Source organism: Ictalurus punctatus, chromosome 6, assembly GCF_001660625.3.
Source record: "Ictalurus punctatus breed USDA103 chromosome 6, Coco_2.0, whole genome shotgun sequence".
Taxonomy (NCBI): Eukaryota; Metazoa; Chordata; class Actinopteri; order Siluriformes; family Ictaluridae; genus Ictalurus; species Ictalurus punctatus.
In genome coordinates this window covers 9598074-9670162 of record NC_030421.2, presented here as the reverse complement: position 1 = coordinate 9670162, position 72089 = coordinate 9598074, and the positions used below count along the sequence as shown (strand labels likewise).

At 39.2% G+C, this 72089-nt stretch overlaps 3 protein-coding genes across 14 annotated transcripts in view; 2 read left to right on the top strand and 1 right to left on the bottom strand.

Moving 5' to 3' along the window:
* med4 (mediator complex subunit 4) overlaps nucleotides 1–8398 on the bottom strand; it is a 12589-nt gene extending 4191 nt beyond the window's left edge. The window contains exons 1-5 of the mRNA XM_017480163.2: nucleotides 8267–8398; nucleotides 7753–7819; nucleotides 5533–5703; nucleotides 1567–1624; nucleotides 1–83 (exon numbers count right to left, since the gene is read on the bottom strand). The exon at nucleotides 1–83 is cut by the window's left edge and continues 4 nt beyond it. Coding sequence (XP_017335652.1) covers nucleotides 1–83; nucleotides 1567–1624; nucleotides 5533–5703; nucleotides 7753–7819; nucleotides 8267–8334 — 447 coding nt within the window. The 5' untranslated portion in view covers nucleotides 8335–8398. The remainder of the gene's footprint in view (nucleotides 84–1566; nucleotides 1625–5532; nucleotides 5704–7752; nucleotides 7820–8266) is intronic.
* An 18694-nt stretch (nucleotides 8399–27092) lies between these two features.
* Nucleotides 27093–53243, top strand: LOC108272052 (claudin-10). Of its 11 annotated transcripts, none has more exons than XM_053680845.1 (8): nucleotides 27179–27629; nucleotides 38427–38588; nucleotides 38881–38985; nucleotides 49007–49198; nucleotides 50056–50217; nucleotides 50298–50385; nucleotides 50528–50635; nucleotides 52763–53243. In XM_053680845.1, the coding sequence occupies exons 1-8, from the start codon at nucleotides 27416–27418 to the stop codon at nucleotides 52932–52934; spliced, it is 1203 nt and encodes a 400-aa protein (XP_053536820.1). In that variant the 5' UTR covers nucleotides 27179–27415; the 3' UTR covers nucleotides 52935–53243. The 11 variants fall into 11 exon arrangements, with proteins under 11 accessions (XP_053536827.1, XP_053536820.1, XP_053536825.1 ...); XM_053680849.1 differs by lacking the exon at nucleotides 27179–27629 and adding an exon at nucleotides 32908–32990; XM_053680844.1 differs by lacking the exon at nucleotides 27179–27629 and adding an exon at nucleotides 32908–33206.
* A 1471-nt stretch (nucleotides 53244–54714) lies between these two features.
* LOC108272264 (claudin-10) overlaps nucleotides 54715–72089 on the top strand; it is an 18245-nt gene continuing 870 nt past the window's right edge. The window contains exons 1-7 of one of the 2 annotated variants that reach the window (XM_017480575.3): nucleotides 54715–55113; nucleotides 57025–57186; nucleotides 57279–57360; nucleotides 58592–58628; nucleotides 64767–64875; nucleotides 67048–67155; nucleotides 69529–69617. In XM_017480575.3, coding sequence (XP_017336064.1) covers nucleotides 54882–55113; nucleotides 57025–57186; nucleotides 57279–57360; nucleotides 58592–58628; nucleotides 64767–64875; nucleotides 67048–67115 — 690 coding nt within the window. In that variant the 5' untranslated portion in view covers nucleotides 54715–54881 and the 3' untranslated portion in view covers nucleotides 67116–67155; nucleotides 69529–69617. Of the gene's footprint in view, nucleotides 55114–57024; nucleotides 57187–57278; nucleotides 57361–58591; nucleotides 58629–64766; nucleotides 64876–67047; nucleotides 67156–69528 lie in introns of both variants that reach the window. The other variant, XM_017480574.3, reaches the window with a different exon arrangement.

The window sequence follows — 72089 nt, the reverse complement described above, 5'->3', positions numbered from 1 at the left end:
TACCCAGTTCAGAGGAGCACACACTGCATTACTGGCACTTATCCTGTGTGCGTACTTTATAATTTCCTCTGAAGAGATGCTGCCTGGTAAAGAGAAACATTACATGTACAATGAATTCCACTGGCACTGAGTACTAGGTAGCAAAACAAAATGCTTCTCAAATCTCAAAGAAGTAACTAGATAATGCTGCACAAATTTTTAAATATGTTAATAGTCATTGGGGCATTAATTTTAGAAAAATATTTCATCATGATACTAAAAATGTACATTAGATGACTGGCTAGTGGTCAAATATCCTACAAGCTTTGTTTTGCTGTAGACATTTAATTTGACGTGATGACATCACTGGTTGCAAACAGACTCTATAATGATTAACTATTAATAAATATTGAAGCAAATATATTATACACAGTCAAACTGAACCAAAAAGCAACACTCCAAATAACTCCTTTCCGTGGCCATGTTTTAAATCCACATCTGAAGTATCCCACTCGGTGCAGGCTGTAGACTCGGGCCCTGTTTACACTAGTGCGTTTTCATTTTAAAACAGCGTTTTAAAATGAAAACCATCCTCGTCCACACTAGTGTTTCCGCTATGTTTCAGAAACGATCTCAGTCCACACTACACGACCGAACACGCATGTCACATGACCATTCATGCACAATGGGCATGCGCATACAAGTGTAAACAGGAAGTTGGTTGCTTGTACAAACTGGCGTTCCATGTAGGGCTTGCGCCACTTGAAATGAGATTTGTTGCAGATTGCTCTAATCATAGCTCACCTCTTGCACATGTAGGCAGCTGCAGTATTATAAAATGCAGAACTGAACTGCACAATGGCTGCTAAGAATGACAACAAAGCCAGCTAAGCTTGTGTTTCAGTCTCCATGTTGTTGAGTATACGATCAAGATAGCGCAAGTCATATGGTAGGGGCTTGACAAATCAGGGAAAGAAACACAATCATTCAGAAGACTCAACGAGGGGGCAAATGAGGGCAGCCACGCCTTCGTTTTGGTCCATTTACACTGAAAGGGTCGAAACGCCGGAGTAGTGTAGATGTAACTGCAGCAAAAGTTGTGCGTTTTAAAATGAAAACGCACTAGTATAAACAGGACCTCAGGTGTCAAAAACAAACACCACAAGGCGTCAGTTTTTATTTTGCCTCGAGGCCCCTCTCGCACTGTAAATTGACAGCAGACCCTTCTCAGCCACTCCCACAACGTACTATCACTGCGGATTTTTGGCGATAACCGAACAGAAATCAGTTATCGGTGCCGATTAATTGGCACGACCAATCAATAGATCGTTCGACCTCTACTATAAAGTTTGCCTAAATCTGGGGTGTCCAAGCTGCACCCACACCAGCCATTTCCAGATAAGATTGGACACCCCTGGTCTAAATCTTTGGTATGAGAGATGCAGTTGTTGAGTGTTGTAGAAGTCAACACTGGAACCAGAGAAGGCTACTGTGATATAATTTAAAGTTACAACAATAACAGTCAGTGTACTACGATTGGAGTGATAAAGCTTGGAGTGCCCTGGCCAGAAAACAAGAGTCAAATACCTTTTCTGGCCTTCTCGATGGATTTGAGTTTCTCTTTGGCCTGGTACACAGCAGTGGCCTGTAGATAGGAAAAAAAAAAAGAGAGTGAGACAGAAAAAGAGAGAGGATTCAGGGTGAATCTACCATTTAATGGAACAGGCAGCTCTGCTGGCCAAACTCATATGCCATCCTGCTTGGAGGAAGAAAAGAAAAATAGATTTTTCATCAATTGATGTTTGTGTGAAGACAGCTAGGGAGATATTACAAAAGAGAGGCACATATTAGCCTAGAAACGGACAGGAAAAATTAAATGGTTACCCAAGCGGCTTTAAAGGCTACACAACTGGAAGCCTTTTTTTGAAGATTTTTTAAACACTTGTAGGGCTGCGACTAATGATTATTTTCATAATCGATTAGTTGGCCAATTATTTTTTCGATTAATCGGATGGGGGGCTTTCCGTACCATTTTTTCGTTTATTTAAAATAAAATTAAACTACAGTCCTAAATTAATAATAAAAACTTTCACTGCACCTTGTGGTTTCTGTTATTCACCGCCTTTAGACATATTATTGTGGATATAAACATAAGTTTGTGCTCGTGCATCACTGTCATGTGTCCGTGCTACACAATCTCTGCTTTATACAGTTTGTTCTACATGGTGTTTAATATAAAATGCCCCCTGCCTCAGAGGTCGCACACTTTCTTCCTCAGTCACTTGACGATTACGCCGCCATCTGATGGTGAGTGAGGTCATGTTGGGAATAAAAGATAACGTTGACAAAGTCATTGAAGAAAGTCATTGTCGGTGACTCTGGGTATCTGCTAAAGCTAGCAGTGTGACATTATGTGCGTATGACATCGTGCACCATCGACTAGGAAGCGGCTTATACTTCCGGTTATTAAAAAAACCTGCTAGTGTTCCATTTGAGATGATATTACCTTTCTAAAATTCATACATTAGACGGTAGAGTACACAATGCATAGTGCAAAGGTACAGTGCATCCGGAAAGTATTCACAGCGCTTCACTTTTTCCACATTTTGCTATGTTACAACCTTATTCCAAAATGGATTAAATTCATTATTTTCCTCAAAATTCTGCAAACAATACCCCATAATGACGACGTGAAAGAGGTTTGTTTGAAATCTTTGCAAATTTATTAAAAATAAAAAACAAAAAAGCACAAGTATTCACAGCCTTTGACATGACACTCAAAATTGAGCTCAGGTGCATCCTGTTTCCACTGATCATCCTTGAGATGTTTCTACAACTTGACTGGAGTCCACCTGTGGTAAATTCAGTTGATTGTACATGATTTGGAAAAGCACATTTACATAAGTATTCACAGCCTTTGCTCAATACTTTGTTGAAGCACCTTTGGCACCAATTATAGCCTCAAGTCTTTTTGAGTATGATGCTACAAGCTTGGCACATCTATTTTTGGGAAGTTTCTCCCATTCTTCTTTGCAGGACCTCTCAAGCTCTATCAGGTTGGATGGGGAGAGTCAGTGCACAGCCATTTTCAGATCTCTCCAGAGATATTCGATCGGATTCAAGTCTGGGCTCTGGCTGGGCAACTCATGGACATTCACAGAGTTGTCCTGTAGCCACTCCTTTGTTATCTTGGCTGTGTGCTTAGGGTCATTGCCCTGTTGGAAGATGAACCTTCACCCCAGTCTGAAGTCCAGAGCGCTCTGGAACAGGTTTTCATGAAGGATGTCTCTGTACATTGCTGCATTCATCTTTCCCTCGATCCTGACTAGTCTCCCAGTTCCTGCTGTTGAAAAACATCCCCACAGCATGATGCTGCCACCACCATGCTTCACTGTAGGGATGGTATTGGCCAGTTGATGATTGGTGCCTGGCTTCCTCCAGACATGATGCTTGCTATTCAGGCCAAAGAGTTCAATCTTTGTTTCATCATGGGCTGAGAGTCCTTCAGGTGCCTTTTGCAAACTCCAGGTGGGCTGTCATGTGCCTTTTACTGAGGAGTGGTTTCCGCCTGGCCACTCTACCATATAGGCCTGATTGGTGGAGTGCTGCAGAGATGGTTGTTCTTCTGAAAGGTCCTCCTCTCTCCACAGAGACATGCTGGAGCTCTGTCAGAGTGACCATCGGGTTTTTGGTCATCTCCCTGACTAAGGCCCTTCTCCCTGATCGTTCAGTTTGGCCGGGCGGCCAGCTCTAGGAAGAGTCCTGCTGGTTCCAAAGTTCTTCCATTTACAGACGATGGAGGCCACTGTGCTCGTTGGGACCTTCAATGCTGCAGAAATGCTTCTGTATCCTTCCCCAGATCTGTGCCTCGGTACAATCCTGTCTCGGAGGTCTCCAGACAGTTCCTTGGACTTCCTGGTTTGGTTTGTGCTCCGACATGCCTTGTTAACAGTGGGACCTTATATAGACAGGTGTGTGCCTTTCTAATTCATGTCCAATCAACTGAATTTACCACAGGTGGACTCCATTTGAGTTGTAGAAACATCTCAAGGATGATCAGTGGAAACAGGATGCACGTGAGCTCTATTTTGAGTGTCATGGCAAAAGCTGTGAATACTTATATACACGTGCTTTTTTGTTTTTTTATTTTTAATAAATTTGCAAAGATTTCAAACAAACTTCTTTCACGTTGACATTATGGGGTATTGTTTGTAGAATTTTGAGGAAAATAATGAATTTAATCCATTTTGGAATAAGGCTATAACATAACAAAATGTGGAAAAAGTGAAGCGCTGTGAATACTTTCAGGATGCACTGTATAGTAGGTCATTTGGGACACAACTATATTATTTACTCTCCGATGGGTGTTTTCTAAACAGAAGGAACAGTGAGTAAATAAACCCCATGCCGCACACAGACCAACTAATCAGTAATGAGATTCGTTCACAACGATTTTCATAATTGATGATTATCAATTAGTTGTTGCAGCTCTAAACACTTGTTTACAAGCCTTTGCTATGCAGTGAATGTTTCTAGCCATGTGGTATACCTAGTATGCCCAGTTTATCACTGCTACAACAAGCATCTATGGTACACACTCCATCCACTTTAATAGGAACACCTGTATACCTGTTCATCTTGGCTGACAGGAGTGTAATCTGAGGCCATCATGGGTACAGACTCACCCAAACTGGACAGTTTAAGACTGGAATAAGACCAGGTGACACGTACCACTGACCTAAACAGTGTTGCCGACCCTTCATGGCAACAGTATTCCCTACTGACACTGGCCTCTTTCAGGAGGATAATGCCCCCTGCCGCAATGCAAAAATTGTTCAGGAATGGTTGGAGAAACATGACAGAGTTCAAGGTGTTGACTTGGTCTCCAAATTCCCCAAATCTCAATCTGATCAAACATCTGTGGTAGGGATACTTACTGAAACCCAGTATTAAACTGGCCCTGGTACTAAATTATGAAAGACTGTAGTATCGATAAGCTCTGATGCTATCGGTTCTGCTTTCGGTACTGGAGAAATTAAGAAAATATATTTCCTATTTACTATCGCTAAATAAACGTTATCTTGCACATTTTATCTCACCAACCATTTATAATTTGTGATAATATTAAGACATACGTCTGTATTTTCGTTATACACAATCCATTTTATTAGTTTACATTTATAGTTGAAAAAAATATCTGATTCTTTTGCTCTACTTTCAGAGCTGGAGTGGTTAAACATTGTAATCCAACTATGGGATAATGCCGAAGACATATAATCCATCATGACATATGTGCCCTAAACTCCTGCCAGATCAGAACGTGACACATCTGTGTCACATAAGTGCACAGTTTCCATGTAATCCTATGGGAATTGGTCAGAAGAAAATCTTTGAAAAAACATTTGACTGCCCATATTACGATGTTATAATGTATCTAAAAAAATAAAATAAAAAAGACCTCTATAAGATTAGTATGACAGAAATCTGTTGTAGTGACATCAATAATCTGACATATTGTATTGTTTCACTTCTAGTTTACATAAACAAGCTCACCAGGATGTGCTCCGCCTCCTTAAGCTGCTTCTGCAGCAGCTGGATATCACCGTCCCTCTTCTCTACTTCTTTCTCCAGCTTCTGCATCTCCTCGTGGGTCCTGCCCTGCCTCAAGGCTGTCCGCATCAGCTCCTGGAACTCTTTGTCCCTCTGCACCAGCAGCTCCAGCACCTGCTCACATAAAGGAGTTCAACAACATGATATTGTGTTGGGCTTGATTTATATTTCTGCGTGTCCCTAAGCACGTGTGTGTTAGATGTTCACACAGGTGTCTGCCAAATGTGTGTACTAGGGGTCAGTGTGGAATGAGAGGTTAAAAAGTCTGGTGTTTCACTTCAGCAGAAAAGAAAACGATGATTTATTTTGTAATGAAATTCTGACTTGACTTTTCCTACATTAGCCATGATGATGTTTGACTACTGCTGATACTAGTGCCAGTGGGATATACGTTTTTCCTTCACCTCTAACTAAAAAAAGCGATGCAGTGGCACTTTAGTAATTAAAATACATTTCTGTCCTGCTTTGTCTCCTCCTCATTTGTACACTCTTCTCAAACAGATCACCTTCCAAAAATTCCACTTTCATGCTAATACCACCATCAATGCCATCACACTCGTCATCTCATAAAGCACCAACTACCCAAGCCGAGTCTCTGCTCAAAACTCACTCTGCATTTGACTACCCTTGGAAATGGGAAATTAGAGCTAACTGTTAACTGCATATTTTCCTCCACTTAACATAGTCTGTTATATATTTAAAAGAGAATATGTCTGCATGTTGATAGATCTAAAGCAAATATTTGTATACACAGTACAACTAATTTAAAGGTTAGAAGTGGTACTTAGTTTACTGTTGATGATGTGAGCGGCCAGGTTAATTTGATGTCACTTGCTGAACTTGAAGGAATTTTCTTATTTTTTTTTCTAGTCAGAGGTACAGAATAGACCCTTTTCACATGACGTCACGCAACTTCCATTCTGACTCAAAGCAGCATATGGTTACTTCCGCCAGCATAGGGGAACACTATGGAGTTTACACAGTCCCTTCCACATCTGCCAGAAATACATCGAGATGATGTACAGCGACTTGTAGACAAATTTTCACTTATGACATGTTCTAAAATTGATAAAGGATACAAATTCTTCATTGAGCAGTACCTGTTTGATTATGAAGGTAAGCATTTTTGTATTGTCCAGCCCAGCTTACGTTTGCAGAGGAGTTAGGAAAACGGTAGCTAAGCAAACACTTTCTCTTCTGCAAATATAAAGTCTTTAAATCCTTATTCTTGATTAATTTATTGCAATACGGACCACAAACTCCTGCTGCAATCGTGATTCCATATTTCTGATCTTAGCTATAGATTGTGTATTGTTAGATAAAAGTCAGTAACGTATTCATGGTTAATGTTGTGCGATTATACATTAATATAAAAAGTAAACACTTCACACTTGTTAGTAAACTTGTGGCAAGACAGGTTGAGAGCGATGCATATTTTTCTTGTTGCTGCTAGCTTACTTTCCAACCCAAGGCAGTTACACATTAAAGAAACGCAAACTGGAAATGACCATTAATATTATGAAAAGAATCAAAATATAAGAAACCATAAATACATAAACATTATTATTCTAAACTTTACCTTTTGTGTTTCATTTTGTTAGTTAGCACATTCCTGCATTTTCCTGAAGTATCCAGCACGTGTAAGGTAAAACGGAAGTATGTATACAATGCTTTGTGGAAAGGTGAGGTTTCCTGACATCATTGTGAAAAGGGACTATTACGAGTTGGAAATTTAGTCCAACACAGCATCTGGCACATTGTGTAGCTGCAATGCATTCTGGGACTTTGAATTCAACATCTGTTGCTTCCACTTGTATTTCTCATTAATGGGTCATTAAACAGCAGTGGAAAATGGTGAATTGAGAAAAGAAGCTTTTGATTTGTTTTGGAGCTAACTGTGGAGAAACCTGACCATTATGTTTGAAATCGATTAATTTTGTTTGTTATTAAACGCCACTGTCTCCGCATCAGCAATGTCACCCTGTGACGTCAGCGCGGCACATAACAGGTATAAACTTTACTGATCCCGAGGGAAACTGCACTTACATAACCGCTAAATTCTCACAGGAATTACGAAAATGCAGCACTAACTGAGAAACTGGCATCACAGACATTTCATTATGGACATGCTTAATGTGTCTGAGGACGGAGGGGGCAGGGTACCTGAGTATCCTCTCCAGGCTGGGGAAGTTTCTGGCTTCGCGACAATGCGAGCATCTCTACCAGTTCTCTGAGGACACAAAACAACAGCGCACATCATCTTACAGCCGGAGAAACAAAAACAATCTCAACGTGAAAAAAGAATTAAACTAGCCAGCTAATATTCTGACTTAATTGATACATATTGTAATTACGATGCAGTATTTTTAATGTGAATAAAGGTTGTAGGAGTAGTGCTAGTATTATATCAGGCTCCTCCCAGCCCGCCGACAAACTGCGCTCTGATTGGCTTGTCATTTCAGACTGGCCAATCAGCGGCGAGGAGTATGAACTACTAGCCAATCCTGGCCTTTGTCGGAAAACAGGTAAAGCTATTAGCACAGCTAGCCAAATTATATAAACTTTCATTCGTTAGCTGTGGTAAATTGAACTCGCGAACTTAGCGGAAAAGTTAAACACTATAATACTAACAATTATAAAATAAATAAATAAATAAATAATCAACCATGAGGCCAACCTGGATAACACTTCTATATCATTCAGAGCAGACAACAGCTTTTCTTTAGTAGATTTGTCGGCCGCCATGTTCCGTTTCCTTCCTTCTTCTGTAGTGTTTTATGGTGGTTGGCAAAACCCTCTTACGGTGTAGTACCGCCACCTATTGAGATAGACATGTTACACTGTATTATACACTCACCGTCCACTTTAATGGGAACAATTGTACGTCTGCTCATTTATGCAGTTATCCAATCAGCTAAATATGTCGCATCAGCACAATGCATAAAATCATGAGCATACAGAGCAAGACCTTCAGTTAACATCAAAATGGCGGAAAGGGGCCTTCAACCGTGACTTTGAACAGATTAGCTGGTTTGAGTGTTTCAGAAACTGCTGATCTGGGATTTTCACACACAACAGTCTCTAGAGTTTACACAGAATGGTGCGGGGGTGCATATCTATTAAATGTTATGTCACGGTCTAATAGGATCAATGTTTAATTTAGTATCATAATGAAAGGTAAAAAAAAATGTCAAAACCGACTCTGTCTGACGCAGCAGTTACTTTTTTGTATAAATGGTGTCGTGTCAAAAACGACTAGCGGTGCTAATTGCCTTTTTCCATAAGTGATCATACTCGAAAGCTCAATTGAAAGTATAAATCTAGAACATGTTGGATGAGGAAAGCAGAAATCCAGTTTATTGTTCAAAAACAACATGAGATCCGATCAGTATTGAGATGTCCCAACGTGATAATGACTACGTTTACATGGACAGCAGTAATCTAATTATTGACCTTAATCTGAGTAAGATAATAATGTGATTAATGTGTTTACATGAGTCGCTTTTAGAATACTCCTGTCATGTTCCCGTTTTACATGTTTTAGAACATAATTAGATTAACAGCCAGCGCCACGCCGTCAGATGTCCCTCCAGAATTTCACATACAGTTCGTCTTCGTTATGGTACCGTATACAGTTTTGGGTGTTTTTATTTATTTATTTATTTTTACGAATGCTTTAAGTGCAGTTAATTATTTGTCATGCTATAAGTGCTAATAGACAACTGCTTGAAGTGGTGGGTGTGTCCCAACTCGCGTAGTTACCGTCTATATAGTAGCCGAGATACATGTATTTTTCCCCACTACAGGCCTATAGTAGGAAAGTATGCGATTTGGGACACAGCCGAACTCTCTTGTTCGCTGTAAAACGTGAAACTGCCGTGTGTGATTGTGTCCTGTCGCAAAATGCGGTGAAAACTCTCACACGACGTTCATAATTAAAAATAATTAACATTAAGGTGTTTATATGTCACTACTACACGTCCATAATGCGACTAAAACAGGAGTACTCCACCTGTCTTAATTAGATTATTGCTTACTTCGATTGTGACCTTAATTAGATTAAGGTAAGTAAAAATTGCTGTTTACATGGTAGTTTAGAGTATGGTCTTAATCAGATTAAGAGTGGATTATTGTTGTCCATGTAAACGCAGCTACTGTTACACATATTTGTTCTCTAATTCTAAGCTTGTTATCCTTTTTGGTGCTTCTTAAACATCTTGTGAGTGTGTGTGTTTCTTAAACATTTTGTGAGTGTGTGTGTGTATTTTTCAACTTTATGCTCTTCCCATGCAATGTATTTATACCTGTTTCCTACATTCCCTTAGTTACCTCAGAGCACTGTTGAAATATTTTAGAGGTGGGGCACAACAAACAACCAATGCCACCTGCCGCAAGTGCCCAATCAAACAAAATTTATATGGATAAACCATGCTTTTTGTGAGACCTTTTTTTTTTTTTTGACAGACAGTTGCATTACATTCTAATATATAATTTATTATAAGTATTTAATTGAATGTTGTCCATTTACATAAGAATCCATTTTCTGTACTGCTGATTCTTACTGTGTTGTAGGAAGCCTATCCCAAGGGGCACGGGGCACAAGGTGGGAGACACCCTGGACAGGGCACAATCACACATTATGGACATGCCAATCTGCCTACAATGCATGTCGTTGGACCTGGGGAGGAAATCACCAAAGCACAGGGAGATGCATGTAAACTCTGCACACACAGGGCCATAGTGGGAATCTATAACTTATTTACATTAAATGCATTGTCTGCTGGTTTATTTTGCTACTTCTCAGTAATTACGTATGCCACTTAGTACTGTAATATTAAATATTTGAATATTAAAGAATATTAAAGTGCAAATTAACACCTGACCACTCTTGTGTGTTTGCCACTGTTACAATGAAAAATTGTAGAAGGGTTAAAACGTGCCAGGCAGACGTTGGTATGATGTAAGCAAAACAGCTACAACTGATAAAATTGATAATGAGTGTGTTATAGTGCACATAATCAAGCATTGACAATAGTCAGTCGTACTGGCAGCACAGAGGGGCCCACAAGACAAATCTGCTTACAGCTCCATAAAGGCTTGGGCCAGCCCTGGTCATGTGCCTTCATCAGATGAAAGCTGATTGATTGACAAAAAGGTGTGTCTGGTTGCGTACCTTTCTTCCATGTGGTTTATCAAGGATTTCAGAGTAATATTGTACATATACATTTATGGAATTTAGCAGATGCCCTTATTAAGAATGACTTGCAGAAGTGCTTTGTAGTCTCTATTTTAAAAACACAAGTTTAGTTTCTTATATGATAGAGGCTGTGGCTCAGGTGGTAGAGTGGGTTGTCTACAAATCATAGGGTTGGTAGTTTGATTCAGGGCCCACATGACTCCACATGCCGAAGTGTCCTTGGGCAAGACACTGAACCCCAAATTGCTAACAATGGCAAGTTAGCACCTTGCAAGGCAGCTCTGCTACCAGTGGTGTGTGAGTGTATGTGTGTGAATGGGTCAATGAGACACAGTTTAAAGTATAACATTTACCATTTGTTACGACCTACGGCTAGGTCAGGCTGCAACATACAATAACATAAAAAAAGAAAAGGGTTGGCAAGGCTAGGATTGCATTTGCTTTGTTTTTTTATTCTCCAAACGGAACACCTTTTATATATCTATTGTGGTTTTCACTTCAGAAGCCTACCAGGCCAAAATAATAAACAAAAATACCCTCTAACTGTGCAGAAAGAAAACTAACTAGTCTACAAGAAAAGAAAACAAAAATACACCATCTTCCCTCACTCCCTAGCTAACTCAAAACCAGGAGAAAAGAAGAATCAACATAAATGGTGCTGACTTCCTACTAACCACTCTTAACAGTGCACTATTTACAGAGGTGACTATTAGTGTGTTAATTAACTAAATAATGTATACATATATATACACAAGTGTATCACTCGAATCGTAACGGGGAAGAGCAGAAACAAAGTCAAATCAGGCATAAGGTCATACACAGGCGAAATCAATACACGAAAAGCACTTCTCACTAAGCAACGGCAATGATCTGCCGTGGGATGAAGACTGACGAGGCTTAAGTACACTTCTGGAAACGTGCAGCCAACCAATCCTATTGCAATCCTAGGCTGGAGCAGGCGTGTACAAGACCTGAGGGAGACAAAACCAGCACAAACAGAGCACAAACAAACGAGCCTATTTGGACGCAGGTGTGGACAAGATGTGATCATCCAGTAGCAATCCGGAACGTGACGTGTGCAGTAGGCGGGGCCTAGAGAAGGGGGAGGGGACAAAAGAAACTCATCCCACCACCGGCATAGACACACAAATGGCACATAGAGCAAACAGAAATACATTGGAGAATGTAACACCATTTACCATAATACTAGATTTCAAGGTTTTCAGAGTCCTTTGATTATGACATCTAGTCATAAAATGCTGCATTCAACTATTTTCACAACTTTATAAATGTCCCTGCGAGGGGAGAGTATAAAAGGGCGATACTCCACTCGCAAGAAAGAGAGAGGTCTCCCCGTGTATATGCACAAGTCTCTGGTATGTTTCAGGCGATTTTCGAGGAGTGCACATCTGCTAATCCCTGTTGTGTGTTTGTTTTTTTTTTAGACGACGCAAATGCGAGTGAAGGCTCCGCCGCCTGGATGTAACCGCAGATGGCTGAGACCCTCCCCGCATGATCGCACTTCAACACCCATGCGCGCCCACACCCCCTTCACAGACTGTCCAGAATAAAGATTTCACTACGGAAAACTCTAAAACGACCTCCTGTGTGTCTGTGCTCCGCCCACCGCTGACTAAATTCCCAACACTGGTGGAGGATGCAGGCAATTGAGCACAGACACACCCACTTAAACACACAAAAGAAACACAGACACACCCACTTAAACACACAAAAGAAAAACCACACGTAAAATACTACTACTACTAATAATAATAATAATTTGGGTGTATAGATATAGGGACATACAGTGAGGGAAAGAAGTATTTGATCCCCTGCTGATTTTGTACGTTTGCCCACTGACAAAGAAATGATCAGTCTGTAATTTTAATGGTAGGTTTATTTGAACAGTGAGAGACAAAATAACAACAAGAAAATCCAGAAAAACGCATGTCAAAAATGTTATAAATTGATTTGCATTTTAATGAGGGAAATAAGTATTTGACCCCCTCTCAATCAGAAAGATTTCTGGCTCCCAGGTGTCTTTTATACAGGTAACGAGCTGAGATTAGGAGCACACTCTTAAAGGGAGTGCTCCTAATCTCAGCTTGTTACCTGTATAAAAGACACCTGTCCACAGAAGCAATCAATCAATCAGATTCCAAACTCTCCACCATGGCCAAGACCAAAGAGCTCTCCAAGGATGTCAGGGACAAGACTGTAGACCTACACAAGTCTGGAATGGGCTACAAGACCATTGTCAAGCAGCTTGGTGAGAAGGTGACAACAGTTGGTGCGATTATTCGCAAATGGAAGAAGCACAAAAGAACTGTCAATCTCCCTTGGCCTGGGGCTCCATGCAAGATCTCACCTCATGGTGTTGCAATGATCATGAGAACAGTGAGGAATCAGAACTACATGGGAGGATCTTGTCAATGATCTCAAGACAGCTGGGACCATAGTCACCAAGAAAACAATTGGTAACACACTATGCCGTGAAGGACTGAAATCCTGCAGCGCCCGCAAGGTCCCCCTGCTCAAGAAAGCACATATACATGCCCGTCTGAAGTTTGCCAATGAACACCTGAATGATTCAGAGGACAACTGGGTGAAAGTGTTATGGTCAGATGAGACCAAAATGGAGCTCTTTGGCATCAACTCAACTCGCCGTGTTTGGAGGATGAGGAATGCTGCCTATGACCCCAAGAACACCATCCCACCAAACATGGAGGTGGAAACATTATGCTTCGGGGGTGTTTTTCTGCTAAGGGGACAGGACAACTTCACCGCATCAAAGGGACGATGGACGGGGCCATGTACCGTCAAATCTTGGGTGAGAACCTCCTTCCCTCAGCCAGGGCAATGAAAATGGGTCGTGGATGGGTATTCCAGAATGACAATGACCCAAAACACACGGCCAAGGCAACAAAGGAGTGGCTCAAGAAGAAGCACATTAAGGTCCTGGAGTGGCCTAGCCAGTCTCCAGACCTTAATCCCATAGAAAATCTGTGGAGGGAGCTGAAGGTTCGAGTTGCCAAACGTCAGCCTCGAACCTTAATGACTTGGAGAAGATCTGCAAAGAAGAGTGGGACAAAATCCCTCCTGAGATGTGTGCAAACCTGGTGGCCAACTACAAGAAACGTCTGACCTCTGTGATTGCCAACAAGGGTTTTGCCACCAAGTACTAAGTCATGTTTTGCAGAGGGGTCAAATACATATTTCCCTCATTAAAATGCAAATCAATTTATAACATTTTTGACATGCATTTTTCTGGATTTTTTTGTTGTTATTCTGTCTCTCACTGTTCAAATAAATCTACCATTAAAATTATAGACTGATCATTTCTTTGTCAGTGGGCAAACGTACAAAATCAGCAGGGGATCAAATTCTTTTTTCCCTCACTGTAGTTAACATGGACCCCACGCTACAACATCTCATGGAGACTAGCCTCCAGCAGCAGGCCACAACACAGCAGCTCACCCAAAGCCTGCAAGTTGCTACCCGGAAGCTGCTGGCCCTGAAAGCGGCCTCGCCCTCTGGGACCTTGGCCGAGAATCCCGGCACCTTCTTCCCCGCCTGACCCCAGAGAACGACATCGAGACCTACCTCGAGACCTTTGAACGGGTCGCCCACCGAGAAGGCTGGGGCATGGAAGCCTGGCCGCACATCCTTGGTCCTTTGCTCTCCTGAGAAGCAAGCACCGCATACTATGCCCTCTCTCCGGAGGATGCGGCGTACTATGGAGAGATAAAAAAGGAGATCCTGGCATGGCATGGAACTTCCCACCAGGTGGCAGCGAAGTTCCACCGGTGGAGCTACCGGCCGAGGGCCCAGCCCCGTGGACAAATGAACACCCTCCTACGCCTCACCAAATGGTGGCTCCACCCTGACCAGTGCACTGCCACCAAGGTGGCAGAAAAGGTGGCCATGGACTGGTTCCTGAAAGCTCTGCCGCCCCCAGAGCGCTGAGTCGTGGGAATATGCACGCCCGGGAACCCAAAGGAGCTGCTAACTGCTCTCGAACTTGCCCTGCCCCTCTTGGAGTTTGGCAGGGATGGTTAGCAACCCCATAGCCCTCCCGGAAGGGGCTGCCACATTGGCCCGACCACCAGCACTGCCGAAGGAAAAGAGGTCATCCGAAACTGCCTGCTCTGCCTCAGGAGGAGACCAGACCGATGAAAGTGGATCGGGTCAAGACTCCGGGCCAGCCGGAGGGGGCCGCCGCACTCCGGACCCGCCAAAACCAGCCCAGCGAAGGAAGGAGGCCCCGGCCTGGCCGGCCTTCATGGTCCGGGGCAAGAAGAACGCCCCAGCCAAAGGTAAGTTGCACACACCCCTAACCCATTCTCGTCTGTATTTCAACAGGTGAGCCAGCAGAGGAACTTCGGCCGGGAGCAGAAAGAGGACGACCGCCTGAAGCATTGCTGGGCCCAGGTGCGTCAGATTGAGGGAGTCTACCAAAACCAAGAACACAGGCTACCCGCCTCCTACTTTTTAGTCAGGGGAGGCCTGCTATACCACTGGACCCAGTGCAGAGGGGAAACCATGGATTTCCTGGTAGTCCACAAGACCCGAACCCAAACGCTGATACACCTGGCCCATGCCCATCTGCTCGGGGGTCACCTGGGGGCCCGAAACACCGGGGAAAAACTGAAGGAACACTTCATCTGGCTGGGGATGGATGCAGAGACCTGGGCCTTCTGTCAACGGTGCCCTCAGTGTCAGCGTACCACCCACAGGAAGCCCCCGCCGGCGACCCAATCCCGTCATGGACCTCGTAGGGACGCTCCCCAAGTCCTCCCGGGGCCACTAGTACATACTCGTCATCCTGGACTATGCCACCCGATACCCCGAGGCGGTGCCACAAAGCCAAATCCCACAACATCACCAGAGATCTGGTACTCCTATTCAGTCGTTTGGGGATCCCAAAGGACATTCTGACCGACCAAGGTACGCCTTTTGTGTCCAAACTAATGTCTGATCTGTGCCGGCTGTTGCAGGTGAAACACCTCAAGACGTTGGTCTATCACCGCAAACTGATGGACTGGTCAAAAGATTCAACCAGACGCTAAAACAGATGTTATGCCGGGTGGTAGACGAGGAAGGAAGAAACTGGGACCTCCTCCTTCCCTACGTGCTCTTCGCCGTTCGGGAGTGTCCCCAAGCGTCCATGGGCCTCACCCCCTTCGAGCTCCTCTTCAGGCGGCGACCTCGAGGACTGCTGGACGTGGCCCACGAAGCGTGGGAGGAACAACTGTCCCCATTCCGCTCGGTCATCGACTACGTGCAGGAGATGCAGGAGAAAATTGACCGGGTAACCCCAATAGTTCAGGTGCACAAGCGAGCCACCAAGGAAGAACAGAAAAGGGTGTACAACCATTCCAAGCAGCCTCAGGAGTTCCAACCTGGCGATCGGGTGCTCCTGCAAGTTCCTGGCCCGGTGGCAAGGACTGTGTACTACGCTGTACACAGTCCTCGAGCGAAAGGGCACCATGAACTACCACCTGCAGCAGCCCTGTAAGTGAGCAGAGGAAAAACTCTGCTCCATAAATCTGCTGAAGAAGTGGATAGAACCGGCACCGGTAGTATCGGCGTATGCAGCTCTGGGCACAGATCACGGCAAGGCAACCTTGATAGAATTAGGGGAAGATCTTACCCCCATACAAAGACAGGAGCTAACCGAATTGGTGGACCATTTCTCTGATGTATTCTCTACCTCCCCAGGAATGACGCAGCCGGTCCACCACGAGATCAAGACCTGTCTGGGAGTAGTGGTAAGACAGCGGCCCTACCGTGTCCCAGAGGCCCGTCGCAAGGCTATCAAGGAGGATTTCGGCCGAATGCTGTGGGACCACATCATAGAGGAATCCAACAACCCATGGTCCAGCCCCATCGTCGTCGTGCTGAAGCCGGACGGAAGTATGCGGCTTTGCAATGACTTCCGGAAGCTGAACCAGGTCTCCGAATTCGATAGCTATTCGATAGCTCACCTCCCCTGAGTGGATGACCTCATGGAGTGACTGGGAAAGGGCCGGTTCATATCTACCCTGGACCTAACGAAAGGCTACTGGCAAGAGGCGCTGGCACCAGACACGAGACCAAAGACTGCCTTCAGCACGACCACCGGGCGCTGGCAGTACTGGGTTCTCCCCTTTGGGCTACACAGAGTGCCCGCAACGTTCCAGCGGCTGATGGACATCGACCAGCAACTCCGTCGTATGTTCGCGGCCGCCTACCTGGACGATGTGGTCATCCACTCCTCCACGTGGTCGGACCACTTATTCCACCTGGGGGAGGTTCTGAAGGAACTCCGGAAGGCCGGGATGACAGCCAGCCCCAAGAAATGCCACCTAGGGCTGACCGAGGCACAGTAGCTGGGCTACCATATTGGCCGGGGTATGGTGAAGCCACAGGCGAAGAAAGTCGAGGCAGTGAAGGACTGCCCACATCATCGAAACAGGTGTGTGCCTTCTTGGGGTTGGCGGGGTATTACCGCAGGTTCGTGCCTAACTTCTCCTCCGTAGCTTCTCCCTTCTCAGACCTTACGAAGAAGGGACAGCCGGACCGGGTAAAGTGGTCTCCGGAGGCAGAGCAGGTGTTCCAAGCTCTAAAGGAGGCCCTCACCAGTGCCCCAGTGCTACGCAACACAGACTTTACTCTTCCATTCACCATGCACACAGATGCATCCGAGACCAGGCTGGGCGCTGTTCTCTTGCAGACCTTCAATGGAGAGGAACACCCGGTCCTCTACATCAGTCGAAAGTTTTCCCCAGCTGAGAGGAAGTATGCAGCCATGGAAAGACAGGCCCTGGCGATAAAGTGGGCCATCGAGGAGCTGTGATACTACCTGGCTGGTCGGCACTTCATCCTGGTGACAGATCACGCCCCACTGCAGTGGATGGCCAAAGCCAAGGACACTAACGTCAGGGTAACCTGATGGTTCCTCTCATTGCAGGATTTCTCGTTCCAGGTCCAGCACCGGGTGGGGACCCACCATGAGAATGCAGATGGCCTCTCCCAACAGGATGTACTGTGGGCCCGACGAACGACGGCAGTAGGCTCGGAGCTGAGCGGGGGGTACTGTGGCAACAGGCCGGCGTCTGGCGCACAGGAAACAAAGATCGCTCCTCCCGCGACTGCCACGGTCGGTTCCAGAACACCAGTTAGGAGTAAGTTCAGTCAACCTCCAACTGGCGAGTACATAAAGACATTGTCAATGTATCGCAGATTTCAGGAGCCAATATGGAAACCCAGGGCAAAAAAAATGCGAGCTGCATACTTCAGCGACGCAGGGTTAGATGTTTTAATGCGTACTTATGAGGAATATACACCATTTATACAAAAAAAATTAACTGCTGCTTTGGACAGAGATTTGGCTTTGAAAAAGTGACATATCGATTAAATGCGTGAATTTATAAGTACATAAATATCTGAAAATTTTCCTTTCATTATGATGCTAAATATTAATCCTATAAGACCCGTACCGTAACATTTAATAGATATGCCTTTACTTTTAGCCCGCCTGAAATTTCTTAACATTGTACATATGCGAGCTGCATACTTCAGCGAAGCAGAATTGGAAATATTAATGCATGCTTATGAGGAATTTATGCCAGTTATATTAAAATAAGCAATACACTGTAGCATCGGCAAAGGACCGAGAGTTGGCTTGGCACAAAATAACAGATCATGTAAATGTGTGAGTTTTTCAGTTTTAAATTTATGGAAAGTTTCCTTTCATTATGATGCAAAATTGAACATTGATCCTTTTAGATTAAATTTTTGCCCTCCATCAATTTCTTAACATTGTACATAATACATTGACTAATAATAGGCTTCTTACTTTATCAGGTGTAATCCTTCTGGATCCAAAAGAACTTGGAACCAAGTGAAAATGAAACACAAAATCATTCTCCAAAAAGGTAATATTTCATAAACTTCTTAAACTGTAACCTGTAACTGCCCTAGTGTTCTATATTAAATTTTGTCACTGTTCTTTATAGCCAACAGAAAGAAGGCGGAGGCCCGGAAAACAGGTGGGGGTCCACCACCACCTTCACTCACTCCTGCTGAGGTGCTGGCACTGTCCTTTAATCAAGGCTATGGTTGATGGCATTCCTGGGGGAACTTGATCAGAGTCAGCTACCTTCCATTACACACATGGCTTGGTAAAATGTAGGTGTAGCATATTAGTACTTGCAGCTTATTTCAGTTCTTATTTCCAGTGCTTTAAGTCATTTATCCTGTAACAGTTAGGATAACCAACACTGTCACCATTTGAAAAATGTATTTTGCAATAATTATTTTATGTCGCTGTTTTACTTGTGTATTATGCAAGCTTATTTTATTTTACTGCATATGGTGTGTACTGTAACCTTAATTGTACTGCCCCTATTAGATGTTCCTTATGTCTTTGTATATTAGTTGTATTAATTTGATAATGTACATTTAGCATCTGATTTAATTTTTTTACCGTTTCTGATGGACACATTGTATTTATTGAGCTGCCACATTTGTGAGTGATTATTGTGTTCAGGTATTGTTTCTGCTTGCAAGACTAAAACTCATTAGTAATTTGCACTGTAGGATGAAGATGAAGGGACTACTTCTGCTGTGAAAGAGGTAGAAAATGCTAGGAGGTCCACAGAGGTAAAACAAATAATGCGTTCCCATTTTTCAACATAAGACGCTGTGTGATATTACAACTTTGTCATTGTATCCATAAAGATTATGGGGATTCCTGTATAGAGGAGGGTCCACACAGAATATTGGCAGTGTAAGAAATTATGTGCAGTTTTCCTTATTAAAAAGAAATGATCTGTGTATGTATTGCAGACATTTATGATATCAATCATTTGGCATTGTCATTCTATGTTCCTAGCTGCCTGCAAAGGAGCTGTATAAGGTCCATCTTCAAAGGAAAATTAGAAAAAGTGCATAGAGATGGACCTTATACAACTTCAAATAGAGGAGAAAAAGCTGACTGTAAAAAAGGCCAGGCTTGAGATTGAATTGCTGGAGCACCGACTAAAGGTGGGAACTGTATTTGCCTAATGGCTATTATGTACTTTATTATTGAATCATAAAGCAATAAATACAAATTTATTTTTTTAAATTACTGGAAATAAAGAAACAATAAACAAAACGTATAATCCGTGCTTCCTCGTCCACTGGATCTTCTTCAAAAGGGCACACCATGCTCCGTCAGCTCTCTGAAACAAACTAACTCTGGAACATAACCTGCTCCAGAACAGGTTATGTTCAACGAGTAAGTTTCTATGGCAACTTACATACCCTAAAAGTTACCTTCGTTTTTGGAACTGAAAGTTGAGGTTATCCGTTAACTCTGAGTAAACTTATCCAGGTAAGTCACACAACCTGCTTTCTGGAATACCCCAAGGTGGTTTTGGTACACACAGAGATAGCCATATGGAAAAATACCTTATGTGGTTAGTTAATTAGTTTAAGTTACATTTATATAGCGCTTTTCTAGACACTCAAAGTGCTTCTACATTGTATGGGGAAAGTCTCCTCAACCACCATCAGTGTCTAGCCACCACCTGGATGATGCGACAGCAGCCATAGTGCACCAGAACGCCCAATACACACCAGCTATTGGTGGAGAGGAGAGGAGAGGAGAGGAGAGGAGAGGAGAGGGATTTAGCCAATTCAGGGATGGAGATTATTGGGGACCATGATAGAGAAAGGCCAATGTGGATTTTTAATGACCACAGAGAGTCAGGACCTCGGTTTAATGTGTCATCCAAAAGACAGTGCTGTTTTTACAGTATAGTGTCCCCATCATTATACTGGGACATTAGGCCCCACACAGACCACAGGGTGAGCAGCAACCTTAGTTTTCCCCGGAGCTCCTATCCAGGTCAGGGCTCTACAGTAACAATTTCTTTTAGGAGCACTTGTGCTCCTAATTACAAAAATTTAGGAGCACAGTTGAAGCTTAGTTTTTAGAGATGGTAACGTTAATGTGCCACAATATAACGCACAAGTAGGCATGAGAAAACTTGAGCTTGTCAATTATGACAGAATTAGGAACATAGTGTGAGCCATGACAGATTCACCTTCTGATAAACTAAATTTAATATTTTCAGTTAATTTTACAGACTTTATGTAAAAAAACAACCGTTAACCTGTTCCACCTTGTAAGCAAATACAATAAACCTCAATGTTCAGTCTTTGAAGTCGGCTCCTCTTAAATATATTTAAAGCTACACTATTAGACATTTTCCACTGTCATGGTTCTGGGCTCGAACCGCTCTGCATATATTGTGTATATATCTGAATAATCTCATGTAGGATGTGATTGGGTGAGTTCATGTTCTTTCAGATGCAAAGCACTTTACTTTAATGGTGTTCATTAGGGATGCTCCGATCAGGTTTTTTACGACCGAAACCGATCCAGATACCAATCTTTTTGTTTAAGCTTTAATCAGGAGATCTGTCATAAACAGTTAAATGTAAGCTCTCTGCTCATGGTCACTGTTAATTGAATTAAAATTATAGCAATGAGAAATACGATTTGGTTAATTGATAAATAAACAAGCCTAAAATATTTATTTTTAAATATCTTAAACAATAGAGTCCTAATTAAAAGTAGACTAACACAAGCATGATCCATATTAGGAAAAACGCTAATAGCCTTCTAAGGAAATAGCTTACTAAGCTTAATGTCAAATTGATATGAAATGAAACCCATAGTAATTAAACACCATTTAATTTCTCATTTTATTTATATTTTATGAAGTTATTATAATATCTATTTTTTATATTAATGATTTATTTATATCTAAGCACATTTACTTTCTTTACGTTTTATTAGTTTTGTTTGTTTGTTTCTAAGTTTTAGATGGGTTCCCCAGTACAGCGTTGCCATGTCTGCTGATAATATTGCGTTCGCTTTTAAAGGGAACTTCAACGTTGTGTTTAGCACAACACTATGGGGAGCGCCTCTCGCGCGCGACTGGCATCTAAAGCTTGTGTAAAATCATGCCTATTTATAGGCCTGCCCTGATCAGGTGACGTGGAAATTAAGCACATCGCGTGATGTAAATATGGCACCTGTGAACCGCGCCATCAGCCTTTATTAGCTTCAGCGAAAGACCGCATGTCAGTTGTTTGTGTAAAGAAACAAAAAGATGCTTCATTTCCTCGCTATCTTTTCTCAAAATCTCAGAAATTTTCTATCCCTTTAAAAAAAAGAGAAGGAAAAAAAGGAATGAGCAAGAGAGAAAAATATGAGTGCGAGAATGCAGGAAGTGTGTTACGGCTTGCTCCCGTTTCATCAGGGGGAATAGTGCACACTTTCTGGGTGAAGTGTCTATGGATGTAGCATGCGATGACAGCCTCGAGAGGCTGCGCATGGTAATGCCTACATTAAGTAGCTCGGCTCGCGACTCGCGCTCTCCTCGGAAGTGAGTTGGGTTTCAGAGCCTCGCGGATCTGGGCCGGCTGCTGCCGAGGCAGCTAGCCATTTCAGGTTCGGGGGATCTCTTATGGATCCGGAAGAGGAGCCGGAAGAGGAGCCGGAGACGAGCACTACTCTGTCTCTTGCTCTGTCTTCCAGGTTTGGCTCTCCGCTGGATTTTGGAGCTCGCTTCGCGACTCCTCCTTCCGCTATGGAAAGCCAAAAGGGGGAAAAAAGACAAACACAAAAATAATAGTAATAATTCCTCTCTGACTCCGAGGAGCCAGAAGGGTGTACTAAAAACTGACAGCAGCATATAAAGAGCTGCTTGAAGTGATTACTAAGGCTGGATGAGCCTTTTTCTCTCACTGCAGAAACTCCCCTTTCTTTCAGAAGTGCATGACAAAATATCAGGCTTCTGGGGGAGAACCATGCATAAGCCGTGTTTATAACCCCACAATGTTGGATTATTCGGCCATTGTGGGGAATGAACAGTATGGCTATTTAGCTATGCTGAAGGTGGAGGAGGCGTTTGTGAGCTACCTCTCTCTCTCCATCGATGGCAGGTAATTAGGGGGGCCGGCTTTGCCATCCAAGCCACCGTGTAAGGCAACTGTGGCATTGGTGGGCAAGGCCTATGTGGTAATAGTCTTGCTTGTGGGTCACTACAGACAATGACAGTGTTGCAGACCTACCAAGAAGACCTGCTGAGTGAGCTCGACATATGGAGGCATTCAGCCAGTTTCTTCCCTGTGGATCCCGGGACAGCACTAGTGCGAGGGAGACCCAGAAGGTGAGTATGGCAGCCCGCCAACCCAAGCGGACAGCCAGGGGAGTGGGGTGGCCACAGTCACGGCCTGCTACTAGGCCTCAATTGAGAATGGTCATAAAGGCCAAGCAGGCAAAGAAGAGCGGTCCTGAGGGGCTGTGGAGGGACGTATCAGGGGACATGAGGTTGTTAGGGCAGTTAGCCCCCAGTGCTACTGTAGGGCTTCCCCTAGCCAAGGTGGTCCCAAGTTTTCAGTGTTCTCTGGTCAGCGAGCTGTTACAGGGCAACGAAAATCTGATGCTTTCCCTCCAATAGAATGTTGAATAGTCAACGTCACTAAAAGACCATCTGGCAGCATGGAAACTACTGCCAAATGTGTCTCCATGGGTTCTGTCTACCGTAGAAAAGGGTTACCGGGTCCAGTTTATAGCTCGACCCCGCCAGGTTCAGAGGTGTGCTCACCACAATAGTCAGCACAGACCAGAGCCCGATGTTAGCTCAGGAAGTAAGATCCCTCTTAGACAAAGGGGCCATAGAACATGTACCCCGTTCCCTGAGGGAGGGAGGTTTTTACAGCCGTTATTCCCTGGTGTGCAAAAAATAGGAGTATGCAGCCAATTTTAGATCTGCGTCATCTGAACTGTTCTCGTCGGGCATACAGGTTCAGATGCTGATGCCCAAACTTATCATTCCACAGATTCAGTTTGAGGACTGGTTTGTGACGATAGATCTAAAAGGTGCATATTTCCACATAGAAATCTCGCTAGCTTTATCCCCTCGCACCTTCACAAAGTACCTGGGTGTCATTCTGGCTCCATTGTGACTCCAGGGCATCCGTGTACTAAACTAGCTGGATTACTGGTTAATTCTAGCACGATCCAGTAACCTTTGAACAGGCCGTACCCTCGGTATGACGGAGTGGGTATTCTCGTTCCCACAGTGTTATGCTAAACGCAACGTTCAAGTTCCCTTTGAAAGGGAACGTCTGGGTTACACATGTAACCCTGTTCCCTGAGAAGGGAACGAGACATTGCGTAGCAACTTGCGTCTTCGCTTCAGATAATAGAGGCTGATTGCGCGGTTCACAGGTGCCACATTTATATCACGCGATGGGCTTAATCCCCACGTCACCTGATCATGGCAAGACTATAAATAGGCATGATTTTACACAAGCTTCAGATGCCGGTCGCAGGCGAGAGGCTCTCCCCATAGTGTTATGCTAAACGCAATGTCCCATTCCCTTCTCAGGGAGCAAGGTTACATGCGTAACCCAGACGTTTTTGGGGTATTAAATCAAAACATGGAATTTGGAGTTGACTTTTCTAGTGATATCTGGCAACCGTGAGTTTAAATAAAGTGAATGCGCTATTAGAGTTAGCAAAGGGAGACGGGCAGTGTACTGTATGCTTACAGACGGAACTGTTGCTACTCTTGATTATGATTGCTGAGCAATTATTTAATAAAGAAGTTTGATTAAACCCACTATGTTGCATTAGCATTATTATTAATTTACCGCTGTGTCTAAACGAGCAGGTCGCAGGTTCAGGTCATTTTGTGTGAACAATAAAAGATGGCGGTTTGTGAGATCGGGAAGTTGAGAGAAGCAGATGATGTACATTGTTACTCTTGTCATCATAATGACTTCTTTGCAGTATTTACACACTTGTTCGTTTGAATGTGTGATGAAAAGCAGTGTGGAAGTAACTGTTGCGCGGTGTAGATGCATTTTAGAGTTGTAGTTTTTATCCCGATTTTATTATACAACTCTGAAGAGGTCACTCGCACCGGTGTGCATAAATATTTTTTTCACAGTGAGTGAAATGTTTGCACTGTAGAGCCCTGCAGGTATTGGCCAGCTCAACCCTGCTTTGCTTCAGTAGGACACCAGGCAAGAACTGCAGGTTGATATGGCTCTGGTGATATTGTGGTGGCTCTTTAATGTTTTGGGGCTGTTTTTCTGCCAGAGGACCTGGACATTTTGTTAGGATACATGACATCATTGACTCTATCAAGTATCAATAGATATTAAATGAAAACCTGACTCCCTCTTCCAGCAAGCTTAAAATGGGCCGTGGTTGGATCTTTCAGCAGGACAATGATCCAAAATATACATCAAAATCAACACAAAAATGGTTTACTGACCACAAAATCAAGGTCCTGCCATTACCAACCCAGTCCCCTGACTTGAAACCCATAGAAAACCTGTGGGGTGAAATGAAGAGAAGAGACTACCAGCATTTGAAGGATCTGGACGGATTCTGTATAGAGGAATGGTCTTAGATCCCTTGCCATGTATTCTCATCCAGCCGAGCTGTTATCAACGGGCAAAGGGAGGTAGCTCAAAGTTTTGACTAAAAGGGTGGCAATAATTGTTGCACGCGTATATTTAACAAAGTTATTTTTTTAAACCTGTATTTTGTTAGCAATTGTTTGATATTGATGAGAGCACAGTATTTTGACAATTGTTTGAAAAAGATCAAAAGTTTAAACAATAAAGGCAATTTTCACAGCCTTCTTTGCTCATATTTACCAAGGGTGTTAGAGAAAATTAATCAACACTTTCTGATTTGATAATTTTACCATGCAGTGATATCTATAATTTTAATCAATCCACATTCACTGTTAAAAAAAACAAAAAAAACAGGAACAACAGCCACTAAAACCACCAAAGTCTGACCAGAGGGGAAAGTTTCATCATTGTAGGACTGTTTCAATCACACTCCATTGGAGCATGTTCATGGATGCTATATCATCTTAAACCATTACAAAACAAAAGCACCCCCCTCTCTCACTTGCTACAAATGCTACTCCCAAGTTAGCCTCCCAAGACCACAACTGTTAAGAAAAGTTACATTCAAGTCTCTATCATTGAACAGTTAATAACTTAGGTTTGATATGATAGACCTAAAGGTTTTCATAATACTCAGGTTAACACAATTAGCAGCATTTGACTCTGTCATATACAGTTATAGAAGTGGAGTAACTTACTATATAATCACACTATCCAGTGTCAGACAGAAGATGATATGTTTCCGATGTTTCAGATAACACACCGATGGATTTGATCTAAAATGGATTATCAGGTTTTACACAAACTTTTGGAGTCCATGTCAGCTCGAGTGCACACTTTCATTAAAGCAAAAAGGGGGCATAGCAAATACTCTGTAATTCATGTAAATATTTCTCCTTTTCACTTAAGTTATTGCTGACGCTATCATTTGAAATGATAGAATTGAATAGAAGGACCCGAGTAGCTCATACTCCTCCACATAGTGGAAACAGTAGAAACAGTGAACAACTTCAAGATCCTGGAAGTAAAAATCACACTAATAATTTCACATGGTCCCTCAGCATCTTGCCATTAGTGAAGAAGGCAAATCTTAAGAAGATTGAAGCCAGCTGGCATGTACACACCCATCCTCAATTGTATCTACAGGCATATCATAGACACCATCACGGCCTGTACCATCACTGCCTGCTACGTTTATGGCTCAGTCTCAGATAGAAAAGCCCTGCAGCTCAGTTCATTCTGGGTCACATTTTCCTGCCATTGAGGACATCCACACTGGATGGTGTATAAGGAAGGCCTGCAGTATCAGAAAGGATCTCTCTCAACCCTGCTATGGACTGTTCACAGTACTCCCTTTGGGAAGAAGACCATCTGTGCCAAGTCTACCAGATTAATATGATAGCACTTGATTTATACAGGCCATTAGACTTCCCAGCAGATTGGTCTGATGGCCATTCAAACAAATCAGTTCACTCTGTCACCCCATCTAGTTTATTGAATAGCTATTGTGTGTATTTTCTGTATTTATTGACTTTGTACTGTCTGTCACTGTGTTACTTACTTTCTATTGCTTCATGTTAATTGTAGTACCATGACTCATGGGGAGTATTTAATTCCTAACGTTGCATTTGTCTGTGATGAAAGGAATAACACTAAAGCCTACTTGAAACAGGAATAGACAAACAACACAAATTAACGGTCATTTGCTTAGGATTTATTTGTCATTATATTGCATGTAATTTGAATGATGGATAATTAATTTATGTAATTCATTGTATAACCAGAAACAGTACATCTAGTAATGAACTTTGTCACATGTTTACATTTGAAGGCTAACCAATTTGTTGAAAAATGTTAATGTTGAACAAATCTTGTAGTCAACCATACAGCAATGAAGTGACAAAGCAGTATCTCAAACTGAAGGACAGTGCTTTTAATGACTAACTGCCAGTTCAGCTTCCATATACTTCTACTCAGGTCTATCTATTTCTTTTGCTTACTACAGTAAATTTTAGCCAGACCAGATGTCTACCTGGTGACTTATCACTTTGTAACACATGTCTCTATTGTAATTCCTTTGCCTCATTGACATTTTTGAACCTGTGATTTCGGAAGACTTCAGAAACTTTCCCCAGACATTTCTTCAACACAATGTCAGGCAAGCAAATTATGGCATTATTGGCTGGATTAGTGGGCTTGGGTGCGACCATTGGTGCCACTGTGTCTAACGAGTGGAAGACCACAAGTAGGGCTTCATCTGTCATTACAGCCACCTGGGTGTTTCAGGGACTTTGGATGAACTGTGCAGGAAATGCCATTGGATCTGTGCATTGCAGGCAGCACCACACCATCTTCAAACTAGAGAGTAAGTTTAAACCTGTTGTACATGTACATTAATTATAATCTTTAAGAAAACTGATTTAACAGAATGCAGGGGATGACTTAGTTGTCATATATTACTTAAATATAATTATAAAACAAATTAAAATGTGTAAATAATAATAATAATAATAATAATAATAATAATAATAATAATAATAATAATACAACCCCAATTGCAAAAAAGTTGGGACGCTGTGTAAAATGTAAATAAAAAACAGAATGGAATGATTTGCAAATCTCATAAAACCATAAAAACATAAAATCTCATAAAAACATCAAATGTTTAAACTGAGTAAATGTACCATTTTAATGAAAAAATAAGGTAATTTTGAATTTGATGGCCGAAACACATCTCAAAAAAGTTAGGATGGGGCAACAAAAGTCTGGAAAAGTAAGTGTTACTAAAAAGAAATAGTTGGAGGAACATTTTCCAACTAATTAGGTTACTTGGCAACAGGTCAGTAACATGATTGCGTATAAAAAGAGTATCTTAGAGAGGCAGAGTCTCTCAGAAGTAAAGATGGGATGGAATCTGGATGGAAGCATATGTTTCTCCAAAACCTGTATATACCTTTCAGCATTGATGGTGCCTTTCCAGATGTGAATTCTGCCCATTCCATAGGCACTAATGCACCCCATACCATCAGAGATGCAGACTTTTGAACTGAGTGCTGATAAAAAGTTGGATGATCCCTCTCCTCTTCAGTCCTCTTTAGTTTAGAAGATGCGGTGTCCAGGGTTTCCAAAAATAATTAAAAATATTGATTCATCTGACCAGTTTTCCACTTTGCCTCAGTCCATTTTAAAGGAGCTTCAGCCCAAAGAATACGGCGGCTTTCTGGATCATGCTCACATATGGCTTCTTCTTTGCATGGTAGAGCTTTAACCAGCATTTGTGGATGGCACGGTGAACTGTGTTCACAGACAATGAGTTCTTGAGGTGTTTCTGAGCCCATGCAGTGATTTCCATTACATGCCTGGTTTTAATGCAGTGCCTCCTGAGGGCCCGAAAATCATGGGCATGCAATATTAATTTTCGCTCTTGTTCCTTGCACACAGAGATTTCTTTAGATTCTCTGAATCTTTTGATGATATCATGTACTGTAGATGATGAGAGAGTCTTTGCATTTTTACATTGATTAACATTATTTCTGAAATTGTTCCACAAATTGTAGACACAATTATTCACAGATTGGTGAACCTCTGCCCATCTTTACTTCTGAAAGACTCTCTAAGATACTCTTTTTATACCCAATCATGTTACTGACCTGTTGCCAATTAACCTCCAGCTGTTTCACTTACTTTTCCAGCCTTTTGTTGCCCCGTCCCAATTTTTTTGAGACGTGATGCGGCCATCAAGTTAAAAATTACCTTATTTGTTTCTTAAAATGGTACATTTACTTTGTTTAAACATTTGATATGTTTTCTATGTTCTATTGTGAATAACATATGGGTTTATGAGATTTGCAAATCATTGCATTCTGTTTTTATTTACATTTAACACTGCATCCCAATTTTTTTTTAATTGAGGTTGTAATAATAATAATAATAATAATAATAATAATAATAATAAGAGGAAGAAGAAGAAGAAAAAGAAGAGTGGTAATGATGATAATAATCTAACGGTTTGACAATGCCAGCTTAAAATGTTGCTCAGACTGTTGCTTTGATGTTTCTTTGACTATATACAAAACAGATTGCCTCATACCTGATGCAATTTATTGTAGATATGTAGGTTCTTTGTATTTAAATCTTACAGCTATTACCTAGCTACTGTTACGTCACCACCGGCATATGGCGCTGCGGCACGGTGTTTAAGTGGACACGTGACGTTGTTTTGGTTCATTCGCTTCCTGCTTGAGACATTACTGACTTATGTTTTTGAGGATGTCTTTAATTTGCCCCAGGCGTCCATGCTTTAGTTTGATTATGTTGGCTATTTAAACCCCTCGGTGGCTGCGCACTGCGCGCAGTATTAATCTGAGGTTTCCTGAATTTCCGTTTATGTTTGAACGTGGTAGCATGTATGTTTAGCATGCTAGCGGTTGTAGCTAGGGAACCAGTGTTTAAGTATAGTCAGTATAGAAAGCGCTCCTTGCGTTTGAGTGTTTTTGAGTTTGTTAATAAAGACTTTGACCTGTACCTGTGTCCGCTCAGTCCCATGTCGTAACAAAAATACTGCGCCAAAATGCATAAGCAGCAGGTCACAATGAGCGCCGCCGAAGTGGACGAGTTTGAGGCGTGGCACCGTTTGTTCGAGGAACGGAAGAAACAGCTCAACGAAAAAATTGCTCAGCTCCACCGCCTTCTAAAGCCGCTGCAGCAAACCGGGCTACGCGCCACGTCGCCCCCCGTGCAATTTACCCCGTCCCCGCTGCCGGAGAACTACGCCGCGCAACGCGGCCAGCAGAGCTACCCGAACTCCTGGAGCTTCCCACTGCAGGGGAATTATACAACGCCATGCATCCAGCAGAGCCACCCGAATTCCTGGAGCTTCCCTCTGCAGGTGAATTACACCACGCTGCCCAGTCCGGAACTGAAGGCTGGCCCAAAACGTTTTTTTTGGGGGGGGGTTCCGAGTTCCAGTGCTGCTGGGGACGCTGCCCAGCCTTCCAGTGCCACCAAAGGCGGCGCCCAGTATTCCAGCGCCGCTGGGGGTGGTGCTCCGCCAGTCTGCTGCCCGGCAGAGGCGGCCTCGTTTTCCATGGCAGCGAGAGACAGCTTTCACGGCGGCTCAGGACCCCCGTTGGAGAGGGTTCGGAACGCCTTCGGAGGGGGGTTCTGTTACGTCACCGCCGACATATGGCGCTGCGGCACGGTGTCTAAGTGGACACGTGACTTGGTTTTGGTTCGTTCGCTTCCTGCTTGAGACATTATTGACATGTTTTTGAGGATGTCTTTAATTTGCCCCAGGTGTCCATGCTTTAGTTTATGTTGGCTATTTAAACCCCTCGGTGGCCACGCACTGCGTGCAGTATTACTCTAAGGTCTCCTGAGTTTCTGTTTGTTTGAACGTGGTAGCATGTATGTTTAGCATGCTAGTGGTTGCAGCTACGGAACCAGTGTTTAAGTATAGACAGTATAGACCGCGCTCCCTGTCTGTCAAACACTGTCTAACAATGACTAATAAAGCATTGCTAAGTGCTAATAACAAGTCCTAAATGCGCGCGCGCGCACACACACACACACACACACACACACACACACACACCCCTTATACTCTGAATGCAAGCATTAGTTTAAATTCATTGATATGATGGCAGGCCAAAAAGATTCATTAAAATCATTAACATGTGAATAATTATTAGTGACATTAGGCTACATTTAGCTGACAGGACACAGATTGAATGGCGATGCATGGTGGCCCATTAGGAGGTAGTTTATAACATTGCAATGCGTTAGCATTGTTAACAAATAACTGGGTATCGCAAACATTACATGGAGCATAACGTTAGCTGGTTTCATGGCCATAATGCCAGCTGCCTCAAACAAACATAATATAGGACCGTCTTTCAGGTGCTTCGCCAAATTCCAGGTGTTTCCTCGCTTTGTTTGAAATGACCAATAGCATCGGTTTCACACCGGCAACCAACGCTACCTTTCCTGTCAACGAGCTTTTCTCTCTCTGCCTCTTAACGAGTTGGGGCGGAACTAAACTTCTGTGGTTTTTTTTACATGTGCTTGTAGGCGTTTTTCTTCTTCTTTACCACTTGTGGACCGACTAAAACGCTTGAGCGTATTTGCTGCCCCCTTCAGTTCCGGAAGAATTGCAACCTTGGTAATAGGTAATTAATAACGGTACCTACGCTACTGCAGAAAAACAAGTACCGTCACGTTTTATGTATTGGTTCTCGTGACATCCCTATTCAGGACTACTATATACATCAGAACATCATTTGTTTTGATTTGTGTAGTAAAGAGTTTTGTCTTTTTAAGGAAGACAAAAAAGCGTATTGATGATGTCAGCAAGAAAAACATTCTTGTATTTGGGGTTGTTGCTTCATGGTGTTGAAGAGCAGAGTGCAGAGCAGCAAAAAGCAACCCAGTGTGGTGTAGAGCTGTATAAGAAACTAGTGCCAATTATTACAGCCAACTAAAGCACAGAATAATCCTAGTTATCTAATGCCTCTTAAAACATCAAAGAGGTGGGCAGTACACAGTGTGTGATAAAAGACTGTGATACATGACTATATAATTATTGCACTTTATCCAATCCAAAGTTAGGGAGCAAAGTTAGTGCTTACATTACTAGGGCATAAGTTCAGGCCAGTCAATTCAACTGTGTGTGTTAATGAGTTTTATTTTTTCAATTATTTCCCTCTCAGCCCAATCTTATCAAAGGGTGATTATTAAAAGGACAGCGGGAAGAGTTTAATGGACCAAAATGCTGTTTTATTATTTTACAGGATTGTACTGTAAACAATTCAGCAATTAGAGCAGGGCACTGGCTTACAGTAAAATAAGAGAAAATGCAATGCATAGAAGGATATTTAAATTTTTTTTGAAGGAGTAAGAATAATTAAAAAAATCTTTTGTGTTGACATCTCAAATTATTGGATAATTTTTATGCCCTTTGTTTTAGTGACTATTTTAGGTGAATACAAACCCTGCTTGAGTTTAACTTTATATGCTAATGAAAACCTTTAATAAAACACTGAAATGCTTATTTAAGTGCGAGTTAATTGAGTGGTGAAGGTGGCTGCTTCAATGCAAACTAGTGGTGGCTCAGTGGTTAAGACTTTGATTTACAGATCAAAAGGGTGTGGGTTTAAATCTTAGCACTGCCATGGTTGGGTCTATAAGCAAGACCTTGTGCTCAGTTGTATCCTTGCTTAATTGTAGGTATTTTTTTAAAAAGGGTATCAGCCTTAAATGTACTGGATTATGTGTGGATTATGCTGTGTAAGATACTGCGGTACCTTAATGTACCTGTTTGTTTTTTTAACAGTGATTTAAATCTGGCAAAATCTGCTACCAGTAAGTGTATTACAGATGTGTAATATTGGATCATTTTCTTCAATAAATAAATGACCAAGTATATTATTTTTGTCTCATTTATTTAATTGGGATCTCTTATTCTACTTTTATTCAGAAATATAGAAAATTTGAAAGGGTTCACAAACCTTCAAGCACCACTGTAATGTCCTAAGAGGGCAGAGGAGTCATTTGTTGAAAGACTGTGACGAGTGAGGCCAAAACCCTCCCTAAAGTGTAGCCAATGAATGACTCATGTTCCCTTACCTATTTAACATTGGTTATCCTGGACTACCTGTGTGAGGACCCTTTGCAGTACTTCTCTAAACACACAGACTTTGGCTGAACAACAATCATAAAGAAACAATGGGTAAAATGATAACAGAAATATCAGCATTTCTTGTAGCTACAGCAGGCTGGGTGCTGGTGTCTTCCACTTTACCAACAGACTACTGGAAGGTGTCTTCAAATGATGGCACAGTAATTACTACAGCCACCTTCTGGTGCAACCTCTGGAAGATTTGTGTGACCGATTCTACTGGCGTTTCCAACTGCAAAGACTTTCCTTCCATGCTTGCCTTAGACGGTCAGCCTGATTTTTTCCCCCAAAATACTCTCCTATATGAGTGAAAGACAAAGAGAGAATGTGTGTGTGTGTGTGTGTGTGTGTGTGTGTGTGTGTGTGTGTGTGTGTTAACAAAAGACTAATGTAGAAAATATTATTTGTCTAGAATGACTCAGAAACTTAACTGGCATTTAACCAAAACAATTCAATGCTTAAAAATGACTAAATTAAGATACAAATTAACAAGAAAGGGCATGTAGTTAAGAACAGGATTCATTTATCAGTCATTTTGTCATTGTATTGCTCACTTTAGCATTTTTCAAGGTCAGCTGTGATAACTATCCATTAATGAACACTCAGCACAGACCTTCTGGAAAAATTTGATTCAATTTCCACTCCAGAGAAATGAACCTACTTATTAACATGTAGAGGTTGAAATAGCTGTTCCTGAAGCAGGTTTCTGAATTATACCTAATAACCAGGAGCCTACAGAATACTGTATATAGCAGTTCCAATAGGTAACCATCTAGGAAATCCAGATATGTGAAGTAGATGTGGAAAAACAAAGGGTGTAAAATGTAGTGGCCCAAAACATATGTGGCTTTGTTTGAGCTCAAAAAAAGGCTTGTCAATTTTCAAGCTTTAATTGATTATAGCTAATTTTAAGCTGTCAATTTTTAAGTAATAGTTAAGAACCATGTTTAATTAGACATAATTTGCTCAACATTACATTACATGTCACTACTGTGGTATGTGTATTATTTTTTTAATAATAAAAAAAACTGTGTTGTATCTTGAGACTATAAAGATTGTTAGATATCAGGTAAAAATGTAAGAACGGATGTACTTTAGTGAACAATGGTCAGATTTTAGAGGAGACAGGCTTCACATTCAAACTTGGTGTATTGTCTATGCTTTAATAAGACTACGGACAAATGTAAAAAGGCCTGTTAATAAACCCTATATCCAAATACATTGCAAGTCACGTGTCAGTAAAGTGCCATTGAAATACTGGTGCTTATGGCACACCCCATGCTTACTTCTTTAACTAAATTGATATTCAAGAATTTAATAAGTTTATGTTTAACAAAGCTCAAGATAAGAAAATGGGTTCCCAAATGGTCAGTGAGAAATAGTATAGCAGCTGATACTGTACCTCATAATATTTGGAAACGTTATAACTGATGCACACCAGTGTGAATACATGACTTTCAAGTTTCTCCATTACTGTTGGTTAATATTTTTTAACAAGAATTTTTTATGATTTCACCACCAGGTGAAGGCAGTCCCCTCTGAAACTATTGGAAGGGCAAAGCCAATTCATTTTGTTGTTCTTGCTGTAGACTGAAGCTATATGGGTTTGAGATCAAAAGATGAATATGAGAAGAGAGTTTAGAATTTCAGCTTTTATTTCCTGGTATATATATGTAGATCTATTAAACGAAATAGAACATAGCACATTTTGTATCAGACCACACAATTTGTAGGTGAGCAAATATATTGGAACATGTGACTGACAGGTGTGTCTTGTTACCCAGGTGTGTCCTGTTAGATTGATTGTTCAAACAATAAATATAATAAAAATAAAAAATAGTTCAGAACATCTACTCTCTTTTAGTCTTCAGTTTCACCTGTGAAGACTGTAGTTGTTGTTAAAAAGGATGAGCCAACATGAAGATCAGAGAGATGTCTATGGGAGAAACACAAGCCATTTTGAAGCAGAGAAAAGAGGGAAAATCAAACAGAGGCATTGCACAAACATTGGGCATAGCCAATACAACAATTTGGAATGTCCTGTAAAAGAAAGAATCCACTGATGTATTGATCAACAGACACTTAATGGGTCAGCCAAGGAAACAGCAGCTGATGACAGAAACACTGTGAGAGCTGTGAAGAAAAACTGAAATACAACCGTCAGTGACATCACCAACAACTGCTCATGATTCAAAACTTACAAGCTCATCTGTGAATCATGGTGGAGATAATGTCATTGGCTTGGGCTTGCATGGCTGCTTTTGGAACAGGCTCACTAATCTTTATTGATGATGTAACTCATGATGGTAGCAGCAGAATGAATTCAGTGGAAGGTTTTAGACTCACCAAATCAATCACCAGACCTTAACCCAGTTGATCACCATTTCACCTCCTGAAGAGGACACTGAAGAGAGAACCCTTCAGAATCTGTTTGAGTTTCTCATTAATGTGACATCTCAAGAATGAGTAGCTGAATGTTTGTAGGATTTATATGGAATTATCATTTTAACAAGCAGATGAATTGGCTATATTTTGGAAGTGATCCAACAGGGTCAAACCTGCTCAAAAGGAGCTGCTAGACTACATAGGATGACTGTATGTTGTAAACTCTCAACTGTCTATTACAGAGTTACTCTAAAAAGATAGCAGCCTATAACATAAGTCAAGTGTGAAACCCTCTCAACTTAATATTTTTATGACTTGGCATTATTAATTTTGTCCCAGAAAATCTATGGTCATGAGCCGTTGCTGCCTGGCAGCCACCTAATTGTGGAATAAACTGCCCAGTAAAGGCTAGCTAGATACCGTAATAACCCGTTAAGGCTACTCTGGAAGAACTGCAAGAAGTGCATCCTTGGCTGCCATTACAACAAGAAAATATCAAGGTTTACAGTGACATATTCAATTTAAACTGTAATGGGTTTCATAAAACAGAGCAGCCTTATCACTATCAGTGATAACATCAATAATGCATTTCATACATGACACAGCACAATATTGGAAACACCTGCCATTTGTGTTTTGGATGAATGTGAACAAACTTAAATATAACTTACATGCTACCAAACTTACATATAACTTACATGACACCCCATGATACTCCAACCTGGGACATTCTATGAGAAATTTGTACAAATTATAAAAATAAATAAATAAATAAATAAAAAGGATGTTATTGTTGGGTTTAATTTGATTTTATACAAATTAAGTCATAAAAAGGTACAAATACTAAATCTCTATATAAATATACCCTTCATATGACTTGTCCATTCATCCATCCATCAGGGTGCCAATCCATTGCACAGCACACTCAGATACACATTCACACACCCATTCATACACTATGGACACTTTGGACATTCCAGTCAGCCTACCATGCATGACTTTGGATTGGGGGATGAAGCTGGAGTACCTGGAGGAAACCCCCACAGCACGGGGAGAACATGCAAACTCTGCACACACAGGGAAGTGGCAGAAATCGATCTACCAACCCTGGAGGTGTGAGGCAAACGTGCTAACCACACTATTATTACATTATTACAATCACAGTACACAGAAAACGGCATACAGCACAAAACTAGGAGCACAGTATTATATATAACAAAATTGAAAGCCAGAAAACAAAAGCCAAAAAGCCAAAGGACTGGTTATAAACTAAAGGAAACTAATGTACAATTGTTGTGAGTATCTTGACCATACTGGCAGCAATTTATTGCAATGGCAGAAACATGCTTTCATTCATTCTCATGCTTTCATTCATTAATTCATTCATTAATAGCTTTATCCTGGTCAGGGTTATGGTAAGTCCGGAACAGTGAGCACGAGGCTAAGATCTACATCACAGGGCTACATCCACACACACATTCACACACCTAGGGGAATTTAGAATATAAGCCAACTAGGGATGGTATCGTTAAGGTTTTAATGGTATTACTACTCTTACCGATACTGCTTATTGATCCGGTACTTTAATGGTATTCTTATTGGTACTTTGTGTGTGTGTTTTTTTTTATGAAATAAGAAACAAATTGAGAACAGAACAAACATTGCTTTATTTTTTTTTATCAAAATAAGTTTATTATTATACATCTATTTTTAAATGCACCAGTGTGAAGGCATTTTTTAATGTTTAAGATTTATATACTGCAGAAAAAAATACTCTAAAGATTTATATGTAGGCTATTTATAAAGTAACTGAAAGTGATGTGCATTTAATAGCCTAAATGTTTATATACTGATTTATTTCTTTATTTTGGGATTTTAAAAAGAAGCAAAAAATATGTTGAATGCGTAATGTCCTTTCACCTATATGAAATCAACATAATTTCAACGTAAGGTAAGCAAACCAATTTGGATGATTTTACATTTATTTTAAATGGCGTGAACATTGATTCAACATGACTGTAATGAGCAAAAAAAATGTTGGATCAGTGTTGGAGATGAACACCGTTTCTATGCTGTGAGAGACCTTGATTATGCAATGATTATGTGTCATTGTTATTTGGGAAGACTGCTAGCTTACACACGTGACATAGATGGGGCAAGCAGAGATGAGCTAGCTGGTCAGTCGAAAACTTTGCATTTCTCTGTCTGCACATAATTCACCTTTGGAAGATGGTTTGACAGATTGCTTGTGTTAATGTAACCCCACTTTTGAACGTTTGGTTCTCTCCCCTATCGTCACTCTATGTATTAAGCAGGAGCTTTCATGTTATGTGCGTGTGCTCACTGTTGCATGTTACAGACAGCCTCCGCGCATGAGAGATCTCACTCAGTTCTGGATTGTGAATAACAAAAATGTAGACAAATGTCATAATATTATCGCAAATTATAAATGGTTGGTGAGATAAAATGTGCAAGATAACATTTATTTACTGGGCGCATGGTGGCTTAGTGGTTTGCACGTTTGCCTCACCTCCAGGGTTGGGGGTTCGATTCCCTCTGTGTGCGGACTTTGCGTTTTCTCCATGTGCTGTGGGGGTTTCCTCCCCCAGTTGAAAGACATGCATGGTAGGCTGATTGGCATGTCCAAAGTGTCTGTAGTATATGAATGTGTATGTGATTGTGCCCTGCGATGGACTGGCACCCTGTCCAGGGTGTACCCTACCTTGTGCCCTATGCTCCAGGTTTCCCTGTGACCCTGAAAAGTATGGATGGAGCATTTATATAGCAATAATAAATAGGAATTCTATTTTCTAAATTTTTCTTGAACTGAAAGCAGAACTGATAGCATCAGAGCTTATCAATACTACGGTCTTTCATAATTTAGCACCAGGGCCAGTTTAATACTGGGTTTCAGGACCCATCCCTGAGTTACAGATAGCAACTCAAGCTCAGGTGTAAACCTCAAACTCTGAATGCTAACCACTGTGCTGACATTATGGTGCTTTGCTTTGATTCATTTATAATTTGATTTTGACCACATTACCTACATTAATGTACTATTTTCAAAATAGTTTTATTTAAATATGTTTAATTTTTTTAAAGGTTATATCCAGGTGTGCAGAGGACTGATGATCTCAGCTGTGTGTCTTGGTTTCTTTGCAACTGCCTGCGCTCTGGTGGGAATGAAGTGTACCAAAATCGGAGGAAGTGATCAACTCAAATCCCGGCTTGCATGCTTTTCTGGAGTTCAGTATTTTATCGCTGGTGTGTAATCTTTTCTTTGAGTCTCCTGTGTCTGTGCTGTGCTGGTTTGATGAGTTGAAACTCTTCTCAGATAAACCAAACTTCTGTAATTGCAGGTCTCTGCTCTTTGACGGCCTGCTCGCTGTATGCCCACAGGATCATGTCTGAATTTTTTGATCCCTTGTTTGTGGAACAAAAGTATGTTCCTCATCATTTAACTTGAAACCAAAGAGATGTTGTGACATGAGATCATTTGGAGATCATTTGGAGGTGACACAGAAGGCTTGAGAATAACTAGTTTGCCTCTTCTTAGGTATGAATTGGGGGCAGCCCTGTTCATTGGTTGGGCGGGATCGGCCCTGTGCATTCTGGGAGGGATTGTGTTCTTTTCATCACTGTTTGATGGCTTCAGCAAAAGGTAATATGGAGGAGACAAACCAGTGTCGCTTTTTTGTGTGTATTACGTATGACAATCATAAATTTGGAAGGCTAACTGTTCCTGTAAACATATTTTTGTTGCACACAAAGCAACTCATATATCTTTTGGTTCACAGTATTACCTCTGACACAACAATATCTTACTCATCTGTTTTATCATCTATCATCTGTTATCTGTTTTCAAATGAACTCAGCAGACAGAATATTACAATGTCTTAAGCATTCTTATTGCAAATGATGATTTATCAGATTTTATATATGACCTATAAATAAATAAAAAAAATTGCCATTAAAGTTGAGAAAAAGATTACATGTGTTTAAGTTACAGTCCCCTCTGAAGGTATTGGAACGGCAAGGCCAATGCTTTTTTTCTGCTATACACTGAACACATTTGGTTTTGAGATCAAAAGATGAATATGCGACGATCAATCAGAATTTTAGCTTTCATTTCCTGATATTTACATCGAAATGTGTTAAACAACTTAGAACATGGCACCTTTGGTGGCAGATCACCCAATTTTTAGACGAGCAAAAGTATTGGAACAGACTTAAAGTAAGTTAATATAGACAACACTTGATATTTGGTTGCATATTCCTTGTTTGTGGGGTGGGGGGTTTTCTCCCTTCAGTGTCCTCTTCAGGAGATTAAATGCTGCTTAATTGGATTAAGCTAGTGCTGGTGACTGACTTGGCCAGTCTAAAACCTTCCATCTTTCCCTCCTTTGTTGTGTTGGCAGTGTGTTTTGGGTCATTGTCTTGCTGGATGATAAAGTTCCTCCCTATTAGATTTGATGCATTTCTCTGTAAATTGGCTGAAAAAAGTTTCTGTAGACTTCTGAATTCAAATTGATGCTACCATCATGAGCCACATCAACATTGAAGATTAGTAGGCCTGTTCCAGAAGCAGCTATGCAAGCCCAAGCCATGCCACGACCTCCAACATGTTTGACCGATGAGTTCATATGTTTTAGTTCCTGTACGAGGTGGAAGAGACAACCTCTCAAGCCAAGTTCCTGTCAGAGGTCGAAGAGATGGCCTCTCAAGCCAAGTTCCTGTCCCAGGTTAAAGAGATGACCACTCAAGCCAAATTCCTGTCGGAGGTCAAAGAGAAGGCCTCCCAAGCCAAGTTCATGTCCGAGGTCAAAGAGACGTCCTCCCAAGACATGTTCCTGTCTGAGGTCGACAAGGCGACCTCCCACCCCCAGTTCCAGTCTGAGATCGACGATGTGACCTTCCATGCCAAGTTTCAGTCTGAGATCAACGATGTGACCTTCCACACCAAGTTCCAGACTGTAACCCACATCACAACCAACCAGGCTCTGCTCACGCCTAAAACCGATGTCACGACCAACCAAGTTCTCCTCATGCCTGAAACCAACGTCACGACCAACCAGGTTCTGCTCACGCCTGAAGTCGACGTCACGACCAACCAAGTTATGCTCCTGCCAGAGTCTGTTGACACGAACAACCAAGATCTCCTCATGCTTGAAAACGACGTCACGACCAACCAAGTTATTATCACGCCTGAAACTGACGTCACGACCAACCAAGTTATGCTCAGGCCAAAGCCTGTTGACACGACCAACCAAAATCTCCTCATGCCTGAAAACGACGTCACGACCAACCAAGTTCTGCTCATGTCCGAGTCGGCTGACATGGATAACCAAGTTCTGCCCACGCCCGTGTCTGTTGACACGGACAACCAAGTTTGCTCATGTCTGAATCTGCTGACTCGGACAGCCAATTTCTGCTCACGCCCGAGTCTGCTGACATGGACAACCAAGTTCTGCTCATGCCCAAGTCTGCTGACATGAATAACCAAGTTCTGCTCATGCCAGAGTCTGCTGACATGGATAATCAATTTCTGCTCATGCCCATGTCTGTTGACACTGATAACCAAGTTATGCTCATGCTTGGGTCTGCTGACATGGACAACCAAGTTCTGCTCACTCCTGAGTCTGCTGACCTGGACAACCAAGGTCTGCTCATGCCAAGTCTGCTGACACAACAAACAACATTTTGCTCACGCCTTAGTCTGTTGACACAGCAATCCAAGTTCAGCCTGCAAAGTTGATGGAAAACGACACTCAGACTCTCTGCATGACTGAGGACGCTGCTCAGCATCCCTATACAGCTGAGGATGCCACTACGCCAAGGTTCTATATGGATGTCGCTCCATTTTCCCATGCCACTGAGGACGTTGCTCTGCCTTCCTGCTCCGCTGAGGACGTCACTCTGCCTTCCTGCTCTGCTGAGGACGCCGCTCAGTCTCCTGGTTCACCTAAAGACATGTTGCCCAAAGCACCAGGACTTTCAGGGGAGGGGACTGTATTCTGGTGTTCCGGGAGGAGAGCCCTTTGGGGGGGGGGGGGGGGGGGGGGGTTATTCTATCACGATTTCCCCTTGACTCAGTGCTGAAGTATTGCAGTGTGCTTCGAAAACCGAACCGCATCCTCGTGCACAAGCCAGGTGTGCGAGCCCTTAGCGAAGGCATGCTTTTCGGTCTTCAATGACATTGACTTTGTTTACGTTGGACACATGCTTTTGTTATGGTTATGTTATGTCTCCTCCCGTGTTCTTTCATTGGTTGTTTTCCCGAATGTGTATCATCATTGGTTTCAGCTGTCCTGTGTTTCACCTCTGATTATGTTTGTCATTTAAACCCCTCATGTCTCTTTGCACATAGTACTGAATGTATTCTCCTTACGAAACAGTTCTTCCTGGTTTCTCGTTTTGTTTCATGTTTTTGACCTTGTTTCTCAGTTTTCGATTCTGATTCTAACCTTGCCCTATTTATGCCTGTTTGTAGATCGGCTGACCCATTGCCTGTTTTTGACCACGCTGTTGTCTTACGTTTTGGATTTGTATGCCTGTCTCGCTCTAATAAAAGCCTTTAACTGCACTTGCATCCGTCCTAAACCTCCATTACGTGACAGAAGGTTGTTGGTGATGTCACTGTCTGTTGATTTTTGAGGTTTATTTCACAGCTTTTGCAAAGATACTGTCATCAACTGCAGTTGTTTTCCTTGGCTGCCCTGTTCAATATCTGGTTGTTAGTACACCAGTGGTTTCTCTCTTTTTCAGGACATTCCAAATTATTGTATTGGCTATACGCAATATGTGTGCAATGCTCAGATAAATTTTCCCTCTTTTCTCAGCTTTAAAATCGCTTGATTTTCTCACATAGACAACTCTCTGTTGGCTTCATGTTGGTTTATCCTTTTTAACAAACATGTAATTTATTAATGTTTATAATGTAATATAAATTTCATTGCTGTATTCGATTGTGATGCCTACCAGAATTATGTGACATTTGAGAATGTTTTCTATTGGATAGCAAAAACCTAATCTGTGGTTTGAGGATAATGTCTCATTATCCAGGGAAGTTCTGGCTCAGTGGTTAGGACATTGGACTTCTGATCAGACAGTCGTGAGTTAAAGTCCCAGCACAGCCAAGCTGCCACTGCTGGGCCCATGAGCAAGGCCCTTAACACTCAACACATCTGCCAAATGCCATAAAAGTAAACGTAAACAACAAATGTAGTCTTCACAGGCAAAACCAAGGGCTAAAACCAAGAGTAGACATTCAGAGTTATTCATTGTTTAAATATTCAATACAGAACATTCACCTGGGCAACAAGAAACCAATAAGTTACATGTTCCAATATTTTTGATCTCTTGAAAAAATGTTGTTTAACTAAATGTAAATTTCAGGAAATTATGAGTCTTTATTGGGCACATATACAGTAGAGCACAGTGAAATTGTTTTCTTTGCATACCCCGGCCTGTCAGGAAGCTGGGGTCAGAGTGCAGGGTCAACCATGATATGGCACCCCTGGAGCAGAGAGGGTTAAGGGCCTTGTCCAAGAGCCCAACAGTGGCAGCTTGGTAGTGCTGGGGCTTGAACCCCCAACCTTCCAATCAGTTACCCAGAACTTTAACCACTAAGCCACTACTGCCCCAATGATGAAAGCTGAAATTCTATTACCTCACCTTTTGATCTCAAAACCAAATGATTTCAGTGTATAGGAAAAACAGAATTGGCCTTGCTGTTCCAATAATTTCAGAAGGGATTGTATGATGCCTACAAAAAGGCTCTGTGAATAATAACAGCTTTACTAAATTGATAGCAATATAAAATTCATATCTGTTACACTTATTCTTGGTTATATTTATTTGTTCTATTTATTAGTTAAATTACTAGTTATTATTAGTTATATTAGTTATTAGTTTTAATTTCTAAATAATCCTTAAGGTTTGCTAAAGTGTTGCTTTCTTCCACAGCTCAAGTAACGCTGACAGGAAACGATATGTCTATAGTGCATCCACTTATGTTTCTAATCCTGAGAAGGCACAAAACCATTCAACCAATTGCAGAAGGCCTCCAACAGAATACAGTAGCACCTCAAAAAATTTTGATAAAAATGCGTATGTATGATACACAAAAGAAAGAAAAACAGCCACATTTCCATTGTCACAATCATTCTGGTGGATAGTTGATGTAATATAACAGGAAAACAGGTTATGGGACATTATCCTCAAAACCCACTTTAGGTTTTTGCTATCCAATAGAAAACATTCTTCAATGTCACATCATCCTAATAGGCATCACAATAGAATACAGCAAAGAAATTTATAACATTACATTATAAACATGAATAAATTACAACAACATACGTGGTAAATAAATAAATAAATAAATAAAATAGCTTAGATATTTGACATGTTTACAAGTTGCAAGAGTTCAAATATCAAATATTAAATGTTCAAACATTCTGTTTTCTCCCTAGAATTTTCTAAACCTCAATTTATATACTACTGGGTCTCTACTATAGAGTCAAATCTATGGGAAACCATGCATTATATGATTTATAGATATTGATATTGATAGTTACTTTAAAGGTAAGTTATTATTTGGAATATTTAAGGCAGGCTTTCAAGATATTGAAAACAAAATGCTTTAAAAAATATAAACAGCTTAGTAATTTACTGCTGGTAATATTTATTCATTTTTGCAAAGCATAGGTTAAATTCGCAAAATGTACTCTACTTATTTATGGAGTTGTATCACAGATTTAAGCCCAGACTTATTCCTTGTCCAGGAACCTGCACAGTTATCTGAAGAAACTAGCTAAAACACTTTAAAGACTACAAGAGTATTTTGAAGTGATCCCTTAATTCCACAGCTGAGGAGCTTTTATAGAGAACATGTACTTCCTGTTTTTTCTGTAATTTCAGATTCATCAGTTTGCATTGTCAAATATCCTGCCAGAAGTGGCTTCTGTGGTTGTTGAGTAAAATTCTTTTGGGAAGCCTTTGAGTAGAAGGAGATGTTGGTCTGACAAAGAGTGCAGTTGTGATTTTCCTGTTTATAGTTTATTGTTGTTTTTTTTCTCTTCATCTTCAAGTTGTACCCCACAGTTGTTTCCATTGTTATTACATTATTAATGTCATTTTATTTTACATTTAAAATTGTATTAACACTTTACATGAAAGGCGCTATTTTAATAATATGTTATGTTCTTAATAACTAACCAATTACCAGTAATTATTATATTTGGTCAACTATTCATCAAACTTAATTAATAGTTAGTAGAAGATTAAGCATTTGTCATGAGTTATTAAGTAACTATAATTTTAGGTTTAGTATTTTAGCAGACTATCAAAGTATGACAAGCTTTTACATCATTAGAATAAACATAAAACAAAGAGATAAAAACAAAACAAACTGAGAAGACAACCAGGGGCAAGGAAGTCTTATAGAATGAAGAGTCCAAATTTATGATTTTTCATTCTTACAAGTACCAGAAGGTCCAAAAACACAGTTGGTGGTAGCTTTCTTATGACAGAGGATGCAATTAAACCAATTATGCAGGTAAAGCCATGCTTTCAACATAATTGAAACTATGTGAAATCATGTGCACATGTAAAAGCCATACTTCATTGTGCGCGGAACAATTTAGCACAGTACTACTATAGTGTTGCATTTTATTATTAATGAATTAATGAATTAAAGAATTATTGATGAAATTTTGTTTTTTTCCTAATGATACTCTATATGGTGTTATTTGCAATAAAATCTAAACATCCAACAAAGCCGTCATCATATTCTTTTGGTAGGAGTAGAACCTAAAACAACACCACACTGTCAGAGTGCCAACATCTGTATAACAAATCAAAAAGTCTCTCAAGCTTGTCTGGCCTGTGAATGATTTGTGAACTGCTTTCTTCAAAAACCCATGACCAGTAGACCTTAAACTCTGTGTTGATTTATTCAGTTCATTCGTTTTCCATCTGTTTTTTTATTAACTTTTCTTAAGCTCCATAAAGTAACTTAAATATGCATTCTACAGTGCCAGTTTGGAGTCATTGGCATACATTGTGAAAATAAACAAAAGTTACAAAACTTTCTTTTCATAAGTTATTGGAGATTTATTCACCCAAAGAAAAATATATTTTCTCTAAACATGTGATATTGTATATATTTATTACCACATCTAACAATTTTAATACAAAAATGAAAAGTTTATATATTTATATTTTTAACCAATATATTGTACACCAAATATAGTGTGTCAGTAATTGATACTTATTTCTAGTTCAGTATATAAAAATATAAACAACTGAAATGCATTTAATGATAATGTGTTATACATTATGCATGTATAACAACATATATTAGACTATTAATTATATGATTTGCACAAATCTCCATAATGTCAGTTTGCAATTGCAATATGTAATTTGATGGGACATTTTAAAAATAATGATGTATAATTAAACAATAAAAGGTTAAAAAATTATTTTAAAAAAGGTTATGAGTTTTCAAGGCAACACAATATGTTTAAATTTGGATGTCAGTGTCAATCGAAGGAAATGATCCAGGGTCATTTTCCAACTTTAGCAAAAGTGAGTCTGACAATATGCTTGCTCTAGTTAATGATCAGCAACCGAAGATATCTGGCCTTACTTGGAAAAGCTACCCATTAAGTCCATTCATAACACTTTATTTAAAATAGAACGTTCTGACATTTAAAGAGCTTCACTTGCCTTACTATTGTAATTTAGGTTTGTTTTCAAATTCTCAGACAGTATAACAGGAAAACTAATATATTTGCCATACAGATAGCTTAAGCAAACTAATTTCAGGGAAATGCACATACTCTGTATTTGCTTTTTTGTTTAATTTAGAATGTGTACACTAAACATACACATTGGATATTTATAAATAAAAAAAGTAAAAAAAAAAAAAAATTCAATCAGTCAGTGACTTGGACAACTGAATTGTATGCAAAGTTGTTTACAAAACAGGATCTGTATTCTGTCTCTCTCTCTCTCTCTCTCTCTCTCTCTCTCTCTGTCGCTACATATTACTGATTGTTTTTACTGGTTATGTGTTTCAGTGGTTCTTGGACCATTGCACACATGGCTAACTTGTTTCAGTTTTAGCCAATTTTGGGCCCCTCTGCCCCTCTCTTTTCCCAAGTGTCCAAATCATATGGTCTCAAGTCGGTATGTACAATCACAAAATTGATCACTGACCTTTGGCTGAAGATGCTTTCCATGTGTTCAAACACAGTGCTTGTTATTGGCAATCTATGGCTTTCATCAGAAGTCTTATAACATCTTACCACTTGGATTTATATCTGGGAGGCAATTCCTTTTATTTTTATATTTGTAAATTCATCATTTCAACATTGAACATGAGCACTGAAATCCCCCAGGAGCAATATGGAGTCAGTATGACTATCATTGCACCTGATCCCCCCACCCATAATCTTGGGTGAGAACACAAGAGAAGAGTCAATAAAACCGTGAGGAAGATGGATCCAAGGCACATGCTTGTCATCAGCAACATGACAAACAGAAGAGAAACAGAGGTTAGATGGAGTGAGCAGTGTAAACGGTCTGTTATGCATTGTTTGTGAACACTTCAGTTTAAACATTAAATCTCGACCTAGTAAATTGAAAGCATATGATCACGGAATTGGGGTTGACCCTCTAGCCACCCTGCCAGATTATCTACAAAAGATTGCATAAATACACCCTTCCCATGGATCATATATCCATTGATTTGACATAATTCTGGACTGACCACTTCCACCCATAGTTTATTTCACAGTTATTTCACAGTCTTACTGTCCAATTAATAAAATGTATCAGGTTTTACTATGTTGAATCATGTAGTAACAGAGTCTCTACGATGCCTGCATTTGCGGAAAACACTGTGCACTATGGGAAAATCGATGGGATATTTTTAACCCACACTTCAAGAATACAAGGACATCTACATGGCGGCAGAAAATAAAAGATTACACCAGATGTCCCAGTTCCTGACACCAGGACACTGTTAGGATTTCGCTGATACCGGCTTCAGAATTAAATTCTTGGACCCATACTGCTGTTACCTTCTCAGTACTGAGCTCAGGAAGAAGTCACACAGACACAGAGTTCAGTGAAACCTTCTTAGTTTAATGCTGAAATTATCAGAGTATATATACAGAAAAGGAGGAGGAGTTAGATCATTGCTTGACTTAACTAGGAACAGAGAGCTTATTGTGTCAGAACAGGGACAGGGACTTCTGGGTTCTCAGATAAGAAGATGTACAGACTATCAGAGAAAGAGAGAGAGAGAGGGAGCAGAAACAGAGAGAACAGACAGAGAGCATGCCTAAATGATGTGGAACTTTCACTGCAAACGGTACTGGATACTAACATAAATTTTAAAGCAAAAGACTCTGAACATACAGTATTTTCATGATCAGCTGTTTAAACAAGGTGGTAATAGAAGAATATGTGGTAATAGAAGAATATCTGTATAGAAGAATATCTAAGCTGTTCTTTGACCATCTGTTAAATGTTATTTCAAAATATGATCTGTTCAGAATCTATTCCTTTGAATACAGGTACCTGGAGAAGAAAACTGAGTCTAGAGTCTTCTAGGAACAGCATAGGACTAAATTCTATGCAAACATTGTATCTTGTTTGGAATGTTCCTTTGTTTTTTTTTTTGGTCATCTAGTCCCTTCAGGAAATCTAAACTGGTATTTGCTATTATTGTTACTACACATAATCAATATAGTGTTTTCTCTTATCTTACAGAAGGCCAGACTATCTATCTAAAGTATTTGCTATATGAACATCATGCATTCTTCAAGCAATTGTATTACCCTACACCAAAGCTTTATGATACATTTCCCATCAGGAAAAGTTGGTACCTCGCTACATAAACGATATGGCCAAAAGTATGTGGACATTGAGCATGATGTGTGGGTATTGTAGTCCAAGGAGTCCATGTTTGTAGTTCATTGTGCATTCTGGGATATGGAGTTTGACACTGATTCCGGCATAGACATGACACACATGTTTTCCTCATGTCTGCATGCATTCCTTCTGGGTCCTCTGGTTTCCTCTCAACTCCCAAAAACAATGCTATGTGGATTGGCTACACTGAATTTCACTTAAGTATGAATAAGTGTGTGAAATGTATGTGCATGCTGCTCTATTATGGCATCCCATCCAGGGTGTATTCCTGTTAATATCTTACTGAAAATAAACAAAATAAAAATACATTAATATTTTTAATATTGATTATTTTTATTTATGCACTGCACTTTTAGCACAGGAGTAATGTGTGTCTCTCATTACTGGCTTCATCATATTTCAGAGGAGAAGGACAATTGTAAGACTACCCTCATTTTATGTTGGATGGATGCTCCTTAGAATTTACAGTAAATATGCCTTGTGATTATCATGACAACAAACCTCATGCTGCACTCATACTTTTTCTTTCCTTAGACGAGTTTGGTAAACACACACACACACACCCACAAGCTGTATCTTCTCAGGTTTAAACCTGTTATTCTCCACAGTACAAGACATCATTTAAGCATTCACATAATATTGCTACAAGGATCAGAATAAAGAAGAAGATATTACAATGAAGAAAATGCTTATACAAGTGTTTGGCTTCTTAATATCCACTATTGGTTGGTTTTTAGTGTCCTGCACGGTGGGAATGGACTATTGGAGAATTAGCTACATAGGTGGACAAGGAGGCTCCTGGATCATTAAGGCTGCATGGTACTGGTCCACCCTTTGGAGAGAATGCTATATAGATTCCAGCAATGTGGCCAACTGCAGGGATTATGACACCATGTGGGTTGTGAGGCCTGCATCTAGGACAGAACAGGGTAAGTCAAGTTTATGGGCCATATGAGCCACATCAATGTAAAACTAACATGTAATTGAGATAATGCAGAAGTGAGTGATAATTTTTCTTAATAATGTGTTTTGGCTAAGAAAGGCAGTGATTCCCAGCAAAAAAAGTTTTTTTTCTATCCACATGGCGATATGTAATATTAATACTAATCATTTTAGTAATAGTAAGAGTAATTTTTTAAAATATATATAAAAAACCTGACTCAATCATTCTTACAATTCCTTTTATAACATATCACAAACAGGAATCAGGTAAAAACCATTTTCCTACATGTTGCATGGTACTTTATACATTACAGTCAAAAAGTAATTAAATAATGTTTTCATTGTTTTGGTTTTATACTTCTGCACATTGAAATTTCTCATTAGATAGTACGTCAGCTTGTAGTAGAACAGCACATCCTATTAAAGCAACTCAATTCCGTCATCTCCTGGAAAAAAATAAATGTCCTTAACTAGATGAGTAAACAGCTGCATTTCAAGTACTGAAGACAAGACTGATCAGCAACCAAATGAATTTCAGTTTATATTCACATTCCCCAAGTTTATTTGATTTTTAAAAAACCTTTTTCATTGAACTTTTTAATGACCTTCCACAATTCTGTCCATAATTCAGCTATTTATTGATAAAGGAAAAACATTCAGTGGCATAAATATAATAATAATAGATAATGGATTTATCATTATATAAGAGACTTCTGTTATACAAAAATGCTGTACAATACACACATGCAAGGGAAAAAAGGATCATGATTCAAACACTTAATTCAATTAGGTGGGACCAGTGTAACACCCCCCCCCCCCCCCCCCCCCCCTTTCTTATGAACAGGACCAATACAGGCCGTGAGGGCTTTGTTAATTGTTGGGATGTTTCTGGGACTTTTCGCCGCCATATTTAGCTTTATTGGGATGGACTGCACATATATTGGTGGACGGGAGAAATCCAAGTACAAAATATTAGTACTAGGAACTGTTCTTCATTTTGCTGGAGGTATGAAAGTCATAATATCAAAATAATTTCTCAATATGTTTTTTTTAATGCCTATCATGATGCTGTATTTTCTCCCCAAGGTGTGACTTGCCTTGCTGCTTATTGCTTATACACAAGCAGACTGGGCACAGTAGTATTTACACGCATGCATGATGCACGCCTCCTAAGGTATTCACCTCTGTTTTAATATTAGGCCATTTTAAAACAATTTCAACAGTAAAGAATTAGGTGATTTTTTTTTTTTATCAGACTCTTTTGTTTCTAATTAATGATATTACTCCAAGTAATAATTTGACTTGCTTCTCTACAGGTATTACATAGGTCTTCCAGTATTCTTTGGTTTGGTAGGCAGTCCTTGCATAATCCTGGGCTCTGTTCTGTATGCTGTGACTCTCTACAGCGTCCTCACAGCAAATAGGTCAAATTTACATACATTATTTCTAATTTTTCTAGTTACATCCTGTGTTACTATAAAATATCAGATGTGCATCTACAGTATGACAATAACAGTCCAGTGTTAAACTCATCTTAACCTGCAAAACCAGCTTTACAAGCAGGTCCTTGCTAGTCACTGAGAATAGCCAGTACACAGGTTATTTTACTTGCTACACTGAAGATCGCTTAACAACTCAGGGACTAAGCAGTCGACTTTGGGTCATATACACTATAAGATGTGGACACTTAACCATAACATCCATATGTGCATCTTTGCCACAAAGGTGGAAACACACATAGAATAGAATGTCGTTGTATGCTGTAGCATTAAACTTTCCTTTGACTGGAACTAAGAGGCCCAAACCTGTTCCAGCATGACAATGTCCCTGTGTACAAAGGGAGCTTTGTTGTTTACAAAGGTTGAAGTGGAAGAATTTGAGTGTCCTGCAGAGAACCCTGAGCTCAACCCCACCTCAACACCTTTGGGATGAACTGGAAGTAGTGTAACTATAATTGAAAAAATTCTAATGAAATCCCTACAAATAAAGTATACAGAGTAAAGGTTTAGGCCTTCATAAGAATCTCATTTATTTTCAACATTTATAAACTTTGTGTACATTCGGAACCCAAGACTAAGTGGATTTTTTACACAATTAAATTTTTAAAAACTTATTACATCTTAAAGAAATTATATATATATATATATATATATATATATATATATATATATATATATATATATATATATATATATATATATATATATATATATACACGCACACACACAGTGCCCTCCACTAATATTGGCACTCTTGGTAAATATGAGCGAAGAACAAAAATACTCTGCTCTCATGGATATCAAACAATTGCAAACAAAACACAGGTTCATCAAAAAAAACAACAATCTTTGTTAAATATAGGTGTGCAACAATTATTGGCACCCTAGTCAATACCCTAGTCAGTACTTTTTTGATACCTCCCTTAGCCAAGATAACAGCTCTGAGTCTTCTCCTATAATGCCTGATGTGGTTGGAGAATACATGGCAAGGGATCTGAGACCATTCGTCCATACAGAGTCTCTCCAGATCCTTCAAATTTCGAGGTCCACACTGGTGGACTCTCCTCTTCAGTTCACCCCACAGGTTTTCTATGGGTTTCAAATCAGAGGACTTGGATGGCCATGGCAGGACCTTGATTTTGTGGACAGTAAACCATTTTTGTGTTGATTTTGATCAACACTGGCCATTTGAAGTTCCAGTAGTGTCTGGCAAACTGAAGACGCTTGAGATTGTTTCTTGATGAGAGTAGAGGCTTTTTTCTTGAAACTCTTGCAAACGACTTGTAGGTGAGTTCAGATTGTAGTCTTGGAGACTTTCTGACCCTAAGACACAACTTACTTCTGCAATTCTCCAGCTGTGATGCGTGGAGATTTTTTGGCCACTTGAGCCATCCTCTTCACAGTGCGTTGAGACAATATAGACAAACATCCAATTCCAGGTTGATTCATAACATTTCCAGTTGACTGGAACTTCTTAATTATTGCCCTGATGGTGGAAATTGGCATTTTCAATGCTTGTGCTATTTTCTTATAGTCACTTCCCATGCTCAAGCTCAACAACCTTTTGCCGCACATCAGAGCTATATTCCTTCGCCTTACCCATTATTACAAATGACCAAGGGAATTTGGCCTATGTATTACCTCATATTTATATCCATGTGAAACAAGAATTCATTGTTGAACAATTTCCTGTTCCTAGTCACCCAGATGTACTAAAAAATGTAAAATATAAATTTTTATTTTAATTTTTAAAGGGAATATACAAATATATTTTTCAAATATATTTTTCTCATATGAATTCATAGGGGTGCCAATAACTGTTGCAGAGCTATATTTAACAAAGATATTTTTCTATAAACCTGTGCTGTGCTTGCAATTGTTTGATATCCACGAGAGTATTTTTGTGAATTTTTGTGAAAGGTTAAACAATAAAGACAATCAGTCTTTAAAGTTAGATAAATGATAAAAGTAATACAGTTCATGGTTTTTCAAGTGTACATTTTGTTGAGATACAGAGTTGCTCATTCATTTTTTCCCTATCTATTCTTGTAGAAAGACAGATGTTTATGCTTCAAGAAAATACATGGCTCCTAAGATATACAAGGCACAGAAGAAAGGTCGAACATCACACAACAGAGACGATGCATCTAGGTCCTCCAGCGAATCGAGTAGCCAAGTGTCGAGAACTTCTTTAATTCTAGCTGACAGAGATACTTTTGTTTGAATGTTGAAGCATGGACAATATTTTCAACACTGCAAATATAATGTTTTTTGTCATTAGAGGTGGAAAGTAAAAACCTATAAATACTCTTGTTACAGTTTTTATGTAAAAAGGTTATTATATAAAAAGTCTTCACCCCTGTTAAAATTTCAAGTTTTTTATTATGTAAAAATTAAACCAAAATTAAATCGTTAGATTATGTCATATGTCATATTCCAGCCAACACAATTCAAGTAAAAATCAAATAGAAATATACACCTGCCATCAATTAATTGATTCTGATTCCCCAAATAAAGATTTCAGTAGGATTTTCTTGACAACATCTTGGTTTCATCTGACTGCTGAAGCCATGATCCACAAAGAGTTTGCAATGTATGGAATCTCATTGTTGAAAGGTATCACACAGGAGAGGGGTACGAAAACATTAGATGTACCGTAGAACACCATGAAGGCCATTATCAACAAGCGGAGAAAATGGAACACCACAGTGACATCACCAAGAACCTCCAAAATTGACAAAAGGAAAAGACAACAATCTTCACGTCTGGGCTATGGGGTAGGGTGCTAGATTGGTTTTCTGACAAACAAAAAAACCAAGTTCACCTAAATTTTGCCAAAATAAACATACAATCACTCCAAACCATGTGGCTAAAATGGTATGGTCTGGTGAGACCAAAGTAGAACTTTTTGGGGATAATTATAATAAAACCCATTTTGATACTGGCATTTCACAGCATTCAACCTGCAGAAACATAAACAGGTAGCCTACATGAGTGAGCTACTGAAGACTTGCTAACGAGATCTTTTGATGTTTTTAAGTATGAAAATTTCTGTTTTAAACTATATTAAAGTGACTTTGGGGTGGGCTGCCACAGCCTATTCTGTAGGTAATGTTTTTATTATATGTAAGGAGTACATTTACAAAATGTTAAAGAAACTATGTAGCTAGAAACATGTATGAATTAACATGAGCTAGCTAGCTAGCTGACAAACCTAGTAAGCTACTGAAATCTCAACAGCATTTGAATAAGTTAGCTAGATTGTTAATGTTACTATTATTTATATAATGTTGATAATGGAGTTGGTGTTCACTTTGGCATAGTTCACAAGAGAAAATAAAACATTTTCGTTGTGTCAATTGTAATTAAATGAAAAAGTTCTGTTTGGAGTTCTCATCACCTGAAAATCACAACAAAACAAAACATATTTTTAAAAGATATTTATAATAATAATAATAATAATAATAATAATAATAATAATAATGCACAAGATCACAGTTAAAATGAACTCATTTGTAACACAATAGCCTAGGTAGAGAAACATGCCCAGTGCAAGTTCAAAATAACCCAATGTTGGGAAGCTGCTACATAAACCCTTAGTTGGATGTTGTTTTATAAATACTGAATTTATTTATTTATTTTTATTTCTTTTACAAGAACAAAAATGCTGAAATTATTGCAATGATACATTTCACCCCATATGCTTCACTGCCTTCCAATACAGCAGGCCTGTCAGTGTAAAACTGATTTCCACTTTTTGGAAATAATGTTTTCTTGATTAATTGGTGTTGTATTCTTTAAGCAATATAGACTGTTAAATACAAATATGTAACTCTTAAGAGTCATCTTGAAAGACTTATTTATCTAGGGTCCTGTACTGACTTCACCAGCATATGGGTACAGCTAATAATAGCACACTCAAGGTTTATAACAAATATGTCCATTATAAACAATGTTGATTGTCATACTGTCCTTGAAATCTGAGACAATGGAAACTATAACACCTCCTCCTTCTCTTGACAAGAAGACTAGGTGTGACAGCTTTAGACAATCATCTCAACATAAGGGAGTTTTTCAGTTGAAGTTGTAGGTTGTCTCTCTTTTGCCACAAGACAAGGCCCAGAATTAACTGTCTTCCACCTGCTATTTTGGTATTCAGCACATTAAAACTATGAATTACAGGACAGTTGTAATGTACACTGAGATTGGTTCCTTTGTGACCTGTGTGGTTGGATGGATTTTGGTTTGTTCCACCCTGCCAATGGAATACTGGACATTCTCAGAGGTCGCATCTACAGTCATCACTACCGATCACTTCCATTCCAACCTGTGGAAAGATTGTACTACTGATTCAACTGGAATGGTTGACTGCAAGGAGTTTCCAACATTACTTGGTTTGCAACGTAAGTCTGCTTATTCGGCTGTTATGTATTTAGTGATTTCTCATAATTTCTTAAAACATTCAAAATGGGGGAAATTGGGGCAGAAGTTCTACACACACACGCACACACACACACACACACACACACACACACACACACACATATATATATATATATATATATATATATATATATATATATATATATATATATTCTATGTACAATACGTATATTTGAATTTAATACAAAAACATTACTCATATTGAACATACACAGCAAAATCACTAGTGTTGATTTAACACCCACGGTGTTGAATTCACACCCTACAGTGTTTATATAAGTCCATTGGACTCATATAAACACTCTGGGTGTTAATTCAACACTAGGGATTTTACTGTGTACACTATTTGACAGAAAGGTTGTGCACACCTAACCATCCGATTGAAGATTTAGTCCCACTTTGCTGTTAAAATAGCCTAGACTCTTCTGGGAGGGCTTTCCCCTATATTTTTGAATGTTGCTTTGGGAATTTGTCCATTCACAAGAGCATTAGTGAGGTCAGGCAAGGAGGCCTGGCACACAGTTGGCATTCCAATACATCCTAAGGGTGTTTAATGGGGTTGAAATAAGGGCTCTGCGCACTTCAAATCACGTCTTCATGGAGCTCACTTTGGGAAATCATAAAGCTACAGCATAGCAAAGACATCCTATACAATTCTGAGCTTAAAACTTTGTGGCAACAGTTTGGGGAAAGCCTACATAAGGTTGTGATGGACAGATGTCCATTTACTTTTGGCCATATAATGTATATTTTAGAGGAAGTATCTGTAGATTTATAGATTCCTGCCAAATTGAGTAAATTGACTTGCTAATAAAATATGATTGCCAGGCCATCTCAAGTGGTGTGCAATGCCCAGTGTGATGTTTTGTTTGTTGTCGGTTCTGGGCTCAGGGTTTGTGTGGGGTAGAAACAACTTAACTATACATCTGAACATAACCAGTGAGCAAATGAAAGCATAGTATAAATAAAGGATTGCACACCATTCAATAGCTGCCCATATTTAGCTATGAAAGTGACATAAATGGTGTGCTCATGACAAGTTAAAAGACACACACAGAGTAAGTACTTGTGACAACAGCATTCACACATGTTTTTTCTCCTTCAATGTAAGCCTTTAGCCTCTCTGAAAAGCTGGGATAGTGTGTGGAAAAACCTAGAAATGAAAGGATGATGGCAAAATGAGACTCTGAATCAGCATCCTCATCCTTGAAATGAAGTCTGTGTGGCTAGTAGTGCAACATTTTCAGTCTCACAGCAAGCCTAAACCAGATTGGCAAATCCACAAGAAGGTGGATCAGTTCATTTGGAGCATATTTATATATATTCATATATTTATTTTTCAATGAGGAAGTCAATCTGACAATCACTCTGCCCAGTGTGGTCCATGGACAGGGAGAGACAGAGGCTTTGGGCCAGGATGGTGCACAGCATGGGCATTAGTTCACAACTGGGCATGTAGATGGTAGCAAGTAGATGGCTGTATGGCTTATAAATGACACTATGTCACATTTAACAGACGATGCAACAAATGTTGCTTATAGCTCCATTCTGGCCACAAGGGAAAAGATAAATGTCTTTTTGTAGAGAGTCTCTAAATTAGTCAAAATGCTTCTTAAAACTGTGGAACATCTGTAACCCTCACACCAAGCAGTGATACCACAGTGGGAGCAGGGATTGGTACTAAAAAAGTGATTTTAATTTCAGATCTTTAATGTAACATTAGAAGCATGCACTGTGTAGAATAAACAAAAAATCCACATGAAATCCAATATATAAGCTTACAGATCCAAAGAGTTATTCAACAAAGTTTAACTGTCATGTGTATTCTACTGTAATTTAATTGTGTACTTGTTCTTTCTACTGTCAAACAGCTTATATCCATTTGTGTCGAGTTCTAATTATCATCTCTATATTACTGGGACTATTTGGAGCCATTCTAGCCCTGGTAGGGATGAAGTGCACCAAACTTGGAGGGTCAGAAGTTGCAAATGCGAGAGTTACCTTTGTGGCAGGAATTAATTATCTCACATCAGGTAAATTTGGCTGTAGTTTCAGTAATAACTGTAGTGAAACCTTGATGTTTATTTCTCTGTGCTGATATCAGATCATTCTCTCTCCTCTTTAGGTCTTTGTTCTATTTTTGCTTACAGCTTATATGGATATAAGGTTGTTGTGGAGTTTTTTGATCCCAACTATTATGCACAAAAGTAAGTCACTTTCGCTATTCTGTGTGTATTCTGTGCAAAAATGCATTTTCCGGCATTTTAGTAAACTTACTAAAATGGACCAAAAGGCAATAAACTGTGCAATTCAAGTGAAACAATCTTGAATATAGTGACAGTGATGTGGTGTCTCCTATTATAAGATGATAGTAAACCAAATATAAGATAATAAACATATGTCTAGACATTTTCCCTAATTTCAAGCTTTACATTTTCTTATTCTATTGGCAGATATTTTTAGCTTTTCAATTTAAAATTCTCTTCTTTCTTTTCTAGAAAAAATGCTTAAAATGATCACAATTATCTGCCAATAGAACAAAAATATTTCAAGCTTGAACCAAGTAAAAATGTTTAGATATAGAAGTAGTAATCATATATTTGGTTTTTGTATTTGGCTTGTTATCTTAGAACAGGAAATACTATATACATTTGATTATATTCAGGATGGTTCCATTTACTAAGATGTCTTTTTTTATTGAATAATAATAATAATAATAATAATAATAATAATAATAATTATTATTATTATTATTATTATTATTATTATTATTATTATTATTATTATTATTGTTGTTGTTGTTGTTGTTGTTGTTTTGTTGTTATTATTATTATTATTATTATTATTATTATTGTTGTTATTATTATTATTATGGGAACCCTCTTTTTTTGGTAGCATATTTCTTCTTCTTCTTCCTCTTCTTCACCACTAAAACGGATCATACAGACCAAACCATAGATCGTCAGGCATACTACTCAGATAAAGGAGGTATACCAAATGAGCCTGATGATAGTGCCATAGCACAGGGTTTTATAATTTGACTGGTATCTCTTCAACTGTGGACGAATGAGAGAATTTCATGACAACACTTGCTGTCTGCAATCAATCCTCCAAAGGAGCACATGAAGACCCTGACATTAAAATTTATGACTTCATTTCAAAAGTTACATCAATATTTATATGGAGAAAGTTCCTTGAATTTAGAGTCACGTTTAGGAGCTGCTTAAAATTTTATTTTCTGTGGCTCATTTAAATTATTACCTGTGTGTAATTTGTGTGTAAATGTCTCCAAGGTTGCCAGATTTAATTTGTGTAGAAATGTCTGCGATGGGGATTTTCAATAGTGTCTTCCCACCATCATGATATAATAGCACTGTTTTTATAAGATAAAATAAGATAAGATAAGATAAGATAAGATAAACCTTTATTAATCCCCAGACGGAGGAATGATGGCATCACACCAGCAGCAAGACAGGTGAAAAAAGAATATATACAAGATGTATAAATATGTATATTTATATATATATATATATATGTATGTATATATATATATATATATATATATATATATATATATATATATATATATATATATATATATATATATATATATATATATATATACCTCCTACAGGCAAAGCACAATTTAAATAAATACTAATATAGGGATATATGATTGAGATAATGACTTATCTTATAATGAGATAAAGTATTCAAATAAATATCTAATAGGAGTCTAGAATATTGCCAGTATATTGCTACATGAATAATTGCAGTTGGAATGATCATGTTAATAATTTAAATGTTTTTTTTTTTTTAACAATTCATGTTCACTTTTTCATTAATGAGCAGCTTAGAAAATAGCACTTGATCTAGCACATACAGTGGTGCTTGAAAGTTTGTGAACCCTTTAGAATTTTCTATATTTCTGCATAAATATCTAAAAGTAGATAAAGAGAACATAATTAAACAACTGAGACCAAAAAAATTATATTGGTCATTTATGTATTGAAGAAAATTATCCAATATTACTTATCTGTGAGTGGCAAAAGTACAGTGCCCTCCACTAATATTGGCACACTTGGTGAATATGAGCAAAGAAGGCTGTGAATAATTGTTTTTATTGTTTAACCTTTTGATCTTTTGTTAAGAAAAATCACAAAAATACTCATGGATATCAAACAAAACACAGGTTCATCCAAAAAAACATATTTGTTAAATATAGGTCTGCAACAATTATTGGCACCCCTAAGAATTCATATGAGAAAAATATATTTGAAGTATATTCCCATTGATATTTAAATTTTTTTTAGTACACCTGGGTGACAAGGAACAGAAACTTCCTGTTTCACAGGGGTATAAATATGAGGTAACACATAGGCCAAATTTTCTTAGTCATTCATAACAATGGGTATGACCAAGGAATATAGCTGTGATGTGTCACAAAAGGTTGCTGAGCTTCACCAAATGTGAAGTGACTATAAGAAAATAGCAAAAGCATTGAAAATGCCCATTTGCACCATGAGGGTAGTAACTAAGAAGTTCCAGTCAAATGGAAAATGTATTAATCAACCTGGAATTGGATGTGTTTCTATATTGTCTCAACATACTTTAAAGAGGATGATTCGAGTGGCCAAAAAATCTCCAAGGATCACAGCTGGACAATTGCAGAAGTTAGTTGTGTCTTGGGGTTAGAAACTCTCCAAAACTACAATCAGAAGTCACCTACATCACCACAAGTTGTTTGGAAGGGTTTAAAAAAAAGCGCCTCGATTCTCATTCAAAAACAAACTCACGCATCTTCAGTTTGCCAGACACTACTGGAACTTCAAATGGGATCGGGTTCTATAGACAGATAAAACCAAAATAGAGCTTTTTGGCAATAAACACCAGATGTAGTTTTGCCACACACTTTTCCATAAGGAAAAGTACCTCATGCCCATGGTTAAATATGGTGGTGGCTCTTTAATGTTTTGGGACTGTTTTTCTGCCAGAGGACCTGGACATTATGGATACATGGCATCATGGATTCTATCTAATTTCAACTGTGAATGAAACGACTGCCTCTGCCAGACTGCCTCTGCCAGAAAGCTTAAAATGGGTCATAGTTGGATCTACCAACAGGACAATGATCCAAATACATCAAAATCAACACAAAAATTTACTGACCACAAAATTAAGGTCCTGCTATAGACATCCTGGTAGTCTGACTTGAAACCCATAGAAAACCTGTGTTTGTCTCAGATCCCTTGCCATGTATTCTCCAATCTCATCAGGCATTATAGGAGAAGGCTCAGAGCTGTTGTCATGGCAAAGGGAGGTAGCACAAAGTATTGACTAAAAGGGTGCCAATAATTGTGGCACAGCTATATTTAACAAATATTATTTTTGAATAAACCTTTTTTTTTTTTTTTTTTTTTTTTTGCAGTTGTTTGATATCCATGAGAGCACAGTATTTGTATTAATTTTTTTTTTAAACAAAAGATCAAAAGGTTAAACAATAAAGACAGTTTTTCACAGCCTTCTTTGCTCATATTTACCAATTTGCCAATATTAGTGGAGGGCACTGTATTTGAACCTTTGCTTACAGTATCTGGTGTGACCCCCTTGTGCAGTAATAACTGCAACTAAACGTTTCTAGTAACTGTTAATCAGTCCTGCACATTGGCTTGGAGGAATATTAGGCCATTCCTCAGTATAGAACAGCTTCAGCTCTGGGATGTTGGTGGGTTTCCTCACATGAACTGCTTGCTTCCGGTCCTGCCACAACATTTCTATTGGATTAATTTGACTTGGTCATTCTAAAACATCAACTTTGTCCTTCTTTAACCATTCTTTGGTAGTACGACTTGTGTGCTAAGGGTCATTGTCTTGCTGCATGACCCATATTCTCTTGAGGTTCATTTCAGGACCAGATGTCCTGACATTTTAGAATTTACTGGTATAATTCAGAATTCATTCTTCCATTAATGATGGCAAGCCGTCCTGGTCCAGATGCCACAAAACAGGCCCAAATCACGATACTCCCTCCACCATGTTTCAGGGGTTGGATAAGGTTCTTATGCTGGAATTTAGTGTTTTCCTTTCTCCAAACACAACCTTTCTCATTTACAACCCCAATTCTGGAAAAGTTGAGATAATATGGAAAATGCCAAAAAAAAAAAAAAAAGTAATTTGAAAATTCAGTTCACCCTGTCCTATATTAAAACATTAGTAACACATTATTTGATGTTTTACTTTGTGAATTAAATTTATTTTCAAAAATATACACTCATTTCAAATCTGATGACTGCAACACACAAAAAAAAAGTTGGGACAGTTGACTGTTTACCACTGTGTAACTTCACCTTTTCTTTCAATAACACCTATAAAGTGTTTGGGCACTGAAGACTCCAGTCAGTTAAGTTTAAGTTAGTTAAGCAAGTGGAATTTCCCCCCATTCATCTATTATGATTTTCTTCAGATTCACAACTGTACGGGGCCTCCGTTGCCTTATTTTGTGCTTTATAATACACACATTCTCAATTGGAGACAGGTCAGGACTGTAGGCAGGCCATGTTAGCACCTGCACTCTCTGCTTACACAGCCATACACTTGTAATCTGCGCAGAATGTGGACATTCTTCTGAATGTCCACATTGTTCTGAACCTTGTTCTGCTCTGGATGGCAGCATATGTTGCTCCAAAATATGCACATAGCATTAATGGTGTCCTCACAGAAGTGTAAGTTACCCATGCCATGGGCACTGACACGCCCCCATACCATGACAGATGCTGGCTTTTGGACCTGACACTGATAACAGCTTGGACGGTCCTTTTTACTCTTTGGCCCGGAGAACATGATGACTGTATTATCCAAAAACTATTTGAAATGTTGACTCGTCGGACCACAAAACACGATTCCACTGTGCTACAGTCTATCTCAGATGAGACCGAGCCCAGAGAAGTCGGTGGCACTTCTGGACAGTGTTGATGTATGGCTTCTGCTTTCCATAGTAAAGCCTGCATCTGTGGATGCAGCGGCGAATGGTGTTGAGTGACAAAGTTTTACCCAAGTATTTCCAAGCCCATGTCAGGATATCCATTAAAATCTCATGATGGTTTTTAAGACAGTGACATCTAAGGGATGGGAGATCACCCACATTCAGAAGCGGTTTTCGGCTTCCTTGAATCTTTTAATTATATTGTGCACTGTAGAAGGTGAAATGCCAAAATTTCCAACGATTTGTTTTCAGGGAATGTTGGTCTCAAAGTGTTGGATTATTCGCTGATGCATCTGTTGGCAAATTGGTGAGCCTCAACCCATCCTTGCTCTTGAAGGACCAGGCCTTTTTTGGAGGCTTAAATACTATGATTAGATGATTGCCTCACCTGTTTCACATCACCTTCTTATTTCAACTTGTCACATCGCTATTAGTCCTAAATCACCCCTGTCTCAACTTTTTTGAAACGTGTTGCATGCATCAATCTCAACATAAATGTTTACCTTCAAAAAACTATGCAGTAGATTAGGTCAAACAACAAATACCTTGTCTTTATACAATTTTTGTTTAAATCCAAGTCAAAGTACTTTTACAAATTGACTCTGCTTTGTTTTTATTAGCATTTTCCATACTGTCCAACTTTTCAGAATTGGGGTTCTCAACCATCCATAAAACATTTTTCTAATAGCCTTCTGGCTTGTCCACATCATCTTTGAATTGCAGATGGGCAGCAATGTTCTTTTCAGAGAGCAGCGATTTTCTCCTTGCAACCCTGCCATGCATACTGTCACAGCTCAGTCAGATCAGAACTCAAATTCCCAGGATTCAACACTCACTTCTCATGCACGCATGCGCTCACCATCCCCAGAGTTCTGATCAGACACACCTGGCACCAATCACACACACACACACACACTCTCACCGCTAGTACTTTGGGAAGTCATTCACCCAGAATCGATGTGAAGTATACACTCAGTCAACTCGTTTCTCTGCGATACTAAGCCGTTCTAGTTAGTTTATCTTCTTGTGATCCTCGACCCTTGTTTCCGGTTTCAACTACGCTCTCTGCCTGACCCCATTTGTGTTGTTCGTCCAATCGCTTGACCTTTGCCTGTCTTACGTTTCTTGTACTTCCCGATACCACGCTCTACTCCTGCCGCCTGCTTCCGTACCGATTCGAGGTTTGTGACACATACCATTGTTGTTCAGTGTTCTACTGATGGTGGACTCATGAACATTAACATTAGCCAATGTGAAAGATTACTTTAGTTGCTTAGAATTTACCCTGGGTTCCTTTGTGACCTAATGGACTATTACATGTCTTGCTCTTGGAGTGATCTTTATTGGTTGACGAATGGTCTTGAATTTCCTCCATTTTTATACAATCTGTCTGACTGTGGATTGATGGAGTCCAAACACATTAGAGATGGTTTTGTAACCTTTTCCAGGCTGATGAGCATCAACAATTCTTTGTTGATCCTCGGAAATATCCTTTGTTCATGCCATGATACAAAATCAAGATACTTAGATCAAAAGATGCAGGCTATTTGAATGTACCTTGAATAGTGAAGGCTACAGCAGGGGGAAGAGCTTTCTCTTATAGAGCCCCACAGTTATGGAACAGTCTTCCTATTAGTGTTCGGGACTCAGACACAGTCTCAGTGTTTAAGTCTAGGCTTAAAATGTATTTGTTTAATCAAGCCTACCCTGACTAGATTCTGTTCTACTACTTCGCAGTCATAATAATCTTTTTTCTCCCTCTCTCCTTTTGCTGAGCCCCACACGAATTTATGGAGATACTAGAGATCCAGATCCTTTCTGCCTCTGGATGGAGCTCAAATCTTCTCTAATTCCAGACTGCTGGGACTACGGCTGCTCCTAAGGCCATACAGACTTCATATAAATCCATAATGAACTTTTTCACACTAACTGTTGTTACCCAGATGAGGATGGGTTCCCTTCTGAGTTGGGTTCCTCTCAAGGTTTATTCCTCTTAAAACATCTTAGGGAGTTTTTCCTTGCCACCGTCGCCACTCAGTGGCTTGCTCAGTTGGGATAAATTCACACCTTTTTAATATCTGTATACCATGATGATATTTCTGTAAAGCTGCTTTGAGACAATGTCTATTGTAAAAAGCGCTATACAAATAAAATTGAATTGAATACACTTTCACAGACAGGTGTTGTGATGATCAGACTTTGTTGGATCCCTTTTCTTTAAATAAAACAGGCTGCTCACTCACACTTGATCGTCATCCCACTGATTGAAATCACCTGACTCTAACTTCACCTTCAAATTAACTGCTAATCCTCCAGGTTCACATACTTTTGCCACTCACAGATATGTAATATTGGATCATTTTCCTCAATAAATAGATGACCAAGTATAATATTTTGTCTAATTTGTTTAACAGGGTTGTCTTTGTCTACTGTTATGATTTGTGTAAAAAGCTGATGTTTTAGGTCAAATTTTTGCAGATGAATATAAATTTCTAAAGGGTTCACAAACTTTCAAGCACCGCTGTACTATTTTGCATTTTATGTTTTTTTACCATGTGAACCAATAGTTGTATGAACAGTTTAACTACAAGATACCAAATCTCATACAAAACCACTCTCCCTATTCTTTAGAGTGTTTATAGCACAGAAGCCTACTGGCTCTTCAAGTCCGGGTGCATAAACTATCCTAACGTGTTTCATCAGGAAGAGAAAAAACTCATTACATGTCATTATAGGGAGGGTAAGTGGATATTAGTAGATTAACCTTGGCTAATGCTAGCAATACTTGCTGCTGAAATAAACATCACAGTTGTCCCATAAGTTGGCTAGCTAGGTAAGATAGCTATGAGGCAGCATAACAGGGAGGATCTGCTGCACTGCTGTTTATTGAAGATGCATGTAGATCTAAATATTATAAATGAAAATCATGAAATGAGAACATCATCTTAATTAGGCACAGACAACAACTTTGGTGTGGCCAGCCTCCTATTTTGTCATTAAAAGACAGTGATTTTACAATGTATGTCACATTAAATGCAAGGATAGAGTAGCCCTAATGATTATACTGTCCTTGATATTACAGGGACAGAAACTGCACTGTGCTGTTTGAATGTGGCTGTACAATGTTCAGAAGAGCAAGCAGCACTTTTAACCATTTTCTAATTCTCATTAACATTAGAACGATTTGTGAAATGTTTTATTTCAGGGTGGTGCGGTAGTACAGCGATGCAGTGGGTAGCATTGTAGTCTCATAGCTCCAGGGTCCCAGGTTCAATTTAATTACATTTTATTTATATAGCGCTTTTATGAATGGACTTTGTCACAAAGCAACTTTACAGAAATCTGGATATAGATTTAGATGCCTAATGAGCAAGCCATGGGTAACAGTGGAAAGGAAAAACTTCTTGAGAAAGCATGAGGAAGAAACATTCAGAGAACCCAAACTCAAAAGGGAACCCATCCTATTCTGGTCGACACCGTATAGTGTGATTATTCATTATTCTTCTACAGCTGTATGCTATACAGTCGAACATTATTAAGTTTGTTGAAAGGATCCTCTGTACAAGCATCACTCCATTAGCTCCCGGTCCATATTAGGATCCAGTTTAAGATTCTGTTGTTTATCTTTAAAACTCTTAATTATCAAGCTCCTTTTTATCTCAAAGATCTTCTTACACCACATTCAGCTAGCAGATCTTAAATTTTTTTTGATAGGGTTCTTCTGTATGTCCCTCAATCCCGTTTAAAAACTAAGGAGGATAGAGCTTTTTCAGTCATTGCCCCTCATTTAGGGAATCAATTGCCATTGGATTTCCGCCTTGTACCCTGAAATACCATTTTTAAAAAGAAACCATATCTCTTCTCCCAGGCATTTAAATCCATTTTTAATTTTATTTTTTCTATTGTCTATTGTCTGACTTCATTTGGTTTTATTCTGTTTTCTATTTTACTTTTCTTTACTCTGTTCAGCACTTTGGTCAGCTTTGCTGTGTTAAATGTGCTTTATAAATAAAATTTACTTACTTACAAGCATCAGATTAACATTATAGCTTTAAGTCTATAGTATCCAAGTGAAGTAATCTACTGAATAGTGAATAGGATTTGGGCATAAAGTGTTTTTAACAAGTGCAAACTTTAGGCTATACAAATGAAAACGTCCACAGCCTTCTTTAGGATAGCTGTGTTGTATCATCCACAGCAATCTCACAGCAATCTTTAGGCTACCCATGTGGGGCTATCCTCAGCAGCAGAGAGTGATTTTCAAACAGGCTCCAAACAGAAATAGTGGGTGGATCAGGCAGGTCTAGGTGGGCGGATAGAATCAGGATCACAGGCATTTCAGACAGTAAGAGTGATATTTTGACATGTGTAGCGAGAGAGAGAGAGTGTGTGTGTGTGTGAGAGAGAGGGGGGGGGGGATAAGAACCAATATAAATTGTAACTAGTGCGTGTGAATTTGTATTGTGCAATGGAATGGCATCTCATCCAGGGGGTATCCCTTCTTCATACTCAGTGTTTCTGGGATGCAGTTTACCCTGTGGTATGGGATGGTAACTGAAAGTAAAAATGAGTGAGTGTCAGATTTCACATTTCACTGGAGGCCTTAATCTTTTTAATTTTTAGTTATTTACTTACTTTTGCCAAAAAGTAAGATTTCTGACTGGCTGACATTTCAGTGGCATCCCTATCCTTAAACATTAACTTGTGTATAACTACAACTGTGTGTGTTTAATATTAGCCAATTCAAAAATAGCCCCCCCCCCCCCCCCCCCCCAAAAAAAAAAAAAAAAAAAAAAAAAATTTTATTTTTTTGTTTATATTTAGTCTGTTTGAGCTTAACATGTTCTCAAAGCTACTTTAAATATAGCTCAAGGTAAATAATTCTGTTATAATTTATTTTCCATCTTTAAAGGTTTGAGCTTGGAGCAGCACTCTATTTTGGGTGGAGTGGGTCTGTCCTTCTCATTATTGGGGGACTGATTTACAGCATCTTTGGAGGAAAGGAGGGCTTCCATTTAAGGTATAACTCCTTTAAATGTATACAACATTGTTTTTGACCTTAGGATACAAGGTTTATGGGTCTACATAAAATGTCACAACTGAATTATTATTTCTGAGAGTCTTAAACCTCTCAAAATAATACAGACAGCAAAGTAGAAATGCTACTTTTTACCATAACATTTTTCTCTAACTTATGACAGAGGATACAATCCAAGCAGTTGAAATTTCAAAACCTTAATCATTGAGCCTCCTTAACACTGGCAACTCACTGAAAATAAACTTCCTTTATAAATGTATTAGTCTTAGATCTATAAAGTCATGTCACACCTAAGTGCATATGTCTGTTGCATAATACTACACTCTAAAAACTGCTTGGTTAAAAAATAACCCAACCTTAACCCCACCGCTGAATAACTTTGAGACAGAACACATGCTGGGTTTGTTTGACCCAAGTGCTGGGTTTGACGATTTAACCCAGAATTCTGGGTTGTTCATTTGACCCAACCTAGTGGTTAACTGTAAATTTGACTAATAAGTTTTCACATTTTTTTCCAAAAAAATTTATGAATGGATGCAAATGTCTGAACGCACACTTGACAGCCAACACCCACCTCCCACACTAACCTCCCCCATTAATAAAACCAGTTGTTAAAGAACAACCTCTTTAAAAACATTCAGATCTGTACAAAACTTTTAGGCACTGCAGAGTCTTATCCATCACTCTATACCATCAGGGTGGCACCTGATCACTCAAATTCATTCATGCCACATGACATACAGTCCAAACATTTAGAGTCGTTAAGAACTATATTCAGCCACAAGAAGAAGAAGGAGTCCTGAAACAGATGGCCCTTCAACATATGTCCCAAAAAAACATGTTAAATGTGGGGTGAAAAAACTGTTATCCTCAAAACCTTAACAGATGATGACTCAATTCCATCAATATGATAGACCTCATGCTGGAGAAATTCACAGGTAGGAAGACAGACATTGCTTAGTGTAATTAATATCAAACACAGAGAAAGCCTTGAACCAAATATCAAGAATAAAAAACACTAACCCCCCACAGCCCCATATCAAAGACTGTATTTTTAATAGTGAAATGAGCTTGCTGTCACCACAATTCATTAAAATATTATAGGTAAATATTCATATTAACCTACCATAAAATCCTTCCCACTGTGAGTTTTGTGAAAGTCTGAAGGCAAGTGAAGAATCCAGAAAATTCAACAAAGAATGAAAAATGAGTAAACCAGTAGCTGGATCAAAATAACCCAAGCTGCTGTTCAGCTGTGAAAGAACCCCTTACAACCCATTTGACCCAGCATGAGCAATCAATCAGTGTGTTTACAGTACACCAAACAACCCAGAATTATGACCCAGCTGTCAGGTAATGCAAGTTGAGACTGATACAAATGCAGATAAAGTTTAATGAACACAAAAAAGGATCGCATGACAAAAACACAACAACTAGGAAACATAAACATGATCCACGGATCATAACGAGAGAAAACAATGGCAAAATAAGACAAACACAAGACAATGTATGCGGCACAAAATGTGACTTATATAGAAGTGCTCATTAACCCCAAACGTGAATGAGGTGCAGACAGTCGTGATGTGATCAGGTGAGGTGCAGTGGCTGATAGGAATCGTTGTCTCTAATCCTTCTATGGTATTTCCATGACACCAGCATAATCAACCCAAAAATGTGTTTACAGAAACAGCCCAGCATTTTTTTGAGTGTAAAGTAGAATTATATAAACATGATAATGTTAATTATAATAAATTATAGTGGGATCTGTATAGAAGCTTATACCGCATATAGAGCATTATTACAGTGGGGGAAATAAGTACTGAACGCATCAACATTTTTTTTCAGTAGATTTAATTCCGCTTTATTACACATAACTTCATTTATGGACTTTAATGTTTGAATTTCTTTATATGTGTGGATTTCTTGAGTTAATACTGATGTCTGGTGAAAATCTCATGTGAATAGCCTCATTGGAAATATATTTACTGAAATTTTTTTCGACACGTTCAATACTTATTTCACCCAGTGTATTAGGCTATTTGCCATAAAGTTACTTGGTTTCAGTAGTTCATTATTAATATAATGGCATCATTAGATTATCCCATTGCCTTTCTGCCTTTCTTCTTCTTATTATTTTTTTTAAATAAATATTATATTTTCGTTATCTAGATCAAGTTAATATCAAACCTAAGGAACTAAGTAAAATGTTTGGGTCAGCAAAATTATGCTGTCCATTATATAATATCTTGTCCATAATTTAACAAGTTATTGTGTTTGTGCCTCTACAGCATATTCAGATAAACATGTTGTTGTTATGAATTTATGAAATTTCTACATGCATTTTTGTTATTTCAGCTCAACCACTAAAGAGCAACTAACATATTCAGCATATGACACACGTTCTTCTGAAGTAACAGTGCCAAACAAACAAGCAACCAAACATCCATCTTCATTTCGTCCTCAGATTGAAAGCAAGACGTCTGGGCACACCAGCAGGGTTAAAGGCTATAAGAAGAATGACTATGTTTAGTTTATTCCTGTGTTATTTTCATTCTGGTGAGAAATGGTGACAAAATTTTCAAATGTACTTTCAATTAAGAGCGTATTTCTTTCCTGAGTTTAATTTGCTTAGTAGTGAAGTTGATAAAAAAAAAAAATATTGGATATCTTGGTAAATAGTCATTAAATTGATTTTCTGAAAGCGAAAACTATGGCGCTGCACCAGATCCCAAATTAGTGATTAAAAGCATGCATTTCTACTAGAGTTGTCAGATCATCATAATTTAATCCAACTGCTCTGAAAGCAAACAAACTTACAGTTGCTAATAGATATAAATTAGTTAATATGTCTTATCGCTAATGTCTTACCAATTCCTATGAAGGTGCAAATGTTTACCACTGATGTTAGCTTTATTGGTGTGACCTGAAGAAGTCCACAGACATGGAATTAATTAATATACAGTGTCATCTACTAATATTTACACCCTTGGTAAATATGAGAAAGGCTGTGAAAAATTGTCTCTCTATTGTTTAACCTTTTGATCTTTTGTTAAAAAAAATTCTCAAAAAGACTCTGCTCTCATGGACAGCAAATAATTGCAAACAAAACACAGGTTTATTAAAATATCTTTGTTAAATATAGGTGTGCAACCATTATTGACACCCCTATGAATTCGTATGAGAAAATTATAATTGAAGTTATTCCCATTGATTCCCTATTCCCATTGATATTTTACATTTTTTTTTAGTACACTTGGGTGACTAGGAACAGGAAATTGTTCAACCATGACTTCCTGTTTCACAGGGGTATAAATATGAGGTAAAACATAGGTCAAATTTCCTTAGTCATTCATAACAATGGCAAAGACCAATAAATATAGCTGTGATGTGCGGCAAAATGTTGTTGAGCTTCACAAAATGGAAGGTTGCTTTATTGAAATAGGCCCAGGACTTAGTTCATTTGTGTTTCTGTTTATACCAAGTGATTACTTTTTTTTTTTTTTTTTTTACATTAAAGGGTCATATTACCCATTACTGATTTTGACAAAAAATTATATCTTAGCAAGTGAAGATTAAATTAATTTTATCTTAAATAAAGGAAAGGTTATCTAATATTTCTCATTATGAGATTATTATATAACAAATATAACACAATTAATAATAATTCCTTAGATTCATATAGTGCTTTTCTAGGTACTCAAAGTGCTTTACATTGTATGGGGGGCGTCTCCTCAAGCACCATCAGTGTGCAGCATCCATCTGGATGAAGCAACGACAGCCATAGTGCACCAGAACAGCCCACCACACACCGGCTATTGGTGGAGCAGAGAGAGGAGTGATATAGCCAATTCAAGGATGGAGATTATTAGGGGGCCACACAATTAAGCCTATTTCTATACATATTTAATAACTTCAAGCTTAAAATGGTCTTATTCTATTGGCAGAATTTTGTTTCCTTCTAGAAATAAATTCAATATTCCCCTCCAAAAGTACTGAAACAAAAGGCTAATTCTATTGTTTTTGCTATACAGTGAAAACATTTGGCTTTGAGATCAAAAGATGAATATGAGACCATAGAGCATAATTTCAGCTCTCATTTCCTGATATTTACATATCTAGATGCATTAAACAACATGAAACCTTTGGTGGCAGACCATCTAATTTTCTGGTGAGCAAAAGTAAAGGAACAGATACTCTTAAAGCAAATTAAAGTAAATAACACGTAATATTTGGTTACATATCCCTTTGCTTGCAATAACTGCATCAAGCCAGTGATCCAATTACATCCACAAACTATTGCATTCTTTGGGGTGGGGTTATCTCTTCAATCTCCTCTTCAGTAGCTGAAATGCATGTTCAATTGGATTAATGTCTGGTTAATGATTGACTTGGCCGGTCTAAAACCTTCCACTATTTCCCCCATGATGAAGCCCTTTCCTGTGTTGGCAGTATGTTTTGGGTAATTACTCCCAATTAGATTGGATGCATTTCTCTGTAAATTGTCAGACAGAATATTTATGTAGACTTCTGAATTCATTCTGCTGCTACCATCATGAGTTACATCATCAATAAAGATTAGTGAGCCTGTTCCAGAAGCAGCCATGCAAGCCCAAACCATAACATTACCTGCAACGTGCTTGACCGATGAGCTCATATGTTTTTGATCATAAACAGATCCTTTCTTTCTCCACACTGTGGCCTTTCCATCACCTTGGTAAAGGTTAATCTTGGTTCCAGAACATTTGTGGCTCATCTCTGTATTTATTTGCAAATTCCAATCTGATGAGTTGTCCTTCTAATTCTTACTGCTGACAAGTGGTTTGCATCTTGTGGTATGGCCTCTATATTATAAGCCGACTTTGAACAGTGGATTGTGAGACCTACATCCCTGCTCTGTGGACTGTTGTTTTGGAATT

Excerpts from the sequence above, each read along its gene's own strand:
- LOC108272052 (XM_053680844.1), top strand. The coding sequence starts at position 32,987 with ATGGGTAAAATGATAACAGAAATATCAGCATTTCTTGTAGCTACAGCA. Across the intron at positions 33,207-38,426 it reads TTCCATGCTTGCCTTAGACG|GTTATATCCAGGTGTGCAGA; the intron begins GTCAGCCTGATT and ends ATTTTTTTAAAG. Across the intron at positions 50,218-50,297 it reads TGTTCTTCATTTTGCTGGAG|GTGTGACTTGCCTTGCTGCT; the intron begins GTATGAAAGTCA and ends TTTCTCCCCAAG.